This window comes from Bufo bufo, chromosome 5, assembly GCF_905171765.1.
Source record: "Bufo bufo chromosome 5, aBufBuf1.1, whole genome shotgun sequence".
NCBI lineage: Eukaryota > Metazoa > Chordata > Amphibia > Anura > Bufonidae > Bufo > Bufo bufo.
This window is the reverse complement of record NC_053393.1, coordinates 179,449,242-179,521,330: the sequence shown is the minus strand read 5'-3', so window position 1 is coordinate 179,521,330 and position 72,089 is coordinate 179,449,242. Positions and strand designations below refer to the sequence as shown.

Here is a 72,089-nt window from a genome sequence, read left to right as displayed (position 1 = left end):
ATCTGTGGATGGCACTGTTATGGGGGCATCTGTGGATGGCACTGTTATGGAGGCATATGTGGATGGCACTGTTATGGGGGCATATGTGGAAGGCACTGTTATGGGGGATCATTGTGGGGGCATCTGTGGATCCCGTGGGCTCTGTAAGTCTTTAAGGCACAATTAACTAACATTTAGGGCATTTGCCATCCTGACTATACTATTCTGTCCAGAATAAAAAGGGACAGGAGCAAAGGGATCCTTTTATATACTGACTGATTATTTGGTGCACCGCAGAAGAAACTCATCTCTCTGGGTGAAAAATACATGTAGTAATAAGCAAGACTGGCAAGAAAACACAAAGATTAAATATTATCAGCAGACAAACAAATCTCCCAGAATATTGTGGGGTCATCATCTTCAGCCTGTGGCAAGGAACTTTTCAGGGAAACTTCTGAGCTCCCCTCTTTGTTCAAGGATTTTACATCTGCTTCACCCTCTTTGTATTTGTCCGTCACCGGAGAAGAAGCCTCAGGGACCCTTTTCACTCTGCTAGCGTGAATCCAGATTGGAGCCTCTTCTGTGAGAATCGCTGTTCTGGTGACTGCTACCACTCGGGTGGGTGGTCCAAACGGGAACTCAGTCTGTTTTCATCCTTTTGCCAGGCGCTGGACTATCACCACGTCTCCTGGTTGGAAAGGATGCGTAGGTTCCTGTGGAGAGAAAGGAGAGTCACTAGCAACATCTCGTTCAATTTGATCTAAAGTTTCTGCAAGTTTCCTCACATATTCTGCCTGTACAACTTCTAGATCCCCTTTTTCTATCACAGGGGCCTTTGGACCCCAAGGGGTGGGGAAGGGTCTTCCCATTAGGACCTCAAATGCTGAGTAACCAGTATTCTTATTAGGCTGCATCCTAATTTCTGCTAGGGCTATAGGCAAGAACTTTTTCCAATTAGTGAAAGTGCCTCCAGTAATTTTCCTTATTTTCTCTTTAATTGTTCTATTCATTCTTTCTACTACCCCTAAACTCTGCGGGTGATAAGGGAGGTGAAACTTCCAGTCAATCCTAAGGGCTTTGGAAAGCTCCTTACATACCCTGGACGCAAAAGCTGGGCCATTATCTGAGTCAATTTGAACAGGACACCCCCATCTGGGGATGATCTCTTGTAACAAAATTTTTACCACAATTTGTGTGGTTTCATAGGTGGTAGGAAAGACCTCCGGCCATCTAGAGAACATATCTACAATTACAAGGGCATACTCCTGCTTTCTTCCTGTCTTTGGGATATGGGTGAAGTCAATTTGTAAGTGAGTGAATGGCGAAGTCGGGTAATTCAGATGCTGGTGTTGGGCCTTCTTTGAATTATTTGGATTGTTTCTGAGACATATAATACACCGTGAAACATAAGATTGTACCTTTGATATAAGATCTGGTATAAAAAAATCTCTCTGAATGAGGTCAGTGGTTGCCGGTGCTCCCCTATGGCCAAGACCATGATATTGTACAATTAAAATCGGGGCACTTTCAACTGGGATACATGGTTTCCCCTCTTTGCAGATAAGACCCGTATTAGGGTCTTGTACTGCACCTACCGACTGCCATTCTATTTTGTCACTACTGGTAGCCAAATCCTGGAGGCTGAGCAATTAATTGTCAGTAAGGGTAATGTCTGGAACTAGGGAGGGCATTTGAACTGTTGCTGCCGTTCTAATAGCAGCCTCTTTTGCTGTCTGATCAGCTAGGCCATTCCCTTTAGCTATGTCTGTTTGGAGACCAGTATGTGCCTTACAATGGATAATAACAACTTTGCTTGGTAATTGGATGGCGGCCAGGAGATCATGTACTAGGGTGGAATGTGAGATTTGTCTCCCATCTGCAGCTATGAAGCCTCTCCTCTGCCAGATTACCCCATGATCATGTACAACCCCAAAGGCATACTTGCAATCGGTGTAAACATTTACATCTCTCCCCTCAAAAAGACAACAAGCTCTAGTGAGGGCAATCAGTTCAGCTGCTTAGTCTGACTGAAAAGGTATAGGATTCGATTCCAGTATAACATCAGGGAGTTGAACCACAGCGTATCCTGCATGATAAGTGTTGTCATTAGGGCGGGAACAGGATCCATCCACAAAAATATCAGGTGCACCTTCAATGGGTGTGGACTGTAAGTCAGGCCTAGGTGAGGTATGTTCATGTATAAGTTCAGTACATGCATGGGGAGGAGGCAAATCATCCTGCTCTCCCTTGTAGCCAAGTAGGGCATTCAGTATAGCCATTGCCATTGGTCCAATTGGTCCAATTTGATATGAAGTTGAGGATTAGATAGCAACAAAACTTCATATCCACTCAGTCTTTGTGCTGACATATGTTGTGTATGTATGTTCTTCAATAGGGCCTGAACATTGTGTGAGGTGTACAGAGTGGTGGGATGACCTAGGGTGATAGGTGTGGCCATCTCAGCGACCATAGCACAGGCTGCCAAACTCCTGAGACACGCAGGCATGCTCTGAACCTGTATGGGAACCACTTTTGAGAAAAAAGCATCAGGGCAGAATTTGCCTCCATGATCTTGCGCCAGGACTCCCGCCATGGTTTTACAATTGTCCCTGGCAAATAAGTGAAACATCACGCCATAGTAGGGTAGGCCCAAACCAGGACTTGAACCCATTGCACATTTCAAATGACTAAAAGCTTGTAACATTTGACCATTTAATGAAGTCAGGCATATCAGTACTAGTGGCTTGTCTCAGAATATTATCATAGTAGGAACAATCAGCAATCCATTGGCGGCAGTAACCAATCATGCCAAGAAAGGTCAACATGTCTTTCTTTGTTTGTGGGCGGGGCAGACCCAGTACGGAGGTAATTCTGGCATGGCTGATTTTCCTCTCACCTTTACTGAGAACAAAGCCCAAATACTCAACACTTTCCATACACCATTGTAATTTCTTCCTAGAAACTTTGTGACCACTTTCACATAACCACAGTAATAAACTAACACAGTCTGCCTGGCAGGCCTCCCGAGTAGGACTACATATGAGGACAGAACCATGAGGGGCAGTCCAAGGGCGCAGTGTAACTTGGAGGACAATGGAGTAGACTACTGGGGAGTCTACATAACCCTGAGGCATTCTACACCAAGTATACTGGCGAAATTTAAATGTAAAAGCAAAAAGTGGCCGTGTCTCCTTGTCAACTGGGACAGAAAAAAATGCGTTCTTTAAATCAATAACAGAGAAAAACTCTGCATGGGCAGGAATAGCTAATAGCAGAGATGGTACGTTCTGGAATATACCAATTCCATCTACTACTTTTTAAAAAGACACACCCGATTTGTGTATCATCCAGTTCACTCACTAGTGGCACCAGGAAAGCTGGTTGTAATTCTACAACAATCTGCTGCGCGGATCTTTCCAATACACCACTACAGGTGTTATACAATATTTGGACTAACCTCATCACAGGTTTTCTACATTATATCAGCTGACCTGACATTTAAAACAGCATCTCATTGACCAAGTATATCAACCTCACCTTTTAGAAAAAAAAATTATTGAGTATTTACGGAGCAGTTTTTTATGATATCACATTGTAGGCTGCGAGAGCTCCGCAGCTTAAATTTGAATTTTGAATTTTAAATTAAATTTTAAGGAAGGACCGTGACTACTATAGCTACATTGTTTGATTTTATAATTATTAATTGGTTTTATAACCATACTGCTCATATATTGCTATACGTTTGCGGTGGGTGGAGGGTTTTTCTTTGTGGCGCTGTGCGCTTCTTGCCGGGTGCTTGTGGTGGTCTGCGGGGAGGCGCCTGTTGGTGTGCGGTCTCTGCGGCGGCGGCCCCGCGGATGTTCTCCGGCTGGTGGCATGCGCTCCAGAGCGCTAACCCATCATGTACACCATCAAATACTCATCTAGCACCCTCCTCAGTCTAAGGAATACCGCCACACCACTTCCAACCACTTCCCAAATAATACTACGGAAAGAACAACTTCTAAGAACTAACCTGCAATTACCAACCTGAAACAGGACCATACCACTTCCAGCACAACACCTGTCATGCGCCCTAATCAATACCAGATCAGCAGTGAAGCACAAACACGAAATCCACGACTTCATCACTCAACACAACACGGACTGTCACTTTATCACAGAAAGCTGGCTAACGCCGGACTGTAACACCATCTTAGAAGAACTAGTGCCGAAGAACTACTCCATTGTAACTGAGCACAGAGTCGGTCAAAGAGGAGGCGGCCTAGCAGTGATTTATAAATCCCATCTTATCCTCACCAAACCAACTCTACAGAGCACATTGCCATTTATGGAAACACTCACACTTCAACTCCAAACAACACCCCAGGACACCATCCACATATTACTATGCTACAGACCACCGGGACGAAAGACACACCTCCTCACATCCCTCACGGAATTCATCTCTTCACTCACTTTGAAAACCAAAAACCTCCTGCTACTTGGGGACTTCAACCTCTGGGCCAACTCCTCCCAGGACCCCATCACCACTGTCTGCATCAGCCAACTGGAAACACTAGGTCTGCAACAACTGATAAGGGCTCCCACACATGTTTTGGGCCACACTCTTGACCTCATCTTCAAACAAAATATCGACATCAACACACTGGACAACATGCCACTGCCATGGATGGACCACCACGCCATCAAATTCAAAATAACCACTGACACCATTTGCCAAAAGTCAACACACTTAAAAACTACACACTGGACAAGATCACAAAAGAAATTATACTCACAAATTTTCAAAACCACACTATCTAACAAAATAGCTGCACTAACACAAAATTGCACAACTGAAGACACACTCAACACCATTAACACAGCACTATTACAGACAGCAGACACAGTCGCACTAATACGTAGAGCACCCACCCACTAAAATAATTCTGGTTGGTTCAATGACTACCTTACTTCACTGAAACAAGAACGCAGAAGAGCTGAAGGAGCGTGGAGAAGGAACCCAACAATGGAATACCACACAAATTACAAATCACTCACCAAAAAATACCACAAAGCCATCTTCACAGCAAAAAAAGAATATTTTTCCAACACCATTTCAAAAGCCATAAACCGTCCCCACGAACTCTTCAAACTAGTCGCTCAGACTATGAACCCTAACTGTTTAGAGCCTCCAGCACACGAAACACAAGAATTCTGCAATGAGCTATCTGACTTTTTTTATTAACAAAATCACAAACATTCGAGAAATAGTCCAACAGAACATAGCAAGCAACCCCACTCGGCCAAGGCAAGAAGACAAAAACCACACAAATACTTCACAATCACCGAGATTTACTCTGGTCCCAATCACCATTGACAATACTAAAACCATCATCAGAAGCCTTCGAGACAGCACATCCCCAAATGACATTATTCCCACAAAACTTTTGAAAGAATGCACTGACATTCTGGCACCCACCATAACACACCTCATAAACCAGTCATTCAAAAAAGGAATAGTCCCGATCGCCCTCAAGCAAGGCATAATCAAACCCCTCCTAAAGAAGCCCAATCACGACCCCAAAGACCCAAATTACCGCAGACCGATTACAAGCCTCAACACCATCTCCAAGATTATCGAGAAAGCAGTAGTACAACAGCTACAACCCCATTTGGACACCCACAAACTCTTGGACCCACTTCAATCTGGATTCCGCCCTGGCCACGGGACAGAAACGGCGCTCCTCAAAATCTGGGATGATGCCCTCGAAGCAGCAGATGAAGGAGAATCATGCCTCCTGGTGCTGCTGGACCTCAGCGCAGCTTTCGACACAGTAAATCATCAAACCCTGCTCACTCGTCTCACAGAAGTAGCCGGTGTCGCAGACTCGGATCTACCCTGGTTGGCATCCTTCTTGGAGAACCGATCCCAGAAAGTGAAACTAGGAGCCTTCACCTCAGAAGCACGTAAAATCACATGCGGAGTCCCTCAAGGATCACCCCTGTCGCCTGTGCTCTTCAACATCTACCTCTGACCACTCCTCAAAATCATCAGCAACCAGGATCTGCTCTATCATTCCTACGCTGATGACACCCAACTTTACTTACGCATTACCAACAAAAAAGATCAATACCACGCCCTGGAAATCTGCCTCTCATTGATCGACGAGTGGATGACTGAGAGCTCTCTCAAACTCAATGGTTCCAAAACAGAACTCCTCTTCCTTCATGCAAACCGAAACAAAAACTCTAGCATGACATGCACGCCACCCACCATCCTCAGACAAACCATTACTCCTAGCACCAAAGTCAAAAACCTCGGAGTCATCTTTGACTCAGACATGACAATGGATGCACAAATAGGATCAGTAGTCAGTGGATCCCATCATCTTCTTCGCCTGCTGCGCAGACTCATTCCCTTCATCCCTGAAGGAGACGCAGCAGCAGTAGTTGGAATAACCATCAATTCCCGACTGGACTACGCAAACTTCCTCTATCTAGGACTTCCCAAATACCAAATTTCACGTTTACAAGTTGTCCAGAACACAGCCGCCAGACTGATAACTGGAAAAAAAAACTGGGAATCTATTACTTCGTCCTTGAAGACCCTCCATTGGCTACCCGTGAAGGATCGGATCAAATTCAAGACCCTCTGCCTCACCCATAAATTTACACAAGGGAAAGCACCCCAATACCTCTGCGAAAAAATAAAGCACTACACCCCAGGTCGCCCCCTCCGGTCAGCTAACCAGAACCTCCTCCATATCCCCAAGACCCGCTACAAATCAAAAGGCGAACGAAGGTTCGCAGTCCAAGGACCCCGGCTATGGAACACTCTACCTGCAGAGATCCGCTCAGAAGAAAACCATCTAGCCTTCAGGAAGAAGCTCAAGACCCACCTCTTCTGAAAGCACAGGCGGTCAAGGGCTGCAAAAGCGCCTTGAGGTGATTTAGTTAGCAATTGTAGCGCTATATAAGTTATTCATTCATTCAACCACAGGGGCTATGGGTATGATTTGTGCATTTACCGCTCTACCGATCCTGGACAAACCTAAAGGTATTATTAGCCTTTCTCACTAGGTTAATAGGTGTATTATAGGGGGAGATAATTTCCTCAATAACCCCTGCCTCTAGGAATTCCATCAACATAGAATCAATCCCCTTTTCTTTTTTTGGGAAAGGGGGTATTGTTTAATATAAACAGGTGCAGCACCGGGCTTAAGCATTGCCTTATATGGTGTACAAGAGATAAGGCCAACATCTTGGTCAGTATTTGCCCAAACCTCAGGAGGAACCGGATTAAGTAGCGGATCTTGAGGTTGGCATTCCAAATATAAAAAACAATTACCCTTTGGTACATGAATGGGCATAACTGAGTATGTGACATTTAGGTGTCCCGTCTTGCTAATCCCCAACTGCAACTTCAACAGAACAAACAAATCTCTCCCTAATAAATTCACCGGACAATTTGGAATGATCCTAAAACTGTGTGTGAACATTGACTGGTGCTTGTATGGATGTTGGATCGAGATGGGGAGGAGTTTTATAAGATCTGGTCAGTATCCCACTAATTCCCACAGAGGGCTCAGCATTCTCTATTGGACCACTATAATAATCCTCACATATAGTACTACTAGTAGCACCAGAATCCACAAGAAAAGGGAGAGGACGTCCCTCTATGGTTAACACAATCAGTGGTGATTCCTTATAGTGGTTTGTGATGAGAGTGAATGCTGGGGTACTGTTCCCCGGGCCTCCTCATTGTGATGTCTGCTGCCCCCAGGCTACGGGAAAATGAGGGGTATTATTCTGGGGCTGTGGCAGTCGGGGGGGGGGGGGGGCAATCTCTGATCTGAGCTTGTGGATATGGTTGGGTGCCTTGAGCTTGGGTATCATTTAGGGCAGGTTGCCTGAGTGGGTAAGGGCATCGACTGATCCAGTGGTCAGTCTTACCACAATTAAAGCAACCTGCAAAACGATTTATATTATTCCCCCCTCTTCCAGAGCATGGCCCTCTACCCCTTCTTCTGCCACTTCCCCTATTGGGCTGATTTGAGGGACAATTCCTATCCTGTGTTTGGTAATGGGACTCTTTAGGTCTTACCAGTAATAAAGGGAGAAAAGACAAGAAATGAATCGCACATCCACTGCTAATGCTTTGGTCTCATCCCTGCTACTACTGCAGGAGACAGCACTAAATAGCGCATGTGTACCACCTCCTATGCTACATGCTAAATGAGGCATTAGTGTACATTTTGATCAAAAGGCATAAGCCCACTCACCACTCCAAGGTTGCCTCTATGAGTGGGTCCTAACCTAACATTGGCGCAGCGCTGCACGGCGACCACAGCCGCTGTGGCGCCATCCCGGCCGGCGGCGGGACCAAGCAGCCAAACAGCACCCCTGCTGCCTGACCATGCCATACCTAGCACTGGGCCCCACCAACCAGCCAGAAAAACAGCACAGTGGCCCCCGTGCAGCACCGCACCATGTGAACAGTTGTCAAAGCTCACCTCATCTGAAGCTCACAGGAACTCCAACTGACAGCATGGTAGGCTAATTTAACCCCTACTAATGAATACTAGGCTAATTAATACCACCTGGCATATGGAAGGAGTGCTAGGTATGGCATGGTCAGGCAGCAGGGGTGCTGTTTGGCTGCTGGGTCCCGCCGCCGGCCGGGATGGAGCCGCAGCAGTGGTTGTCGCCGTGCAGCGCTGTGCCAATATTAGGTTAGGACCCACTCAAAGGCAACCTTGGAGTGGTGAGTGGGCTTATGCCTTTTGATCAAAATGTACACTAATGCCTCATTTAGCATGTAGCATAGGAGGTGGTACACATGCGCTATTTAGTGCTGTCTCCTGCAGTAATAGCAGGGATGAGATCAAAGCATTAGCAGTGGATGTGCGATTCATTTCTTGTCTTTTCTCCCTTTATTACTCTTTAGGTCTTACCATTTCAAAACAACCCGCCGCATCTTTCTCCATTAACTTATTTTGGAATTGATCTTTATTAAGACCAGGCCATTCGGAGATCATTTGTTTAACAGTAAGCTATCTAAAATTAATACAAATAAGTCACAGGGGCCTGATGGGATACACCCAAAGCTATTAAAAGAGCTCAGCGGTGAACTAGCAAAACCATTAACAGATTTATTTAACCAATCACTGGCAACAGGAGTCGTCCCAGAAGAATGGAAATTAGCAAATGTTGTGCCCATTCACAAGAAAGGTAGTAGGGAGGAATCAGGCAACTATAGGCCAGTAAGCCTGACATCAATAGTGGGGAAATTAATGGAAACCATACTTAAGGAGAGGATTGTGGAACATCTAAAATCCCATGGATTGAAAGATGAAAAACAGCATGGGTTTACTTCAGGGAGATCATGTCAAACTAATCTTATTGATTTTTTTGATTGGGTGACTAAAATAATAGATGGAGGAGGTGCAGTAGACATCGCTTATCTAGACTTTAGTAAGGCTTTTGATACTGTCCCACATAGAAAGCTTATCAATAAAGTGCAGTCTTTGGGCTTGGACTCCCATATTGTTGAATGGATTAGGCAGTGGCTGAGGGACAGGCAACAGAGGGTTGTAGTCAATGGAGTATATTCAGACCAAGGTCTTGTTACCAGTGGGGTACCTCAGGGATCTGTTCTGGGACCCATATTGTTTAATATCTTTATCAGCGAAATTGCAGAAGGCCTCGATGGTAAGGTGTGTCTTTTTGCTGATGACACAAAGATTTGTAACAGGGTTGATGTTCCTGGAGGGATACACCAAATGGAAAAGGACTTAGGAAAACTAGAGGAATGGTCAAAAATATGGCAACTAAAATTTAATGTTGATAAGTGCAAGATAATGCACCTGGGACGTAAAAACCCAAGAGCAGAATATAAAATCAGTGATACAGTCCTAACCTCAGTATCTGAGGAAAGGGATTTAGGGGTCATTATTTCAGAAGACTTAAAGGTAGGCAGACAATGTCATAGAGCAGCAGGAAATGCTAGCAGAATGCTTGGGTGTATAGGGAGAGGAATTACCAGTAGAAAGAGGGAGGTGCTCATGCCGCTCTACAGAGCACTAGTGAGACCTCATTTGGAGTATTGTGCTCAGTACTGGAGACCATATCTCCAGAAGGATATTGATACTTTGGAAGAGAGTTCAGAGAAGAGCTACTAAACTGGTACATGGATTGCAGGATAAAACTTACCAGGAAAGATTAAAGGACCTTAACATGTATAGCTTGGAAGAAAGACGAGACAGAGGGGATATGATAGAAACTTTTAAATACATAAAGGGAATCAACAAGGTAAAAGAGGAGAGAATATTTAAAAGAAGAAAAACTGCTACAAGAGGACATAGTTTTAAATTAGAGGGGCAAAGGTTTAAAAGTAATATCAGGAAGTATTACTTTACTGAGAGAGTAGTGGATGCATGGAATAGCCTTCCTGCAGAAGTGGTAGCTGCAAATACAGTGGAGGAGTTTAAGCATGCATGGGATAGGCATAAGGCCATCCTTCATATAAGATAGGGCCAGGGGCTATCCAAAGTATTTAGTATATTGGGCAGACTAGATGGGCCAAATGGTTCTTATCTGCCGACACATTCTATGTTTCTATGTTTCTATAAGCTGGAGATGTGGCTGTAGGTTGGTAAGGAAAGTTTGAATGAGCATAGAATGCATATTATCCTGAATACTCATTCCTGCCTTCAGAGTTCAAACTTCATTAAACGTCTTCCAAAAGTCTATAACAAACTCTCCTGATTTTTGTTTACAGGCTACAGCAGTTGGCAACGAGGACCTAGTCTGAAAACACCTCTCCATTTCACACTTAATTTCTTCCCACATTGTGTCTATGCCTGCCTCAGTATTTAATTTATAATTTCCAGCCGGCGTATTCGGGGGCTTTACAGTGCTTATAGAGGGGACCTTACTCCAATCCCAGGGGGAATTGTGCCCAACTATCCCATCTATTTTAACCACCTCAGCCCCTATAGCTTAAACACCCTTAATGACCAGGCCACTTTTTACACTTCTGACCTACACTACTTTAACCGTTTATTGCTCGGTCATGCAACTTACCACCCAAATGAATTTTACCTCCTTTTCTTCTCACTAATAGAGCTTTCATTTGGTGGTATTTCATTGCTGCTGACATTTTTACTTTTTTTGTTATTAATCAAAATTTAACGATTTTTTTGCAAAAAAATGAAATTTTTCAAAAAACGATATCCATATATAAATTTTTCTCAAAATTTATTGTTCTACATGTCTTTGATAAAAAAAAATGTTTGGGTAAAAGTTATAGCGTTTACAAACTATGGTACAAAAATGTGAATTTCCGCTTATTGAAGCAGCTCTGACTTTCTGAGCACCTGTCATGTTTACTGAGGTTCTACAATGCCCAGACTGTACAAACACCCCACAAATGACCCCATTTTGGAAAGTAGACACCCTAAGGTATTCGCTGATGGGCATAGTGAGTTCATAGAACTTTTTCTTTTTTGTCACAAGTTAGCGGAAAATGATGATTTTTTTTTTTTCTTACAAAGTCTCATATTCCACTAACTTGTGACAAAAAATAAAAAACTTCCATGAACTCACTATGCCCATCAGCGAATACCTTGGGGTGTCTTCTTTCCAAAATGGGGTCACTTATGGGGTAGTTATACTGCCCTGGCATTCTAGGGGCCCAAATGTGTGGTAAGGAGTTTGAAATCAAAATCTGTAAAAAATGGCCGGTGAAATCCGAAAGGTGCTCTTTGGAATGTGGGCCCCTTTGCCCACCTAGGCTGCAAAAAAGTGTCACACATGTGGTATCTCCGTACTCAGGAGAAGTTTGGAAATGTGTTTTGGGGTGTCATTTTACATATACCCATGCTGGGTGAGAGAAAAATCTTGGTCAAATGCCAACTTTGTATAAAAAAATGGGAAAAGTTGTCTTTTGCCAAGATATTTCTCTCACCCAGCATGGGTATATGTAAAATGACACCCTAAAACACATTGCCCAACTTCTCCTGAGTACGGAGATACCAAATGTGTGACACTTTTTTGCAGCCTAGGTGGGCAAAGGGGCCCACATTCCAAAGAGCACCTTTCGGATTTCACCGGCCATTTTTTACAGATTTTGATTTCAAACTCCTTACCACACATTTGGGCCCCTAGAATGCCAGGGCAGTATAACTACCCCACAAGTGACCCCATTTTGCAAAGAAGACACCCCAAGGTATTCCGTGAGGGGCATGGCGAGTTCCTAGAATTTATTATTTTTTGTCACAAGTTAGCGGAAAATGATGATTTTTTATATTTTTATTTTTTTTCTTACAAAGTCTCATATTCCACTAACTTGTGACAAAAAATAAAAACTTCCATGAACTCACTATGCCCATCAGCGAATACCTTGGGGTGTCTTCTTTCCAAAATGGGGTCACTTGTGGGGTAGTTATACTGCCCTGGCATCCTAGGGGCCCAAATGTGTGGTAAGGAGTTTGAAATCAAAATCTGTAAAAAATGGCCGGTAAAATCCGAAAGGTGCTCTTTGGAATGTGGGCCCCTTTGCCCACCTAGGCTGCAAAAAAGTGTCACACATGTGGTATCTCCGTACTCAGGAGAAGTTGGGGAATGTGTTTTGGGGTGTCATTTTACATATTCCCATGCTGGGTGAGAGAAATATCTTGGTCAAATGCCAACTTTGTATAAAAAAATGGGAAAAGTTGTCTTTTGCCAAGATATTGTTTTTTCGCACAAAGTCTCCCTTTTCGCTAACTTGGGACAAAAATTTCAATCTTTCATGGACTCAATATGCCCCTCAGCGAATACCTTGGGGTGTCTTCTTTCCAAAATGGGGTCATTTGTGGGGTGTTTGTACTGCCCTGGCATTTTAGGGTCTCCGCAATCATTACATGTATGCCCAGCATTAGGAGTTTCTGCTATTCTCCTTATATTGAGCATACGGGTAATGAGATATTTTTTTTTCCGTTCAGCCTCTGGGCTGAAAGAAAAAATGAACGGCACAGATTTCTTCATTCGCATCGATCAATGTGGATGAAAAAATCTCTGGCAAAAAAAAAATGGAGGGGAAAGGCGTCTGCCAGGACATAGGAGCTCCGCCCAACATCCATACCCACTTAGCTCGTATGCCCTGGCAAACCCGATTTCTCTATTCACATCAATCGATGTGAATGAATAAATCATTGCCGGGATTTATTTTTATTTTTTTATATACAAAGTGTTTGCCAAAGTATATGAACACCGCCACCTCCTCAGCTCATATGTCTCGGCAAACGTATCTTTTACTGCAGAGGAGAAATCTCGTCTTGCAGCGCCGCATACACTGACTTGTGTGTAATCTGACAGCAGCGCAATGCTTCTGTCCGAATGCACATCAGTGCTGCAGCTAGTCGATCGGTTGGTCCACCTGGAAGGTAAAAAAAAAAAAAGAAAAAACCAGGCCGCAACGCAATAAATTTATTAACTTTATAATATCTTTTGAACATAACATATAAACTTTATTGAACTGAACTTTAACTTTTATACTTACCGGTGATTTTTTTTTTTTTTTTTTTACCTTTATAGAACAAACCTCTCCTTCCCCATGGGACAATGTGCAAAGCGCAAATCGCCCAAAGATGTGGCGAAGTACGTTATGCACTTTATCCCAGGTGAAAGGAGAGGTTTGCAGCAGCTGTGAGAGAAAGGGCCCTAATAGCCCTGTGTGCCTGTCCTGTGAGATGCAATCCCTATGCTAAGTGTACCTGTGTGTGGTACTTCCGGAAACACTCCCCTAAGCATAGGGCAGGGTGGTCAGGACAGTCAGGACAGAAATAGCGGGTGTCACGCCTTATTCCACTCCTGTTACAGACACGACATTTTTTTCGGGGTGGCGGTTGGGTTGAGGTACCAGGAACGACACTGGGGAAATGTCGCTCGTGTAGACGGCTCACTACACTGGTGGTTGGGGCCACGGAACCTCCTGGATACAGGAGGTTCTCGATGATCTCTTCCTGAAATTTGAGGAAGGATTGTGTTCTCCCAGCCTTACTGTAGAGAACAAAACTATTATACAGAGCCAATTGAATTAAATATACAGACACCTTCTTATACCAGCGTCTGGTGCGTCGGGAAACTAAATAGGGAGCCAACATCTGGTCATTGAAGTCCACCCCTCCCATGAGCGCATTATAGTCGTGGACACAGAGGGGCTTTTCAATGACACGGGTTGCCCTTTCAATTTGGATTGTCATGTCTGCGTGAATGGAGGAGAGCATGTAAACGTCACGCTTGTCTCTCCATTTCACCGCGGGCAGTTCTTCGTTACACAAGGCAGCCCTCTCCCCCCTTGCAAGACAGGTGGTAACGAGCCGTTGGGGGAAGCCCGCGCGACTAGTTCGCGCGGTGCCACAGGCGCCAATCTGTTCTAGAAACAAATGCCTAAAGAGGGCCACACTTGTGTAAAAATTGTCCACATAAAGATGGTACCCCTTGCCGAATAAGGGTGACACCAAGTCCCAGACTGTCTTCCCACTGCTCCCCAGGTAGTCAGGTCAACCGACCGGCTCCAGGGTCTGATCTTTTCCCTCATAGACACGAAATTTGTGGGTATAGCCTGTGGCCCTTTCACAGAGCTTATACAATTTGACCCCATACCGGGCACGCTTGCTTGGGATGTATTGTTTGAAGCCAAGGCGCCCGGTAAAATGTATTAGGGACTCGTCTACTCAGATGTTTTGCTCTGGGGTATACAAATCTGCAAATTTCTGGTTGAAATGGTCTATGAGGGGCCGAATTTTGTGGAGCCGGTCAAAAGCTGGGTGGCCTCTGGGACGGGAGGTGGTGTTGTCGCTAAAATGCAGGAAACGCAGGATGGTCTCAAATCGTGTCCTGGACATAGCAGCAGAGAACATGGGCATGTGATGAATTGGGTTCGTGGACAAATATGACCGCAATTCATGCTTTTTAGTTAGACCCATGTTGAGGAGAAGGCCCAGAAAAATTTTAAATTCGGAAACTTGGACTGGTTTCCACCGGAAAGGCTGGGCATAATAGCTTCCCGGGTTGGCGGTTATAAATTGTGTGGCATACCAATTTGTTTCTGCCACGACTAAGTCCAAGAGCTCCGCAGTCAAGAACAGCTCAAAAAATCCCAGGGCCGAACCGATCTGAGCCGTCTCAACCCGAACTCCAGACTGGGCGGTGAAAGGGGGAACTAATGGTGCGGCTGAAGTTGGTGACTGCCAATCAGGGTTTGCCAGCACCTCAGGGATTCTAGGGGCTCTACGGGCCTGTCTGTGCGGTGGCTGCGACGGGGTAACTACTGCACGTGCCACCGTACCAGCTTCAACTGCCCTTCTGGTGCTCGCTACTTCACCATGTTGTACGGCAGTGCTGGTACTAGGTCCAGGAAGGGCTGCGCTGCTGGTGTATGCCTCACCACGTGATCCGACAGCGCCAGCCCCACTCTGCTGCTCTTGAAGCGGATCCTGCGCAACCTGTGGTCTAGCGACACGGGCCCGGGTACGCCTGGTTCTATCAGGGACCTCCTCGTCCGAACTTTGGGTCAGAGAGCCACTGCTTTCTACAGGTTCATATTCTGACCCGCTAGATTCGTCAGATGAGGGTTCCCATTCCTCATCCGACTGGTCAGAATCCTGTAGGCCTCTTCAGAAGAATACCCCCTGTTTGACATTTGGGCAACTAAATTTAGGGGTATTCCCTGAGACTACCCAAGAAAAAAAGCAAGCCTGTCTTACAAAGGGGAGGCTAGCGAAGTACCGGAGGCCGCTGCGGTTGATAAAAAAATATCAAAACTGATTTTTTTTTATCGCCGCAGTGCGTGTAAAGTGAATGTGCAGTGATCAAAAAAAAAAAATTTTTGTCACTGCGGTGGGGCGGGCGTGGGTGAACGCACGTGTGGGCGACCGATCAGGCCTGATCGGGCAAACACTGCGTTTTGGGTGGAGGGCGAGCTAAGGTGACACTAATACAATTATAGATCTGACTGTGATCAGTTTTGATCACTTACAGATACTATAAAAGTACAAATGCTGATTAGCGATACGCTAATCAGCGAATAAAAGTGACTGCGGTGCGGTACGGTGTGGTGGGCGCTAACTGACGCTAACTACCTAACCAAGGGGCCTAAACTATCCTAAAACCTAACAGCCAATACTAGTGGAAAAATCACTTTTTGTCTTTCACTAAGTGATTGACAGGGGGTGATCAAGGGGTTTATTTGGATGATGGGGGTGATGGAAGGTGATCTGGGGCTAAGGGCAGTGTTTGGTGGGTACTCACAGTTCAGTCTGCTCCTCTGCTGGATCCAACCGACGAAAAGGACCAGCAGAGGAGCAGAGAAGCCATTTAACACCTTATATTTACTAATATAAGGTGTTAGATGGCTTCTGATTCGGTTTTTTAAAAATCAGCAACCTGCCAGCAACGATCATTGGCTGGCAGGTTGCTGATGCAATACACCTCGAACTTTTGCCGGCCCGCGATGCGCATGCGCGGGCCGGCTGTGACCGAAATCTTGCGTCCAGGAGGAAACAATCAACCACCTCCAGGACGCGTCGCTGCGTTCGGCGGTCCGGAGGTGGTTAAGGCGCATATCCTCCTGAGTTATACATCTCCCTTTACAAGCTCTTTTCAAATAATGAAATGTCCCAGATGAAGATGAAGAGGGTTTAGGGCAGTGTTTAACAATCTTATTAATATCATCTACTTCAATAGGTTTCTTTAACATGATGTCCCCTACAGTCATAAAAGGGAACTGTTCCTCAGGGTCATTGTCCTCATCAGGATGAGATATATGTTCAGGTTTGGGAAAATACTTTTGTTATCTAAGGCGCATGGGAGCTATGACATCCCCAGCACCAACAGCACCAGCCGCTGGATCCTGACCACTCTGATCAGGCATAGGTTTCGGCAACTGCGGAGGTGGCTGTGGGAGCTGTAGGTGGTTGGATATTGGTAGCAGTATATCCAGCCAGTAAATCGAAGTCATCTTTTGAAAGGGATGGATATATCTGTGGGATATTTCCTAAATAGGGAGGAGGGGGCTTCTGAAGTGAACCCCTTGTAAATTATTTTTCTAACTCATGTTTCTTTTTATATCCCTCCTGGTTCTCTGCCTTCTGTTTCTTAACCTTTTTATTTGGTCTATCATACCAATATGGTGCATAAGTAAGCCAATTTTCCCCTCCCAACTTCATATACTGCATGTCCCACTGGGGGTCTGGACCATAATATGGGTAAGCTTCAGTGTCACCCAAACATAACCCTTTTACCATGTCCATATGGAAGGTGTCATTAGCCCCTTCCTGAGGGAATGAATTTATACTCTTCATCCCCTCTGTCCATCCTGCCATATTATCCACCGAAGGAGTAACTAAATAATAATCAGTACCACAGACCCGGGATACATAATCCTTACATGTTTCTCCTACATACGGAGGGGGTGGAGAGACCTTTCCTTGCTTTGCACCCATTTCTTATAACTTAATTGAGACGGAAGCAGAGCTGAACTCTCCCCAGGACTGGCTGTACTGAACCGTAAAGGCTCCGACAATTCCTGTCAACTGGGACAGAGGACTTATGTCTATGCTCAACTTCCTTCTCAACTGACTGTTAGTATTATCCCTTCAAACCGTCACTTGCGTTCACTAGTTTCTGGGTTAGCGGGTTTCCCCTCGCCAGAAAAGTGGGGTGTCTTATGGTTATCCAGGACACAGACAATAAAGTTAGTACAGTTTTCACAGTATCATTTGCTGCTTACCTTCAGCATAAAAATTACTTAATGCTTCATAACATCATAACATACAAGAGAGCATAAAGAAAGCGACAGATAAGAAGCAGTAGAAATTGGCTGACAAAGAGAAATCAGGATGCAGACACTATTTGAATTCTTCCCAAAAGAATTCCTCTTTTAAATCCTTCCCTAAAGAATTTATCTGTTAGACTTGGCCAGTAGTCTATTTATAGTCTATCTTGCCTAAAGATAGATATTATTCCTTTCAGTGTGTCTGAAGTGGATTCAAAATAGAAACAACAGTATGTTTGTCAGAAAGCATCGGAATATCCCCAGTCATTAAAGACAGGAATGTTCCGTACTTACCGAGATGCTGTATGTTCTATCCTGGACAGAGCCCCCAGCTGAAAGAAAGCTGCTTCTGAATGCACCCTGATTCTTCCTTTGTCTCCACAGACAGGTACCCGGGGAACTCATCTCAATGATATTTAGACAGTGTTTCTGAAACAGTTCTGATTTAATTCTAAGAATCCAGCATCTTTATAGACATTCATCCACACATATTGGAGATATGATTCACATATTCACTGTTGCTGGGCAGAATCCATTCCCTATATGGACATAAGGCTAATGTAAACCTATTCTCCCTCTAGTATGATGTCACCCAGCATCCTGTCCTTCATACAGATCATATAGCTTATTCTATTTAACCCTTCAGTGACCAAATCCCTACCAATGAATTGCCACCATAAAAATATTATACAATTAATCCATATACATCATATGCATTATACATACTAAAAACCAGATATACCTCAATACAGCTAGTGTATCAATTCATTTTGTATATTGCCTATAGCAAGTAAATAATGCACAGTCTTAGATGTTCAAATAGCCAAGTGCGTATTGTCTCCAAGAATTGCAGATATTGTATAATCAAATCTCGATACTACTGAATAAACTGTGTGATTGTATCACTGAGAAACGTAAGATGTCAGAAAGTAATAAATCAGTTGTTATGAATGTTCCATTCAATTAGCGTGATTGTCATTCATATTGATCCATATCGCTTCCTGCATGTCCCAATATTACTGAATAAATAGTATGTTGCTCAAATGTCCCCTTATAAAACAATATTGATGGTCAATGATCAATCCTCCCTGCTGGTCATCCACACTATTGCGAGATATGGCTGCTTGTACTCACTGGTTAATGCGGAGGGACGGAGACCAGTGCAGAACGTGGCATCCCACATGGTATTCAGCACAGATAGGTCTTACCTCCGTGTCTTCCTCCTAATAGTGAGTATTGCAGTCACGCTAATTCCTTGTGTGGATCAGTGGACCGTTTGGCATTCCACGTGCTCAGTGGATCCTCAGTTGAGCAACCTGCCGGCTTTGACTAAGTCCTCTTGGCTGTTACACCTTCAGATCGCAGGCATATACATTCTGGAGAGCTCCATATAAGGGTACTTATACATGGGGGTATTTCAAACCAGACACGTTTCAGAGCTTTGGATTTGCCCCTTTTTCAGTGGCTAAACCCTCCATGTTACTATCATCCCTTAAATACCCTCTTTCACATATGTCTTAAGGTTACATCGCAAAGGTGAAATGGATCTTCCTTATTTGGCATAAGGTTCCATTGAAAAGGTGAAATGGATCTTCCACATTTCAGTGAATCTTCATTCATTACATGTATACTCAAATCTTGGTCTCTTCATATTTTTGGTATCATTTGTTTCTCAGTTATTATTACTGCATTATGTATATAGAATATAACTAACACATAAATGCATGGATATCGACATGTCCATAACAACCTTCTCTATAAAAATATCACATTATTTAACCCCTCAGGTGAACACTGTAAAAAAAATAAAAATATAAAAAAACGTGTCAAAAAGCCATTTTGTCACCTTACATCACAAAAAGTGTGATAGCAAGAGATCAAAAAGTCATATGCACCCCAAAATTGTACCAATTAAACAGTCATCTCATCCCACAAAAATGATACTCTACCTAAGAGAATCGCCCAAAAAATAAACTATGGCTCTTAGATTATGGTGACACTAAAACATGATTTTTTTTTTGCTTCAAAAATTATATTAGTGTATAAAACTTAAATAAAAAAAGAATACATATAATGTATTTCTTCGTCCATAACGACTTGCTCTATAAAAATATCACATGATTTAACCCCTTAGGTGAACACGGTAAAAAAAAAATCAAGTGATCAAACAGTCATACGCACCCCAAAATAGTACCAATCAAACCGTCATCTAATACTGAAAAAAATGAGCCCCTACACAAGACAGTCGCCCAAAAATAAAAATAAACTATGGCTTTCAGAATATGGAGACACAAAAAAATTTTTTTTTTCAAAAATGCATTATTATGTAAAACTGAAACAAACAACCCAAAAAAGTAGTCATATTTGGTATTGTCGCGTCCGTAACAATCTGCTCTATAAAAATAGCTTATGATCTAACCTGTCAGATGAACAGTGTAAATAACAAAGAATAAAAACAGTGCAAAAACAGCTATTTTTTTTTGTTACCTTGTCTCGCAAAAAGTGTAATATAGAGCAACAAAAAATCATCTGTACCCTAAAATAATACCAACAAAACTGCCACCTTATCCCATAGTTTCCAAAATGGGGTACCTTTTTTGTAGTTTCTACTCTAGGGGTGCATCAGGTGGTCTTCAAATGTGACATAGCAAGTTCACATTATCCCAGTGAAATCTGCCCTCCAAAACCATATGGCGTTCCTTTCCAGCAGTTTACGACCACATATGGGGTGTTTCTGTAAACTACAGAATCAGAGCAATAAATATTGAGTTTAGTTTGGCTGTTAATCCTGTCTTTGTTACCGGAAAAAAAATGATTAAAATAGAAAATCTGCCAAAAAAAGTGAAACTCTGAAATTTCATATCCATTTTCAGTTAATTCTTGTGGAACACCTAAAGGGTTAATAAAGTTTGTAAAATCAGTTTTGAATACCTTGAAAGGTGTAGTTTGTAAAATGGGGTCACTTTTTTGGAGTTTCTTCTCTAGGGGTGCATAAGGGTGGCTTCAAATAGGACATGGTGTAAAAAAAAACTGTCCATCAAAATCTGCCTTCCAAAAACCATATGGCGTTCCTTTCCTTCTGCACCCTGCCGTGTGGCCATACAGCAGTTTACGACCACATATGGGGTGTTTCTGTAAACTACAGAATCAGAGCAATAAATATTGAGTTTAGTTTTGCTGTTAATCCTTGCTTTGTTAGCGGAAAAAAATGATTAAAATGGAAAATCTGTCAAAAAAATCCATTATCCATTTACAATTAATTCTTGTGGAACACCTAAAGGGTTAACAATGTTTGTAAAATCAGTTTTTAATACCTTGAGGGTGTAGTTTCTAAAATGGGGTCATTTTTGGGTGGTGTCTATTATGTAAGCCTCACAAAGTGACTTCAGACCTGAACTGGTCCTTAAAAAGTGGGTTTTGGAAATTTTCTAAAGAATTTCAAGATTTGCTTCTAAACTTATAAGCCTTGTAACGTCCCCAAAAAATAAAATGGCATTCACAAAATGATCCAAACATGAAGTAGACATATGAGAAATTAAAAGTAATAACTATTATATGAGGTATCACTATCTGTTTTAAAAGCAGAGAAATTGAAATTTGGAAAGTTGCGAATTTTTCAGATTTTTTGGTAAATTTGGTATTTTTTTATAAATAAAAATAAAATATTTTGAATCAAATTTACCAGTGTCATGAAGTACAATATGTGACGAGAAAACAATCTCAGAATGGCCTGGATAAGTGAAAGTGTTTTAAAGTTATCACCACATAAATTGAAACATGTAAGATTTGCAAAAAACAGTCTGGTCCTTAAGGTGAAAAATGAAACGGTCCTTAAGGGGTTAAAGGATTTAACTGAGCATGGACAGCCATCTCAGAGAGCAGGACAGCTATACTATACTGGCACTCGACTGATACATTGTATTGAATAACTTGGGGGCTACACAAAATTTTTATTACAAAAGAATTCTAGGTGCTGATTTTGCAACGGACCCCCTGGCCACCCCCAGGGGGATCCCTTGCCCCTTAGGAGGTTTCTACAAAATATGTCCCTCTTATAGAGCAAGTGAACGTGACCCCAGCTGCTGTTAAGCAGAGGAAGCACAAAGTTCCCTTTTGTGGATGGCAATTGTGGTACCCAGGATTGGATTGCCAGAGTGGTGCAGGGTGGCCTACAATCTCTGTAGAGGTTGTTTACACGTGTCACAGTGTTCCTACCTGGATGTCCTTGGATCCCAGACATGGTGTGGTCCGAAGCAGTGCAAAAGGGTAGTTGAACTTGGATGATGAGTAAGTAGAATAAATGGAGTCCAGACTTGCAGTAACAATAAACACAGCTTTACTTGACATAAACTGTAATCCAAACCGTTTCCAAATGGTATCTTGGTCATCAGCAGGTATTGGCTTAACTTAGGCAGGCAAATACTTCTCTGTAACAATCTCAGCTCTGCTATGCTAGTTGTAGTAAATAGGAACTCTCCTCTCCTTGAAAACTGTAGAATATTTTTTATGGGACAACCCCTTTAATAAAATGTACCAGTGCATTGAGAGCAGTAACTACTACAAGGACTGTTTATGAAATATCTAATCATGTCAATATAATATACGTTTTTCCCTTTAGTTAATACATGCTCATTTCGATTCCGTTATTTTATAGTAAAAATTATAACAAAGTAGGGTATGAGCAATCCTGACAGAGAGCATTAGTCAATGTCAGGCAATAGAATGTTTGAAATTGCATTCAGGAAAAGTTTGTCTTACATTATTTTATAGGTTGATCAAATCAGAAGGAACATGTACAATTTTGTATTACAGCAATTTACTGGCAGTGCATAATTCATAAACATTAATAAGAAAGGTGCACTACTGTGGATGCAAACAACCAAATCTGACTAAACCCTCAAACTAGTGTTAAAATTGAGAATTTAGCCAATATATCCCTATATTAAGGACATATCTGAGCCTGAGCACCGCACCAAGGTATCTCAAGTAGCTCGGAACCTAACGTTAACCTACCTGTGCATATGGGCAATACCAGGAGCCAGTGGGCGATTTACAGGAGCGTTAGGGACCTTACTCTCCTGTAATTCGCCCACTGGCTCCTGGTATTGCCCATATGGCACAGGTCCCGAGCTACTTGAGATACCTTGGCGCGGTGCTCGGGCTCAGATATGTCCTTAATATAAGGATATACTATATCGGCTAAATTCTCAATTTTAAGACCAGTTTGAGGGTTTAGTCAGATTTGGCTGTTTGCATCCACAGTAGTGCATCTTTCTTATTAATGTTTATGTCATATAGCTATTTACAGCCACACATTTTTATATCTTGTGTAAGATGTCTTTTTGTGGTACTTGTGGGCCGCTGCAGGCTTCCTCCACTGTATGCTGGGGATCGCCATTAGCAATGGGCCTTAAGTGTAGGATCTGCTCCCCTGGGTATAGATGCACAACTGCATATGGGGTTGAGGACGTCCTGCCTTTTAACACCACGCCATTTTTTGTAGTTTGTATACAGTGCATAATTAAGCCTCAACTTTCGTCATGCTTTTACCCAGCCTTTTATTATAAAAGGTTTATTATGAAAGGTAGGTGATTTTTCCCAAAACATGTAGCATTTTATTACCATATTTTTTGCCCCATAAGATGCAGTTTTTTCCCCCCAAAGTAGGGGGAAAATGTCCCTGCGTCTTATGGGGTAAATACTAATGAGCGCTTCCATTATGGAAGCGCTCATTAGTACCGGAGTACCGGAAAGCGGTGAAGGCTCTGTACTCACTGCTTCCTGGTCCTCGGCTGTCGGCTTTGAAGGCTGCGCACAGTGTGAGGGCGCTCTGTGACCTCACACTGTGGGCGCCGGTTCACAGCACAGCTGACAGCAGGAGGAAGAAGAGCGTATGCAGTGAGGAGCGGTGGCGTCCAGGAGCAGGAGAGGTAAGTGTTTTTTTTTTTTTACTTTATGTCATGTGAGGCATGGGGCACATCTGGGGCTGATAAAATAAGGCAATGGGGGCTGATAAAAAGAGGCATGTGGGCTGATATGAGACTGGGGCTAGTCAAAAGAGGCATGGTGGCTGAAAAGGGTCTGGCGACTGTTCAAGTGAGGCATGGGGGCTAATATGAGACTGGGGGCTGATCAAAAGAGGCATGGGGGCTAACATGAGACTGCGGGTTGATCAAATGAGACATGGGGGCTGATTTGAGACTGGGGGTCTGATCTGAGGTCTGAATGGGGTCTTATTTATATTGGGGCTCATATCTGAGGTCTGATTGGGGGTCATTCACATTTGGGTATGAGCTGAGGTCTGATTGTGGGTCTGATCTGAGGTCTTATTGGGGTCTTATTAACATTGTGAATCTGATTTGACCTGTGATCTGAGGTCTGATTAACATTGGGGGTCTAATTGCTGGTATGACCTGAGTTCTAATGAAAAAAAAAATCTTATCGTCCTCCTCTAAAACCTAGGGGCGTCTTATGGGCCAAAAATACGGTACTTTCTATTATCTTACTGCCCATGGCATGTTTTTAAGATAATCCATTACTAACTCTTTTTATGAAAGATACTGTGATAGAAAACTACATTTGAGAGGATCTTTATTTACTGCTATATAAACTCAGATATTCAAGCATTATAAGAGCATTCTTGCTTAAAAGGAAAGAGCCATGACTTGGATTTTTTAAATTGCAGACACTGTACAAGAATACTGTGCAAGAACTATTTATATAATACGCAAAAGGAAAAAGAGGTCAATGCTAGAGTAGGTTCAAATAAATAAAATTAAAAAGTTAAGAACTCTCTAAACTAGAAAAATGACATTTTATCCTTATTCTGCTGGTCTGTTTGATTACAGAGATACCAATTTTATATATTTTTTTTAACTTTTTACCATGTTTGCACAAAGCAAAAGGGGCTAATTTTTTGCAGGATTGGTTGAGGTTTTGAATGGTACCATTTTGGGGTACATAGTACTTTTTGACCACTGGTTATGTTTTTTGTAAGGCAAGGTGACAAAAAATGTTATTTTTTTTTATTTTTTTGCAGCATTCACCTGAAGGGGTAGATCATTAGATATTTTTATAGAGCAGACCATAACAAATGATACCTAATATAACTATTTTAAATTTTTGCTTGCAATTTTACACTTATGTAAGGCAAAGTGACCAACAAATGGCTATTTTGTACATTTTTTTTTAATTACGGCATTCATCTGACGGGGTAGCTCATGTGATATTTTTATAGAGCTAGTAATTATAGACACGGTGATACCTAATATGTCTGTTTCTTTTTTTTCTTTTTGTTTACAATTTTATATGTGTTTATTATGGGAAAGGGTCTTTTTTTTAACTTGAAACTTTTATTTTAATATGATGAAAAAACTATTTTTTCCCAAAGTGGGGGGAAAATCTCCCTGCGTCTTAGGCCTCATGCACACGACCGTTGTTGTGTTCTGTGTCCGTTGTTCCGTTTTCCGTGATTTTCTGCATCAAAAATTTTTTCCGTGGAAAACTCGGATAATGCATCGTTTGTCATCCGCGTCCGTGATCCGTGTTTCCAGTCCGTCCAAAAAATATGACCTGTCCTTTTTTTTTCATGGACAACGGTTCGCGGACCCATTCAAGTCAATGGGTCCGTGAAAAAACACGGAGGCACACAAGATTGTCATCCGCATCCGCGCGTCCGTGTCCGTTTTTTTCCTATCATTTGCAAGGCAAACTTGACTTACATTTTTTTACACTTTCCTTCATGTCTGGTGATCCTCCAAAAATCAAGGACGACACACGGAAACAAAAATGGACACAGATCACGGAACAACGGAACCCCGTTTTGCGGACCGTGAAAAAATACTATCGTGTGCATGAGGCCTTATGGGGTAAATACTAATGAGCGCTTCCATTATGGAAGCGCTCATTGGTACCGTAATACCGGGAAGCGGTGAAGGCTCTGTACTCACAGCTTCCTGGTCCTCGGCTGTCGGCTGTGAAGGCTGTGCACAGCGTGAGGGCGCTCTGTGACCTCACGCTGTGTGCGCCGGTTCACAGCACAGCTGACAGCAGGAGAAAGAAGAGAGTATGCAGTGAGGAGCGGTGGCGTCCAGGAGCAGGAGAGGTAAGTGGTTTTTTTTTAACTTTATGTCATCTGAGGCATGGGGCACATCTGAGGCAACAGGGGCTGATAAAATAGGGCAATGGGTCATTATAGACACGGTGATACTTAATATGTCTGTTTCTTTTTTTTCTACAAACCGGATTCCAAAAAAGTTGGGACACTAAACAAATTGTGAATAAAAACTGAATGCAATGATGTGGAAATGGCACATGTCAATATTTTATTTGTAATAGAACGTAGATGACAGATCAAACATTTAATCCGAGTAAATGTATCATTTTAAAGGAAAAATACGTTGATTCCAATTTTTACGGTGTCAACAAATCCCCAAAAAGTTGGGACAAGTAGCAATAAGAGGCTGGAAAAAGTAAATTTGAGCATAACAAAGAGCTGGAAGACCAATTAACACTAATTAGGTCAATTGGCAACATGATTAGGTATAAAAAGAGCTTCTCAGAGTGGCAGTGTCTCTCAGAAGCCAAGATGGGTAGAGGATAACCAATTCCCACAATGTTGCGCAGAAAGATAGTGGAGCAATATCAGAAAGGTGTTACCCAGCGAAAAATTGCAAAGACTTTGCATCTATCATCATCAACTGTGCATAACATCATCCAAAGATTCAGAGAATCTGGAACAATCTATGTGCGTAAGGGTCAAGGCCGTAAAACCATACTGGATATCCGTGATCTCGGGGCCCTTAAATGACACTGCACCACAAACAGGAATGTTACTGTAAAGGAAATCACAGAATGGGCTCAGGAATACTTCCAGAAACCATTGTCAGTGAACACAATCCACCGTGCCATCCACCGTTGCCAGCTGAAACTCTACAGTGCAAAGAAGAAGCCATTTCTAAGCAAGATCCACAAGCTCAGGCGTTTTCACTGGGCCAGGGATCATTTAAAATGGAGTGTGGCAAAATGGAAGACTGTTCTGTGGTCAGACGAGTCACGATTCAAAGTTCTTTTTGGAAATCTGGGACGCCATGTCATCCGGACCAAAGAGGACAAGGACAACCCAAGTTGTTATCAACGCTCAGTTCAGAAGCCTGCATCTCTGATGGTATGGGGTTGCATGAGTGCGTGTGGCATGGGCAGCTTGCATGTCTGGAAAGGCACCATCAATGCAGAAAAATATATTCAGGTTCTAGAACAACATATGCCCCCATCCAGACATCATCTCTTTCAGAGAAGACCCTGCATTTTTCAACAAGATAATGCCAGACCACATTCTGCATCAATCACAACATCATGGCTGCATAGGAGAAGGATCCGGGTACTGAAATGGCCAGTCTGCAGTCCAGATCTTTAACCTATAGAGAACATTTGGCGCATCATAAATAGGAAGGTGCAACAAAGAAGGCCCAAGACGATTGAACAGTTAGAGGCCTGTATTAGACAAGAATGGGAGAGCATTCCTATTTCTAAACTTGAGAAACTGGTCTCCTCGGTCCCCAGACGTCTGTTGAGTGTTGTAAGAAGAAGGGGAGATGCCACACAGTGGTGAAAATGGCCTTGTCCCAACTTTTTGGGGATTTGTTGACACCATGAAATTCTGATTCAACATATTTGTCCCTTAAAATGGTACATTTTCTCAGTTTAAACTTTTGTTCCGTGATTTATGTTCTATTCTGAATAAAATATTAGAAGTTGGCACCTCCACATCATTGCATTCAGTTTTTATTCCCGATTTGTATAGTGTCCCAACTTTTTTGGAATCCGGTTTGTATTTGTTTACAATTTTATATGTGTTTATTATGGGAAAGGGTCTTTTTTTTAACTTGAAACTTTTATTTTAATATGATGAAAAACACTTTTTTTAAAAACTTTTTTGACATTTTATTTTTGTTCCACTGTGGGACTTCAACTTTTGGAGGTCTGATCCCCTCTACAATGCATTACAGTAAATATGTAATGCATTGATTGCCAGTGTATTACCAGTGTAATACAGTGACAGCCTGCTTCTCTTAAAGGGGTCCACAGAAGGCAAGCCCCTTTGCCTTTGAAAGGCATCAGGCTGCCTTATCAGCCATCGGGTCTTTTGGGACCCGGGGCATACAACGGGTTAAAGCGCCAACATTATTGTATTCACTGATGCTGGAGTATACAGCAGGGGCTCAGCTGTCAGAAATAGCTAGACACCTGCTGCGGATTGGGCGGGCACAGCTCCTCACCTGCCCCAATCAGCCTGCCATACCTGTATGGCAGCTGTTGGGAAGTCACATTCCACTGTGCCATACATGTACAGCAGATGTTGTAAAGGATTTAAAAGAAGAAGAGAAGATACCAGTGGTTAGTTACAGGCTAAAGAGAAGTGGTAGGATTGGGATAAGTATAGTGTTAAATTTAGGGATGAGGTTGGATGGGTTTGGGTTAAGGGAACATGTGGTGAGGTGTGATCTAGAGATTAAGGTGGAAAGCTTTTCTTCAGTGATAGTGGTGAAAATAGGTTATGTGGGAGGAGCACTGAGTGGTTGTATAGACAGATTGCCAGGATTGTTGGTTGAAAATTTTTTCTTTAAATATGATGTAAATATGATGCAAAATCCTCTGCTGTGATGAGAGGTGTAGCATGGGGTAACAATAGACGTAGGAGGAAGTTTAAAGTGTTAATTGTTTGGGGTTATAGGAAAGAGATGATATAAGAGTAGTGAAGTAGTCCTGTTTTGAAGACCTGAGTGTAGACTTTAAGTTGAGAATTGCTTGTTTGTAAGTGATGAAGTTGAAGTGATCAATTGGAATGTTTTCTTCAAGCATTGTTCTGCAACTCTGCAAGACGTCTCAAATTTTTGTCTTGTTAGTGTAACGGGATTGTCTATTGATTTGACAAGTTCTGCTCTGTGTGAGATGGGTAACTGAGTCAAGTGCTGAAGTAACTGTAGTGTTATAGACAACAGTGGCTGAGTCTGGAGCAGAAGGTAAAGAGAAGACATGGTGGACAGAGATCAGAGAGTCAACGAGTATGTGAATAGAGATGTTTTTGAGGTTGATACAAGAGTGTGCTAGTTTAAGCAGTGAAGAGAGAATGGTTGAGAAGGTAAGTAGATTGGGGTCAGAGAAAAGGAAAGTTTGAGGGAGCAGAGGCGGGTGAAAATAAGGACTAATGAGTTTATCTCTATGAATGAGAGGCCAAAGGAGGAAGTGAGATAGGAGATGGATGCAGCTGAATTTTGTGTCAATAGCGATGTTGATGTCCCCAATAATAATAGGGGGAATGTCAGTTGAGAGGGAGTGTAGACGCCAGGTATTGATGTGGTCAAAAAAGGCAATACCAGGTCTGGGTATACAGTAGATAACAGCTACTTGAAGGTTGGAGAGAGAGGGTAGATGTGGACAGAGTAAACTATAAGAGAAGGAAGGTTGAGGAATTTAAGCTAGAAGTACAGCCATCATTTTCTGGGGTTTTAAAAACACACTTTTTTTGGCCAAAAAACACTATTTTCCTGATCTGCAAGTGTTAAATTCAAGTTTAATATATACAGCTTTCATATTCTGTTACCAAAAAACACTTTTTTGGCAATATACAATCTGGATATACATCTGGATTAGTCAGTGTGCAATTTAAGCTAGAAATACACCCATCATTTTCTGGTGTTTTAAAAACACACTTTTTTGCCAAAAAACACTATTTTCAGGGCTTATATTGTTCCATTAATAAAACACCATTTTTGGGTCAAAATACACAATATTTCAGGCCTTGCAGCATAAGCACGTTTGAAATTCCTGGGTTATATACTGCTGCCATATTGAGTTATTAAACAAACACTCGTTTGGGCAAAAAAAGTTTATTTGGCAGCCTTTGCTGCATATGTCATTGTGAGACACACCCTTAATAAGTTTGGGTTAGATTCTGAGATTTGAAATACCGTCATTTGGTGCACCAATCTTTAATTCAGGCCTACTGTGGGTCAGGCCGTGTGAAATACACCCTGTAAATACAGGGCTTATATTCTTTCATTAATAAAACACCCTTTTTGGGGCAAAATACACAATATGTCAGGCCTTGCAGCATAAGGACGTTTGAAATTCCTGGGTTATATACTGCTGCCATATTGAGTTATTAAACAAACACCTGTTTGGGCAAAAAAAGTTTATTTGGCAGCCTTTGCTGCATATGTCATTGTGAGATACACCCTTAATACATTTGGGTTAGATTCAGAGATTTGAAATACCGCCATTTTGGGCAAACAAATCTTTAATTCAGGCCTACTGTGGGTCAGGCCGTGTGAGATACACCCTGTATACACAGGGGTTTTATTCAGGTATTTGAAAACAGCCATTTTGGGCAAACAAATCTTTAATTGAGGCCTACTGTGGGTCAGGCCGTGTGAGATACACCCTTTACATACAAGGGTTTGATTCAGGCATTTGAAATACAGCCATTTTGGGCAAAGAAATCTTTAATTGAGGCCTACAGTGGGTCAGGCCGTGTGAGATACACCCTTTACATACAGGGGTTTGATTCAGGTATTTAAAATACAGCATTTTTCGCAAACAAATTTAATTAAGGCCTAGTGTGGTTCAGGGCGTGTGAGATACACCCTGTACATACTGTCGTTCTATTCAACTATTAATTAAACACCCATTTAGGGCAAGATCCGAAATTCAAGAAGTATGAGGAGAGCGTCAAATAAGGGACGTGGCCCAAGTCGTGGTGCTGCTGGTGGAGCTCCTTTTGCAGGGAGAGGACGTGGTTGATCTGTGCCAGCTACACGCACAAGTGAAAATCCTTGCTCAGGTGCGAGTAGGCGAAAGAACCTGCAGCGGTATTTGGTCGGGCCTAATGCGGCTCTACGAATGGTGAGGCCTGAACAAGTACAGGTGATAGTAGATTGGGTTGCTGACAGTGGATCCAGTTCCTTCACATTATCTCCCACCCAGTCTCCTGCTGAAAGACCACAGTTGGCACCTGCAGCCGATATCCATCAGTCTTTCACCTCACCCCCTTGCAAATCAGCCAAGCAGTCTGAGCCCCAAGTCATGCAGCAGTCTCTTTTGCTTTTTCATGACTCTGTTAGCAGGGTTTCCCAGGGCCATCCACTTAGCCCTGCCCCAGAAGTGGAAGAGATTGAGTGCACCGATGCCCAACCACTTATCTTTCAAGATGAGTACATGGGAGGACCATCGCAGCACATCTCGGATGATGACGAAACACAGGTGCCAACTGCTGGGGCTTTCGAAAGTGTGCAGACTGACAAGGAAGGCAGGCGTGAAGACTGTGTGGAAGATGATGTGGAGGACGATGAGGTCCTCAACCCCACATGGAATCAAGGTCATGCGAGTGACCTATGTAGTTCGGAGGAAGAGGTAGTGGTCGCACAAAGCCACCAGCACAGCAGAAGAGGGAGCAGGGTGCAAAAGCGGAGTGGCCGTCCTCTAGACAGTACGCTTGCTACTGCCCACCGCAGCAAGGGACCAAGCACAACAAAGTCAGCTCCAAGGAGTTCCCTGGTGTGGCAGTTCTTCAGACAATGTGCTGACGACAAGACACGAGTGGTTTGCACGCGGTGCAATCAGAGCCTGAAGTAAGGCATAAACGTTCTCAACCTGAACACAACCTGCATGACCAGGCATTTAAGTGCAAAGCACGAGCTGCAGTGGAGTAGACACCTCAAAAACCAAGAAAGGTCTCTGGCTTCTCCTGCTTCCTCTTGTGCTGCACTCTCGGCCTCTTCATCTACTTCTGGAGTAACAGTGCCACCTGCCACCCCGCAAACAGAGGATCTGCCAGCAACACCAACACCTGGGTCACCAAACATCTCAACAATGTCACACGAAAGCGTTCAGCTCTCCATTTCCCAAACGCTGGAGAGGAAGAGGAAGTACCCCCCTACCCACCCACGATCCCTAACCCTGAATGCCAGCATTTCTAAATTACTGGCCTTTGAAATTCTGTCATTCCGTCTGGTGGAGACGGATAGTTTTAAAGGCCTTATGGCGGTGGCTGTCATACAGTACGTCGTGCCCAGCCGCCACTACTTTTCCAGACGAGCCATCCCTTCCCTGCACAGCCAAGTAGGGGACAAAATCAGGTGTGCACTGCGCAACTCCATCTGTGGCAAGGTGCACCTGACTACAGATACGTGGACCAGTAAGCACGGTCAGGGACGTTATATCTCCATAACAGCACACTGGGTAAATGTAGTGGTGGCTAGGCCTGAGGCGGATAGCAGTTTGGTGCATGTCCTTCCACCACCGAGGATTGCAGTGCGCTTCAGTTTGCCTCCTGTTGCTTCCTTCTCCTATTCTGCTTCCTCATCCTCTACCAGCTTCTCATCCGGTCAGCATAACACCTTCACCACCAACTTCAGCACAGCCAGGGGTAAACGACAGCAGGCAGTTTTAAAACTTATCTGTTTGGGGGAAAAACCCCACACCACGCAGGAGCTGTGGACGGGCCTTGAACAACAGACCGATGAGTGGATTGTGCCAGTCAGCCTCAAGCCTGGCCTGGTGGTGTGCGATAATGGGCGAAATCTCGGAGCAGCTCTGGTACTAGCCGGTTTGACGCACATCCCTTGCCTGGCGCATGTGCTGAATTTGGTGGTGCATAGATTCCTTAAAAATGACCCCGATATGTCAGAGCTGCTGCATAAAGTGCAGGCCGTCTGTGCGCGCTTTCGGCGTTCTCACCCTGCTGCTGCTCGCCTGTCAGCGCTGCAGCGTAACTTCGGCCTTCCCGCTCACCGCCTCATATGCGACGTGCCCACAAGGTGGAACTCCACCTTGCACATGTTGGCCAGACTGTGTGAGCAGAAGCAGGCGATAGTGGAGTTTCAGCTGCAGCATGCACGGGTGAGTCGCTCAGCGGAACAGCACCACTTCGCCACGAATGACTGGGCCTCCATGCGGGACCTGTGATCCTTGTTGTGCTGTTTCGAGTACTCCACCAACATGGCCAGTGCCGATAACGCCGTTCTCAGCGTTACTATCCCACTTCTATGCCTCCTTGAAAAAACGCTCCTGGCGATGATGGAAGAGGATGTGGCACAGGAGGAGGAGGAGAAAGAGGGATCATTTCATAGGGTTTCCGGACAGTCATTCCCAAGTGGCTCCGAGGGTGGGTTCCTGCACCCACAAACCCAAGGTACACAATTGTCCAGCCAGGGCACAGTTCTGGAGGATGATGAGGTGGAGGATGAGGAGGAGGAGATGGAGGAGGAGGAACCATGTTCACAGCAGAGTGGCACCCAGACCAGCTCATGGCCATCACTGGTGCGTGGATGGGGGGATACAGAGGATACAGACGATACACCTCCCACATAGGACAGCTTTTCGTTGCCTCTGGGCAGCCTGGCACACATGAGCGATTACATGCTGCAGTGTCTCCGCAATGACCGCCGAGTTGCCCACATTCTAACTTGTACTGATTACTGGGTGGCCACGCTGCTGGATCCCCATTACAAGGACAACGTACCGTCCTTAATTCCGTCACTGGAGTGTGATGGTAAGATGCGCGAGTACAAGCGCACGCTTGTAGACGCGCTGCTGGTGGTATTCCCACCTGACAGCGGGGGGCACAGTGGAAGCACAAGGCGAAGGCAGAGGATGAGGAAGAGGTCGCCAACGCAGCTGGGGCACTGCCAGCACCTCAGAAGGCAGTGTTAGCATGGCCAAAATGTGGAAAAGCTTTGTCAGCACGCCACAACAACCAGCACCACCAGCTGATATGGAATGTCTTAGCAAGAGGCAGCATTTCACCAACATGGTGGAGCAGTATGTGTGCACACGCCTACACGTACTGAATGACGGGTTTGCCCCCTTCAACTTCTGGGTCTCCAAATTGGGCACATGGCCTGAGCTTGCCCTTTACGCCTTGGAGGTGCTGGCCTGCCCTACAGCCAGTGTATTATCTGAACGTGTGTTTAGCACAGCAGGGGGCGTCATCACAGACAAGTGCAGCCGCCTGTCCACAGCCAATGTGGACAAGCTCACGTTCATTAAAATGAACCAGGCATGAATCCCTCAGGACTTGTCCGTACCTTGTGCAGAATAGACATGTATACCGGCACTAACCAGCCATTGTTATACTGCAGCGCAATTGCTCATTCTTGTATTTTGGATATTTCACACTCTTTTAGAGTGTACCCTAATTTAAAAAAATTAAATTAAAACCAAAAACCTGTGTTGGCTACCTCGTCCTCCTCCACCACCGCTTCCACCTACACCGCTACATCCACCGCCTCCTCATAATCCTACTCCATATGGAACTCCACCTCATAAATCAACTTTTTTTTTTTTAATTTGTACGAATTTTATTTTATATCATTTCACTACTTTGTCAGTTACATTTTCTGGTGAAATTCAGCAATTTTTGGGTGTATAGTACCACTGCTATATCAAGTAGACAGGTTAAAAAAAAAAATTCATTTACATTTTAGGGTGAGATTAACCAATTTTTGGGTGTATAATACCACTGCTATACCTAGTAGGCGGTTAAAAAAAATAATTGTCATTTACATTTTTGGCTGAAATTCACAAATTTTTCGGTGTATAGTACCACTGCAATACCTAGTAGGCTGGTTTAAAAAAATAATAATTGTCATTTACTTTTTTGGGTGAAATTCATAAATTTTTAAGTGTGATGTACCACTGCTATACCTAGTAGGCCAGTTAAAAAAAAAATAAAACATTTTCATTAACATTTTCGGGTGAAATTCACTAATTTTTGGGTGTATAGTACCTCTGCTATACCTAGTAGGCCGGTTAAAAATAAAATTGTCATTAACATTTTCTGGTGAAATTAACCAATTTTTGGGTGTATAGTACCAGTGCAGTCTTTGGGCTTGGACTCCCATATTGTTGAATGGATTAGGCAGTGGCTGAGGGACAGGCAACAGAGGGTTGTAGTCAATGGAGTATATTCAGACCAAGGTCTTGTTACCAGTGGGGTACCTCAGGGATCTGTTCTGGGACCCATATTGTTTAATATCTTTATCAGCGAAATTGCATAAGGCCTCGATGGTAAGGTGTGTCTTTTTGCTGATGACACAAAGATTTGTAACAGGGTTGATGTTCCTGGAGGGATACACCAAATGGAAAAGGATTTAGGAAAACTAGAGGAATGGTCAAAAATCTGGCAACTAAAATTTAATGTGGATAAGTGCAAAATAATGCACCTGGGGCGTAAAAACCCAAGAGCAGAATATAAAATCAGTGATACAGTCCTAACCTCAGTATCTGAGGAAAGGGATTTAGGGGTCATTATTTCAGAAGACTTAAAGGTAGGCAGACAATGTCATAGAGCAGCAGGAAATGCTAGCAGAATGTTTGAGTGTATAGGGAGAGGCATTACCAGTAGAAAGAGGGAGGTGCTCATGCCGCTCTACAGAGCACTAGTGAGACCTCATTTGGAGTATTGTGCTCAGTACTGGAGACCATATCTCCAGAAGGATATTGATACTTTGGAGAGAGTTCAGAGAAGAGCTACTAAACTGGTACATGGATTGCAGGATAAAACTTACCAGGAAAGATTAAAGGACCTTAACATGTATAGCTTGGAAGAAAGACGAGACAGAGAGGATATGATAGAAATTTTTAAATACATAAAGGGAATCAACAAGGTAAAAGAGGAGAGAATATTTAAAAGAAGAAAAACTGCTACAAGAGGACATAGTTTTAAATTAGAGTGGCAAAGGTTTAAAAGTAATATCAGGAAGTATTATTTTACTGAGAGAGTAGTGGATGCATGGAATAGCCTTCCTGCAGAAGTGGTAGCTGCAAATACAGTGAAGGAGTTTAAGCATGCATGGGATAGGCATAAGGCCATCCTTCATATAAGATAGGGCCAGGGGCTATCCATAGTACTCAGTATATTGGGCAGACTAGATGGGCCAAATGGTTCTTATCTGCCGACACATTCTATGTTTCTATGTTTCTATGTGCTATACCTAGTAGGCTGGTTAAAAAAAAAAATTGTCATTAACATTTTTGGGTGAAATTCACAAATTTTTGGGTGTATAGTACCACTGCTATACCTAGTAGGCTGGTTAAAAATAAAATAAAATTGTCATTAACATTTTCTGGTGAAATTAACCAATTTTTGGGTGTATAGTACCAGTGCTATACCTAGTAGGCCGGTAAAAAAAAAAAAATTGACAGTTACATTTTCAGTTGAAATTCAACAATTTTTGGGTGTGATGTACCACTGCTATACCTAGTAGGCCGGTTAAAATAAATAAATAAATTGTCAGTTACATTTTCAGTTGAAATTCAACAATTTTTTGGTGTGATGTACCACTGCTATATCTATTAGACCGGTAAAAAAAAAAACATTTGTCAGTTACATTTTAGGGTCAAATTCACCAATTTTTGGGTGTAATATACCCCTCCTCTACCTAGTTGACAGCTTAATAAATTTCAATAATTTTTATTTTACATTTTCGGGTGACAATAAACAATTGTTTTCTGTCATAGACCCCTGCTCTACCAAGTAGACAGGTTAATAAATAACTGTAATTTTTCTGTTAGATTCTTGGGTTGACATTATACAATTTTAGACGTGAATAAAGCATAGGTGACAGGGAATAAAATTTCTGAAATGCTTTAATTGATGCGCGCCACCTCCTTTGATTCAATGCTTAAACTTAAACAAGATGTACCACATTTGCACTTCAATAATTTGTCCCACATTTTCGCTATACTCTTTTGGCCAACATTTGCGCCAACTCTTTTGGCCAACAATAGCTATTCCCACATTTCCGCTTGACTCTTTTGGCCCACATTTGGGCTTCTGTAATTTGTCCCACATTTGCGCCTCAATAGCTTTTCACACATTTCTGCTCAATCCCAATTTTTTAAATAAATGTATCTCCCTTAAATTTGGTCTCTTTTTCTCACGCTCCCTCTCCGGCCTGGAACCCTGATTTCCCGCCACCTGTGATCACCATGGTAGGCGCATAAAAGAACATCGAAAGTTGATAGAGCAGATATCAAATTGGATCGGGAACATCACGGGGACGTGCAACATGGTGAGGCAGTAAGTATGCACACGCCTACACGAACTAACTGACAGGGGTCAACCCCTGCAACTTCTGGGTCTCCAAATTGGGCACATGGCCTGAGCTTGCCCTTTACGCCTTGGAGGTGCTGGCCTGCCCTGCAGCCAGTGCATTGTCTGAACGTGTGTTTAGCACGACTGGAGGGTTATATTTCCCAATGTTTTGGGGTGTACCCTAATTTAAAAAAATAAAAATACATTTTAAACCAAAAAGCAGAGTAGGCTACCTCCTCCTCTTCCACTGCCACTTCCACCTACACTGCCACATCTACCGCCTCCTCAACCTCCTACTCCATATGGACCTGGTCCTCCTAGATCAAGATTATTATTTTTTATTTTTACATATTTCATGTTATTTTAAGTCATTTCCCTATCCACATTTGCTTGCAGAGCACTTGACATGCTCTTAACCACAATTTGATGACATTTGCAGCCCTCTAGCCCTTTCCATGAAATTTTTACAGCCATTTTAGTGCTCAAAAGTTCGGGTCCCCACTGACTTCAATGGGGTTCGGGTTCGGGGTCAAGTTCAGGGCAAGTTCGGGTCCCAAACTCGAACTTTTTTCCGAAGTTTGGTCGAACCCGTCGAACCCGAACATCCAGGTGTCCGCTCAACTCTAACTATAAGATGATTTTTCATGTCTCCAAATTGCAGACTGATATTTAACTGTGCAAGAATAGCGAGGTTAGTGCTAGAGTAGGAACTCGTGGTTCAAATAAAATAAAAGTTAAGGAGGCACTAAACCTAATACACTGGTCATGGAGCTAAACTTAAAACACTTTCAATGAGATGTACAGTTGCAAGAAAAAGTATGTGAACCCTTTGGAATGATATGGATTTCTGCACAAATTGGTCATAAAATGTGATCTGATCTTCAGCTAAGTCACAACAATAGACAATCACAGTCTGCTTAAACTAATAACACACAGAGAACTAAATGTTAACATGTTTTTATTGAACACACCATGTAAACATTCACAGTGAAGGTGGAAAAAGTATGTGAATCCTTGGATTTAATAACTGGTTGAACCTCCTTTATCAGCAATAACTTCAACCAAACGTTTCCTGTAGTTGCAGATCAGACGTGCACAACGGTCAGGAGTAATTCTTGACCATTCCTCTTTACAGGACGGTTTCAGTTCAGCAATATTCTTGGGATGTCTGGTGTGAATCGCTTTCTTGAGGTCATGCCACAGCATCTCAATCGGGTTGAGTTCAGGACTCTGACTGGGCCACTCCAGAAGGCGTATTTTCTTAAGCCATTCTGTTGTTGATTTACTTCTATGCTTTGGGTCATTGTCCTGTTGCAACACCCATCTTTTGTTGAGCTTCAGCTGGTGGACAGATGGCTTTAAGTTCTCCTGCAAAATGTTTTGATAATCTTGGGAATTCATTTTTCCTTCGATGATAGCAATCCGTCCAGGCCCTGACAGCAAAGCAGCCCCAAACCATGATGCCCCCACCACCATACTTCACAGTTGGGATGAGGTTTTGATGTTGGTGTGCTGTGCCTCTTTTTTTTCGCCACACATAGTGTTGTGTGTTTCTTCCAAACAACTCAAATTTGGTTTCATTTGTCCACAGAATATTTTGCCATTACTGCTGTGGAACATCCAGGTGCTCTTGTGCAAACTGTAAACGTGCAGCAATGATTTTTTTGTACAGCAGTGGCTTCCTCTGTGGTATCCTCCCATGAAATCCATTCTTGTTTAGTGCTTTACGTATCGTAGATTCGCTAACAGGGATGTTAGCATATGCCAGAGACTTTTGTAAGTCTTTAGCTGACACTCTAGGATTCTTCTTTACCTCATTGAGCAGTCTGCGCTGTGCTCTTGTAGTCATCTTTACAGGACGGCCACTCCTAGGGAGAGTAGCAGCAGTGCTAAACTTTCTCCATTTATAGACAATTTGTCTTACCGTGGACTGATGAACAGCAAGGCTTTTGGAGATACTTTTATAACCCTTTCCAGCTTTATGCAAGTCAACAATTCTTAATTGTAGGTCTTCTGAGAGCTTTTTTCTGTGAGGCATCATTCACATCAGGCAATGCTTCTTGTGAAAAGCAAACCCAGAACTGGTGTGTGTTTTTTATAGGGCAGGGCAGCTGTAACCAACACCTCCAATCTCATCTCATTGATTGGACTCCAGTTGGCAGACACCTCACTCCAATTAGCTCTTGGAGATGTAATTAGTCTAGGGGTTCACATACTTTTTCCACCTGCACTGTGAATGTTTACATGGTGTGTTCAATAAAAACATGGTAACATTTAATTCTTTGTGTGTTATTAGTTTAAGCAGACTGTGATTGTCTATTGTTGTGACTTAGATGAAGATCAGATCACATTTTATGACCAATTTGTGCAGAAATCCATATCATTCCAAAGGGTTCACATACTTTTTCTTGCAACTGTAATAGCGAACAAATAATCATATAATTTTTGAGATTTGAACACATCTCTATATATAGAAATGTGTGGACTGCTCAGCAGATATCACATTGCTTAAAATGGGTAATCATATTACTGACTCAGATTGAGCTCTACAGCTTTTCAATACTCAAATACATTTTGCAGTAAGAAATTAAATCTTTAGATTTGTAGAGCTTTATAAAACTGTGATTTATATTATGTATGTAAGTAATTTACATCATAATTAGGGATAAGCAAAGTTTTTAAAAACAATTACTTGGACGCTTTGCCGAATTTTTTATTTTTTTAAAGGCTCTTTATTCCAAATTAATTCATCACAGAGAGTCAGCTATATCCCAGCCTGTAGGGAGAGTGTATCTCAGAGTACATCACTGTGCATTGCAGCAACATGCATAGCTAGCTCTTTCTGGTAGTGAAACAGTTACTGTGCGTCAGTATGACAGGCAGGTCTGATACAGTTTATGGGAAAAAAAACACTGTGGGCCCCTGCAAGACCTGTGTCCCAAAGACTCTTTAGTGGAACAAAAGAAGGACATGGAGGCATTGCCAATTAAGTAGTAAAGAAAAAAAAAAAAGGTTCTTTTAAGCCAGGATGTGGCAGTGCAAACATATGCCTTTTGGATCACTTCTGTTACCTGTAAAATGACTGTGAGTCAATATTAGGCTCAGTTCACACTTCACTGATTTGGTCAGTTACGGGTCAAAAACACAGAACAGGTGCAGATATTTTCATGATACCTTATCTGAGAGTAGGTTTGATTCCAGATTTTGGCTCACCATACAGTAACTGTTCTAATATACTGACCAAATAACTGAAGTGTAGACTCAGTCTTATAGATCAATGTTAGTGTCAGGTATAATGTAGAATGTAACCGTGCAGTGGCCACAGATTCAACTATAGAGTGAAAGAGCTTTCTCATTTTACACCATCTGCTATTTCCACAATCCACAGTTAATCTGTTCTATTAGTCACAGATTCTACTAAAGTGGGAAACAGCTGTCAGTATAGGGAGATAATAGTGAGATAATAGGGAGAATTTATCCACAGTATAGTCAGAGCATAGGGAGAGTTTTTGATTTTACACCTTGAGTTAGAGATATGGAATTCAAAAATGGGGGCATTTTTTCCACCTGCTGAGAGTGAGGATAAACTCAACTACTATTGAGACATCCTATGTAGTTAGTGGTCGCTGCCTATGTGCGCCGTCGCCCATCCTCAGGAAGGTCTGAGCAAGGGGCCCTGTCTACTGAACAAACCACATGGAGCATAACCTGAACCAGCAAGTGGCGGCATACTTGGAGTGCACCCTGCCACCCCAGATCCAAGATCCCCTGGACTACTGGGCAGCCAAACTTGATTTGTGCCTGTAACTGGCCGAGTTTGCCCTGGACAAGCTTTCCTGCCTGGCCAGTAGTGTGGCATCAGAGCGGGTGTTTAGTGCTGCGGGGGCATAGTTACCCCAAAGAGAAATCACCTTTCCACGCAAAATGTTGAGAGACTAACCTTTGTAAAAATTAATCAGGGTGGATCAGCCAGAATTTCTACACACGAGTGCCTGATGCATCAGACTAGATAATTCTGGGTGCACACTAAAACATTGTGAAAAATGGCATGTTACTTCTGGCCATTTGCTTCAGCCACTATTCTGATGCTGCCACCCGCCTAATGCCACACACCTCCTGACTTTGCTGCAATCTTCTCCTACTGCCACTATCTTGTGCTGTTACTGCCACTGCTGTTGCCACTCACCTCTCCACTCTGTGACCAGGCCACTTTGTTGACTCCTCAGGCTGTTGCCACCCTCCTCACTCTGGAACGGAGCCACTATGTTGACTCCTCATGCTGGTGCCACCCTCCCCACTCTGTAAATGGGCCACTATGTTGACGCCTCATGCTGTTGCCACCCTCACCACTCTGTGACTGGGCCACTATGTTGACTCCTCATCCTGTTGTCATCCTTACCACTCTGTGACTGGGCCACTATGTTGACTCCTCAGGCTGTTGTCACCCCCACCACTCTGTGACTGGGCCACTATGTTGACTGCTCATGCTGTTGTCATCCTTACCACTATGTGACTGGGCCACTATTTTGACTCCTCATGATGTTATCACCCTCACCACTCTGTGACTGGCAAACTATGTTGACTCCTCATGCTGTCGTCATCCTTACCACTCTGTGACTGGGCCTCTATGTTGACTCCTCATGCTGTTTTCACCCTCACCACTCTGTGATGGGGCCACCATGTTGAATCCTCATACTGTTGCCACCCTCACCAGTCTGTTCTGGGGCCACTAGTGTCCTTATTTGGCCTTCTTGACATCACTATTTATTTTACCTTTCTTCTGATCCATCAAAAGAACCAAAAAATGAAAATCACAATGGATCCTGTCTTTGGAACATCCATAAGGACTTGATCACATGGTCAGTATTTTGCATCAGGATTTCATCATAATTTGAAAGCCAAAAGAAGGAGTGGGTCCAAAACACAGAAGACATGCAAATATTTCCTTTACAGGTCATGTCTGTTTTGGAACCACTCCTGTTTTTGCCTTACAAATACTGATGGATTGAATACTGACCGTGTGAAGGCAGATGCTTAAAAGACAGGATACTTTTTTGGGTTGTTTTTGTGATGGATCAGAAGGAGAGGTGGGGAGCAACAGCAGTGGCAGTAACAGCACAAGATGGTGACAGTAGGAGAAGATGGTAGCAGGGGCAGCAGGTATGTGGCATCAGGCATGTGACAGCATCAGAATAGTGGCTGAAGCACATGGCTAAAAGTAACAGGACATATTTCACAATGTTCAGGTGTGGCAGCTAGATCATTCTGCCAGTTCAGAACATTACTCAGCTAGTCTGTTGTATCAGGCACCGCATCGGTATGTGGAAATCCAGGCTAATCCATAAACCACAAACCTCAACAATAAAGAAAAATTTAGAGAATAACTCCAGAGAAGTCACCTGTAAGTCACTAAATGTAAATGTTTTATCTCATCAAACATGTACAGGTAGTTACTTGTATGGTCTACAGTGTGATGATAGGTGGTAGTGTTCTCTATAGTAAAACAACTCCCAGCATACATTTACGCCTTGTCTGACCATACTGGAACCTATAGTGTCACACTTTATATACCGTACTTATTTAGCAAGGTCCAACCTGACTATGCAAATTATATCTGTATTGGGTTGTTTTTCAGCTGCTGCTGTATATATGTACTGCACTTGGTTTTGTTGCTGTACTTATATAATGAGCTTGGTCCTGGTGCTGTATTTATGTAATCAGTTTGGTTCTGGTGCTATATTTATGTACCTTGCTTGGTTCTGGTGCTGTATATGTACTATGTTTTGTTCTGGTGATGTATTTATACACTGTGCTTGGTCTTGTTGATGTATTTATGTTATTAGCTTGGCTCTGGATTTATATACTGTGCTTGGTTCTGGTGCTGTATTTCTGTAATGAGCTTGCTTCTGGATTTATGTACTGTGTGTGGTTTTGGTGCTGTATTTATGCACTGTGCTTGGTTCTTGTGCTGTATTTATGTAAAATGGCACCACCATTACTGTGCATGAACAGCGTCCTCTCTATTCACTGCCATGGGACTTCACTCAGTCAGCACTCTTTTTGGAACTGCCATAACGATGAACTGAGGGGTGGCCACTAGGGATGAGCGAACTTGCATTTTTCAAGTTCGGATTCGGCTTTCGGGTTCGAGTATTTGTGCAATTCCATTATGGATTCTGTTATTACGGAATGCACCAAAGAAGCCTTTAAGAGGCATTCCGTTTTACATTCCATCATAATAGAAATCAAAGAGCAGCATAACGGATCCGTCTTCTATTGGTATGCCATACATGTGCCAGATGGGACAACCTATTTAAACATTAGCTGTGCATTCTTTACTCCATAAAATCTCAATTGTATGTACACTAATGCCAGAAGCCGGACTAATAAAACTGGTGAATTGGAATTAGTGATGTGTGAGGAGGACTATGACATAGTGGGAATAACTGAGACATGACTGTATGATAGCTATTACTGGGCAGTTAGCATACAGTAGTGTTGAGCGCATATATTCTAATCGCGAATTTTTATCGTGAATATCGGCACTTCGAGAATTCATGAAGAGCTAGAATATATTGCTATATCTTCGTAATAGCGAATATTCTAGATTTTTTTTATCACTAGGTAAACCTATAATCTTTTCTCATTTATTGTATATAGCTACTCTTAATCTTTATTATGCTATCTATCAGCCATACTTATTTTTTTTATAGTTATTATTTTACCTATCATTAATTAGCGTTTATATTAAGTATTTTCCTACTTATCTTTAATCATTTCTTTTTATAGATGCTATATTTTATTTTTAAAATACATCATTACCTATAGCTCACAATAAACAACTTATATAGTGAATGGTTGGATCACACTCTAAACTGAGAAATTGCGTGGGTGTCAGGAGACGAGTTGCAATGTAGAAAAAGACTCCTGAATTCTACTTGGCGCCAAAAAACAGGGCTTCAGCCTACATCCTACAAGCGCTCTCTGGGCCACAGAGCCCCCATCCAACGGACCACAGCAGTCCCTATTAAAATACTAGCACATAAGCAGTGCAGCTCATCCAGTATTCTGAGGAAGGCTATATGCCGAAAAACGTTTTAAATGTAAACTGGAAAACCACCTATGCAATAAAATTCTACAAAGCAAATAAGTGGAATTCAGGAGTCTTTTTCTACAATAAACAACATATAACAGACAATCAAACAAAGGCTGTATGCTAACAATCTATCCATGAGACAGGTACAGTCAGCATACCACCTTACAATAGCAGCCTTGTGTGCGATGAGACATTGAAGACCAGCTCTCATCTGACTAAGAGCCAGTAAGCCTCAAAGTTGCTTGATTTTTGTTAGATGCCTTGGGGGACCTGCACACCTAGATCCTTATCATTTAGGATGACAAAAATTGTAAAAAAAAAAAAAATTGGGATGCTAGCTAACTCTTCTCTCACTGCTTAGGAGGGCTGCATAAAAAAATGTCAGTTCTCTAATTGTCCTAACATTTATATTCAATAACCTTTCTATACTGTTTCGTCATGTAAACTCATTTGCATAAACATGGGCATATGCAAATAGTGTTTCAGCTGAAAAACAAGGCAGATTCTGCTAACTTGCCTGTCTTTCCCATATGCCCCCGTATCCTAAGAGAATTAAGTAATGGCATAGTCAGACTCTTATTTCTGATATTTAAGGACTCTATACTCACAGGGAGTGTTCCACAGGATTGTCACATAGCAAATGTGGTGCCAATATTCAAAAAGGGCCCAAAAATAGAGCCGGAAACTATAGGCTAGTAAGTTTAACATCTGTCATGGGTACACTAGAAGGTTTTCTAAGAGATGCTATCTTGGAGGATCTCAATGAAAATAAGCAAATAACGCCATATCAGCATGGCTTCGTGAGGGATCAGTCATGTCAAACTAATTTAATCAGTTTCTATGAGGAGGTAAGTTCTAGACTTGACCGCGGTTAATCAATGGATGTCGTATATCTGGACTTCTCCAAAGCATTGTATACTGTACCACATATAAGGTTAGTATATAAAATGATAATGCTTTGACTGTGGAAAAATGTCTGTATGTGGGTAAGTAACTGGCTCGGTGATAAAAAACAGAGGGTGGTTATTATTGGTACAAACTCAGATTGGGTCACTATCACTAGTGGGGTACCACAGGGGTCAGTATTTGGCCCTATTCTCTTCAATATATTTATTAATTATCTTGTAGAAGATTAGCACAGTAAAATATAAATTTTTGCAGATGACACTAAACTGTGTAAAGTAATTAACATGGAAGAAGACAGTGTACTGCTACAGATAGATCTGGATAGATTGGAGGCTTGGGCAGATAAGTGGCAGGTGAGGCACTAAAAATGTAAGGTTATGCACATGGGAAGGAATAATGCAAGTCACCAATACATACTAAATGGTAAAACAGTGGGTAACACTGACATGGAAAAGGACCTAGGAATTTTAGTGAACAGCAAACTAATCTGTAGAAACCAGTGTCAGGCACCTGCTGCCAACGCCAATAAGATAATGGGTTGCATCAAAAGGGGCATAAATGCCCGTGATGAGAACATAGTCCTACCACTTTATAAATCACTAGTCAGACACTACATGGAGTACTGTGTACAGTTCTGGGCTCCTGTGAACAAGGCAGATGTAGCAGAGCTGGAGAGTGTTCAGAGGAGGGCAACTAAAGAAATAACTGGAATGGGGCAACTACAGTACCCTGAAAGATTATTAAAATTAGGGATATTCACTTTAGAAAAAAGACGACTGAGGGGAGATCTAATTACTATGTATAAATATATCAGGGGTCAGTACAGAGATCTCTCCCATCATCTATTTATCCCCAGGACTGTGACTGTGACGAGGGGACATCCTCTGCATCTGGAGGAAAGAAGAATTGTACACAAACATAGAGGAGGATTCTTTACCGTAAGAGCAGTGAGACTATGGAACTATGGAGGTGGTGATGGTGAGTACAATAAAAGAGTTCAAGAGGGGCCTGGATGTATTTGTGGAGTGTAATAATATTTCAAGCTATAGCTACTAGAGATGGGTCGTTGATCCAGGGAGATATTCTGATTGGAGTCGGTAAAGGAATTTTTTTCCCCTTAAGTGGGGAAAATTGGCTTCTACCTCAGTTTTTTTTTTTTTTTGCCTTCCTCTATCAAATTGCAGGATTCAGGCTGAACGTAGATGGACAGATGTTTTTTTCAGCATTATAAACTATGTTACTATCTTACTATGTGTATGTTACTAAAATTAAGTTACATTTCAAAATTAAAGGGGTTTTCCACAATGTTAATACTGATGACCAATTAGCTGTTTGAGAAGGCACCGGCGCTCACAGTAGCTTCTCTTACACCAGTGACGACACGTTCTTTGGTCACGTGTGCAATGAGCAGGATACAGGTACACTGACGCCACTTATGATACTTGAACGTTGCTTAACCTGTAAATTTAGTGCAAAAACAGTGCAATAATATAGCAATAGAGATCACAAAGAGCTCAGGTACACGTTTGAGTCCTTTCTTTGGGTGCAAGCTTGTAACGTTGCATAACCTGTAAACTTAAGTGAAAAATTAGTGCAAAGATGTTATGCATTTATTAGTGCAATGATATGCTCAAATATGACTTGAGTCCCTTTTCTTGAAGTGCTTGATGTAGAATCCTCTGGAAACAGATAAAAGTCACTTGTAATCCACAGGAACAATTAAGTTCATTGTAATCCAATGGAAGGTATAAAATGCTATATAAAAGCACATATAAAACAGCAGCATAATGAGAACCATAGTTCCATGAGGCTCTCAAGTAACCTGAGAAAGGGGATAAAACAATGTGAACTGGGACATAAAACAGTAGTTGATGATGGGGGTAGTCCTCACAAGAGTGGCCATCCAGCTGAGGCTGTAACTTGTGGCAACCAGAAACAACAAAACTGGCCAACAGTCTCTCAGTCTTCAAGACCAGTCCACACTGTGGCTCTCATAAGTCTTTATATTTTGCAAAGGGGCATTTTTAGAGAAGGACGTGCAGGTCCTCCTCCCTGCTGAAGCTCATTAGGGGGCGCTCTTGCCTTTGATAACTCAGCTTTGCAGCTGTAGTGGTGCGCCACTGTCCTCTGGTGGTGTCTTTTGGTAATGGCTGAGCAGCCAGCCTGTTGAATGCAGCTGTAACATGCTAGGGGATCCCTAGCCGGTGCAGAGACGGATAAAACCTCCGGCTGAAGGGGTTCTGGCAGGCAGACTGGGGGTGCCTGTGGCAGCTTCCAGGGCAGAATGTACTGTTGCACCCTGGGGTTGAAGGTCAAAGCTGAATTGTTAATCTGGCCCACCCGTAGTGTTGGGGGTGCTGCCAGGTCAGGAATCAGTGGCTCTGGTTCAGGTTAGGCTTGTTCCCTGAACTGCATCCTGCCGTCTCCTGTAAGCAGCGGACTCTCCCTGCAGAGCCTGAGTCCTCCTTCCAGAACTCTGGGGTTAAGGCAGGGGATAACGGTTTGGCGAGTAGAGTCACTCTTGGGGCAAAGGGACCTTGCACGGACCCCATTGGGGTGTACTCTACTTGGTTGCCCACATACAGGCTGTTGCGGGCCTGCGGCAAGTAGGGGCGCTTAACAGAGTGTCTCTTAACAAAGATCTCCGCTCCAGAGTAGTTGTCCTGGAGGAAGCCCACTCCTTGTTGTATGGAGAACCAGAGACCTGTCCCTGTCCATCTGGTGAGCTTAGGGTTGCCAGGCTGGGGGTCATCTAAGACTTGTTTAACCCATTCCTCTATGGCAGTCTTATATTCCCATGGGGTCTGGGCGTGAGCGGTTATCTCCAGCGGGACCTCGGGATTAATCTTTCCTGGCCTGGCTGGCAAGCGTGCAGAGTTGGGCCTACTAGAAGTGGGGGGACCCACCGGACGTGATGCAGGGGCAGCTACGGGCTGGACTGGGGCCTCAGGGAGCGGGGGTGCTACAATCTGTTGTTGCAGCCGGGTGGCTGGTTCTGGTGCCTCCTGCTGGTGCTTGGCGGTGGTCGTGGCCATCTCTGGAGCTGGGACGTCAGTCGCTGGAGGCGTAGATGCGGTCAATGATGCAGAGACCTCCGGGGTCTGGACAGCTTTGCTGGGGGTGGTTCACGCAGGAGCAGGCTTGTCGTCGTCGGCTATCTTGGGGGACGTCTGGTCTGTGTGTTCAGCCATTGCGGAGGGATCCACAGCCTCCGAGGTCCGAACTGTAGACTCAACATCATCTTCCATGGGAGCGGGTTCAGGAACGGTGGCCATCTTTACTTGAGCAGCGGCGGCCGTCTCGCCACCAGTCGAGGAATCCACAGCCTCCGGGGACACTCCAAAAGTGCTGGGCCAGCTCTCCTCACAAGTTGGGAGACCCGGATCTCCGGTGGGTGAGTCGCATAAACTGGTTCTCCTTGTACTGACATTTGGTCCCACTTGGGTTGGGAGCGCCATCTTCCTCTGCTGCTTGGTCAAGATCAATGCAGGAAGTGAGGGTGGAGCCCATGGGGAGGAGTCTTCACTCCCTTGGCTTACATTACAGAATTCTTGGTGGGCAGGCTTGAGTTTTCCCGCTTCTAGACGGGCGTATTCAGCATTTTTGCGCTCCTGAGAGGGTGTTCTTGAGTTTTCCCCCTTCTAAAGAGCAAACAGGAATATGGCGGATTAACCCTTGTAGTGCCGATGCGCACTAGGTAGCGCTTTCTGGCACAGAAATAAAGGTAGCAAAGTAAATTTTCAGGGTTTTGGCACAATTCTCAGATCTTGCAGTACTGCTAAACACACAGTTGGATCCTGTTATGGCAGGGATAGGCACACAATCCGATTCTGTTATGGCAAGGATAGGCACACAATTCAGATCCTGTTGGCACACAGTTCGATCCTGTTCCAGTGACGCCAAATTTGCAGTGACCAGGAATGGAGTACGCTGATGCCACTTATGCAGTGGGCCAGCATATGGGTGGTTAATAGTCTATAGTTTGTTCGTGACGCCAATTGCAGCGTGTGCAGGGTACTATCACAGGGCCCTCCCAAGGTGTTATAACGCACACGTCCCAGATTAGGAATGCCAGATTGGTGTAATGGCCTATAATGTCTCTATAGGTGGTGATAATGGTGTCAATGATGTCTCCTACCTGGGTACGGCTGGACTCCTGGCTCCTGGCTCACTTGCAATAAATTTGAGTGTAGTGATAGTAGGAGTAATAGAGGAATTTTGCAGCAGAAATGAGGTCCAGACCTTTAGGTAAAGTTCAAACATTTCTTTACTGAAGATAACTTTAATCCAAGCAGTATACAGCTTTGGTCTTTGGTCCCAGCAGGTTTTAGCAATGGTTGGCAGGAATAAATCTTCTGCACTATAAATGTGAATTGCAGGATAATTTGTCTGCTTGGTAGCTCTGTAATGGTGGCAGGGATTAATCTTCTGCGCTTTTCTATACTTCTGCTGTATGGGGACAGACTAGCTGAGGAGGCTATGGCTTGTCCTAGGTCTCTGGACTTACTCTCAAATGGTTTCTCAGGGAATGCTCTCTTTCTGGAACTCTGGAAATTTTCAGCTTTTTTGTCATCCAGCTGAGGCTGCAGGACTCAGTCTGGGTATGTGATCAATGTCTCAGCCGAGACAAGATCCTGGCTTTCTTACCTATGCAGGCGGACTTCTGAAGGCTATCACACAGCCTTCCCCAACAGGGGTGGCTGGCACACTCTGACTCTTACTTCCTTCTCCACCCAAGGCGTAGGATGTGGGAACAGTCCACACCTCCACAGAGGGGGAGCTAAGCTGGAATGAACCATTCCAGCCTAGATGTACTAAACTGTAACTAGTTCCTTACCAATCCATTTCTGCCACCTGCTGGTGAACATGGAAAATTTCAAGGAAATTCACATTTAAGGCTACTTTCAAACCTGTGCAGGCTCAGACTGGCTCACAGGGGTACAGGGGAATCCCCCGGTGGGCCCCTGAGCAAGGATGGCCCCTAGTCTCCCACCCCGTGCACAAGTGGCACATAACACATTAGATTTAGTACACTACATACGTATATTAAATTTACAGCACATCAACCAGCTTATGTTCATATAAAAAACTTGTTAGATTATTTATTATATTTGAATGTATCCGTACGGTGGGCCTCCAAAATAAATTTTACTGGTGGTCCCTAGGTACCCCGGTCCGACACTGCACCTGCGTTAGGTGCGGATCCGTCTGGTATCTGCACAGACGGATCCGCACCTATAAATGCAAACAATGGTATCCGTTCAGTACGGATCCGTCTGCATACACTTAGTCAAAAAAAGTCTAAGTGTATGTCAAACTGATCCGTTCTGACTTTACATTAAAAGTCATTGGGGGACGGATCCGTTTACAATTGCACCAATATTGTGTCAATGTAGACAGATCCGTTCCCATTGACTTACATTGTAAGTCAGGATGGACCCGCATGGCTCCGCACCGCCAGGCGGACACCAAAACTCTGCAAGCATCGTTTTGGTGTCCGCCTCCAGAGCGGAATGGAGGCGGAACGGAGCCAAACTGATGCATTCTGAATGGGTCCGCATCCATTCAGAATGCATTGGGGCTAAACTGATCCGTTTGGGGTCGCTTGTGAGAGCCTTGAAACGGATCTCACAGGCGGACCCTGAAACGACAGTGTGAAAGTAGCCTTACATAGTTTTAAATGCACAGTTGTGAGGACATTAACAAAATCATATCAGATGACAAATGGAAAGGCTCTTAGAAGATAGTAGCGGGGTAGAGGCATGTAGTAACACAACTCTGGGGTGTTACACATGGCCTAGGCACAGCTCATCTCCATGGAAAAGAATGGGGCTGAGTGCGATACCATTCAGCCATTACCGATACCACAGCATTATACAATGTACGGCGCTGTGCTTGGTAAGCACGGAGAAGGCAGGGCTACTCACAGGAGTACCGGTGCCTTCTTAAACAGCCGAACGGTGGGGGTCCCGGGTGTCGAACCTGTCCTGAGGATAGGTCATCAGAATAAAATCTTGGAAAACCCTTTTAATGCTACTAATTTAGTGTATTTAATACCCTATAATGGTTGTGGAGGCTTTTGTTTGTGTTGGGGGTGCCAAATAGACCTCTTGCACAGAGTACCATAGAACCAAATGCTGGCCCTGGGTGCACATTAACTTGGCATTGCAATTCATGAAAAGCTTATTTTACTTTATAACATATTGTATATGTGCAGTGCTAATAGTGATTCACATTTCTATGATTTTATGTCTCATTTCACTTTCTTGTTGACTATTGCATCATCAAATTCTACAATGCATTCTTTCAAAGATGTAACATTATTCGCAAAGCAACTACATGCATCTCACACAGAGAGCAAATATACAAAATGCATTCCAGATGGTATTACACACCGAAAAAACTCCACAATATATATTTTGATCATTCTGACCGGTGCTGGAGGAATTGTGGTGGTGTAGAAACGATTAAACACATTTTATGGCCTTGTCCCAAACTGAAAATAGTGGGCAAAGACCTGGAAAGTCTCCTGTTCTTACTGACAGGAAAAAAGAATATTCTTACTCCAGAACTAATCCTAATAAATATAGGACTAGAAAATTTACCAACAGACTGGAGATTTCCAATTTGCCATATATCAATTGCCACTAGACTTCTATTAACCAAATCCTAGAAATCAGCAAAAATCCCAGAGATAAACAAAATAATCAAATAATCTCTACAGTATCGAGCAATTATATTGCAGAACAAGCGTTTGCTTGGCAGATTGGAAATGGCTATAGATGTATGAGGGGCTGGAGCTGTTGGTTAACACACTTTCCAAAAAAAAACTTAGGAACATGCTCTAGGTATTCATCAGAACATCTACACAATACAAGATTTATGTTTTACTCTAGGTAACACCCGTGAAGCCGAGGAGGAATTTGTATACGTTAGCTGAGCCGATCATTCTACTGCTAATAAAATAACACTATGAGGCTCAACTCGAGTTATACTATGTTTTATGTTTGATGTTCTATGTTGAATCCTACTTCGTAGCATATTGAAACATGAAAATGTATAAATTCTTGCTACATTCAAACCATATTACTAATACTTTGATGTAACTGGAGACGTTTGCAAATTATTCTTTATTGCTTGTATTTACATAAACATACTTCAATGTTTAAAATGTAAGTTTACATTGAATAATCCTATATGAAAGTCATTCCCTGACCAAACTGAGAGAGAGTTTAGTCCAGTATAGGGGTGCATTCTGTCCTTTATGTATCATATACTGTATGTAATATAGTGTTAAGGGTTGCCTCAATGTCACAAACAGTATTCTTTCTCTATATTCTTGAAAGGCTATTGATATAAAAAGAGGATATGCAGCATTCACTAGGTTCATGGTGAAAAATGAAGCTCTGGCTTTGGAGTCCCTGAAATGAAAAACAGAGAATATAGTAGCAACTTCTTGGAATTATTACAATCATTCCTATACAGTACATTTGGGAACCATCTGATAAAACAATACAATGTACAGCAGTCTACAGTATAGTCTGTAAATACAGTTTTGATGCTATAAATTTTATCAGTACTGAGAGGTAAATCACTAGGGAAGTAGGGATTTACTGCACTCGTCAAGATTTTGTTCTTCTAATCCTTTCCCCCACCATGCAGTAAATGTACAGCGCTGTACATTTATGGCATGTTGATTGCCAGTAAAGCAATGGGGCATTTACAATCAGCCACAGGGTAGTGTCATCCTTTCACAGCAGTAAAGCTGAAATTTCTTTTCACATCTGTTTAACAACACTGATGTCACCATCCTTCATGATTTCAGCATCCACAAATGGAAAGAACCCCCTTTGCCACCCTGTCATCCCTAGTCTCCCAATCATGTGGACTGAGTTTTACAGTGACAGTCCAGGGTCTATAAAAGGTCTTTGGGACGGTCTATCCTATGGGAATGCATATTATGAAATTAAAGGATGTGTTCATTTTATATATTCAGACAATAATAAATGTTCTGCCACCCGCCCACCCTAAACTCTTTCCTAGCAATGCACTGAGGTAGACGCTAAGGGTCCTTTACAGCTTTCATTGAAAGGATCAGTTTAAAACTACAACAAGAAAATAACAATGCTTACTATGAGGCAAATATGCACATATCACATTATACATAATATAGCAGGTGTAATATATAAACATATTGAAATACATATGGGGATAAATAAACGTATAGGATGATTGTGGCGGGTGAGGGCAAGATAGCTGACCATGAGGAAAGTGGACCACATAGTAACATGGAAACAGCTAAAAGCATAGGAATACAAAGATAAACCGGTATGGGATGATGAGAAAGGTAAGTGGAACTCACAGATTGTGCTATGGTTAAAGAGGACCTTTCATCACTCTTGACATGCCTGTTTTAAAGGGAACCTGTCACCGGGATTTTGTGTATAGACCTGAGGACATGGGTTGCTAGATGGCCGCTAGCACATCCGCAATACCCAGTCCCCATAGCTCTGTGTGCTTTTATTGTGTAAAAAAACGGATTTGATACATATGCAAATTAACCACCTCCGGGCCGCCTAACGCAGGATCGCGTTCCGGAGGTGGCAGCCCTGCACACAGTCACGCATATATGCGTCATCTCGCGAGACGCGAGATTTCCTGTGTAAACGCGCGCACACAGGCGCGCGCGCTCACAGGTACGGAAGGTAAGAGAGTTGATCTCCAGCCTGCCAGCGGCGATCGTTCGCTGGCAGGCTGGAGATGTGTTTTTTTTAACCCCTAACAGGTATATTAGACGCTGTTTTGATAACAGCGTCTAATATACCTGCTACCTGGTCCTCTGGTGGTCCCCTTTGTTTGGATCGACCACCAGAGGACACAGGTAGCTCAGTAAAGTAGCACCAAGCACCACTACACTACACTACACCCCCCCCCCCCCCGTCACTTATTAACCCCTTATTAGCCCCTGATCACCCCTGATCACCCCATATAGACTCCCTGATCACCCCCCTGTCATTGATTACCCCCCTGTCATTGATTACCCCCCTGTCATTGATCAACCCCCTGTAAAGCTCCATTCAGACGTCCGCATGATTTTTACGGATCCACTAATAGATGGATCGGATCTGCAAAACGCATCCGGACGTCTGAATGAAGCCTTACACGGGCGTGATCAATGACTGTGGTGATCACCCCATATAGACTCCCTGATCACCCCCCTGTCATTGATTACCCCCCTGTCATTGATTACCCCCCTGTAAAGCTCCATTCAGACGTCCGCATGATTTTTACGGATCCACTGATAGATGGATCGGATCCGCAAAACGCATCCGGACGTCTGAATGAAGCCTTACACGGGCGTGATCAATGACTGTGGTGATCACCCCATATAGACTCCCTGATCACCCCCCTGTCATTGATTACCCCCCTGTAAAGCTCCATTCAGATGTCCGCATGATTTTTACGGATGCACTGATAGATGGATCGGATCCGCAAAACGCATCCGGACGTCTGAATGAAGCCTTACAGGGGCATGATCAATGACTGTGGTTATCACCCCATATAGACTCCCTGATCACCCCCCTGTCATTGATTACCCCCCTGTAAAGCTCCATTCAGATGTCCGCATGATTTTTACGGATCCACTGATAGATGGATCGGATCCGCAAAACGCATCCGGACGTCTGAATAAAGCCTTACAGGGGCATGATCAATGACTGTGGTTATCACCCCATATAGACTCCCTGATCACCCCCCTGTCATTGATCACCCCCCCTGTCATTGATTACCCCCCTGTAAAGCTCCATTCAGATGTCCGCATGATTTTTACGGATGCACTGATAGATGGATCGGATCCGCAAAACGCATACGGACGTCTGAATGAAGCCTTACAGGGGCATGATCAATGACTGTGGTTATCACCCCATATAGACTCCCTGATCACCCCCCTGTCTTTGATCACCCCCCCCTGTCATTGATTACCCCCCTGTAAAGCTCCATTCAGATGTCCGCATGATTTTTACGGATGCACTGATAGATGGATCGGATCCCCAAAACGCATACGGACGTCTGAATGAAGCCTTACAGGGGCATGATCAATGACTGTGGTTATCACCCCATATAGACTCCCTGATCACCCCCCTGTCATTGATTAACCCCCCTGTAAAGCTCCATTCAGATGTCCGCATGATTTTTACGGATGCACTGATAGATGGATCGGATCCGCAAAACGCATCCGGACGTCTGAATGAAGCCTTACAGGGGCATGATCAATGACTGTGGTTATCACCCCATATAGACTCCCTGATCACCCCCTTGTCATTGATTACCCCCCTGTAAAGCTCCATTCAGATGTCCGCATGATTTTTACGGATGCACTGATAGATGGATCGGATCCGCAAAACGCATCCGGACGTCTGAATGAAGCCTTACAGGGGCATGATCAATGACTGTGGTTATCACCCCATATAGACTCCCTGATCACCCCCCTGTCATTGATTAACCCCCCTGTAAAGCTCCATTCAGATGTCCGCATGATTTTTACGGATGCACTGATAGATGGATCGGATCCGCAAAACGCATCCGGACGTCTGAATGAAGCCTTACAGGGGCATGATCAATGACTGTGGTTATCACCCCATATAGACTCCCTGATCACCCCCCTGTCATTGATTACCCCCCTGTAAAGCTCCATTCAGATGTCCGCATGATTTTTACGGATGCACTGATAGATGGATCGGATCCGCAAAACGCATCCGGACGTCTGAATGAAGCCTTACAGGGGCATGATCAATGACTGTGGTTATCACCCCATATAGACTCCCTGATCACCCCCCTGTCATTGATCACCCCCCCTGTCATTGATTACCCCCCTGTAAAGCTCCATTCAGATGTCCGCATGATTTTTACGGATGCACTGATAGATGGATCGGATCCGCAAAACGCATACGGACGTCTGAATGAAGCCTTACACGGGCGTGATCAATGACTGTGGTTATCACCCCATATAGACTCCCTGATCACCCCCCTGTCATTGATCACCCCCCTGTCATTGATCACCCCCCTGTCATTGATCACCCCCCCTGTCATTGATCACCCCCCCTGTCATTGATCACCCTCTGTAAGGCTCCATTCAGCCATTTTTTTGGCCCAAGTTAGCGGAATTATTTTTTTTTTTTCTTACAAAGTCTCATATTCCACTAACTTGTGTCAAAAAATAAAATCTCACATGAACTCACCATACCCCTCACGGAATCCAAATGCGTAAAACTTTTTAGACATTTATATTCCAGACTTCTTCTCACGCTTTAGGGCCCCTAGAATGCCAGGGCAGTATAAATACCCCACATGTGACCCCATTTCGGAAAGAAGACACCCCCAGGTATTCCGTGAGGGGCATATTGAGTCCATGAAAGATTGAAATTTTTGTCCCAAGTTAGCGGAACGGGAGACTTTGTGAGAAAAAAATTAAAAATATCAATTTCCGCTAACTTGTGCCAAAAAAAAAAAATTTCGATGAACTCGCCATGCCCCTCATTGAATACCTTGGGGTATTCAATGCCCTCCTAAAAGGAATTTGGGCACCTTTGCGCATCTAGGCTGCAAAAAAGTGTCACACATCTGGTATCGCCGTACTCAGGAGAAGTTGGGGAATGTGTTTTGGGGTGTCATTTTACATATACCCATGCTGGGTGAGATAAATATCTTGGTCAAATGCCAACTTTGTATAAAAAAATGGGAAAAGTTGTCTTTTGCCAAGATATTTCTGTCATGGTCTTACCTTCTTGCTGTTCTCCTTCGTTTGACATGTGCTGGCGGCCATCTTGGTTTCTGGGTTTCTTGTAGCCTTCCACCCTGCGGCTCCTCCTTCCCACTGGGAGGAGCTGGATGCCTAGCTCATATATATAGGAGGTCTGTGGCTTCAGTTCCTTGCTTGGTCCCCCTGTGTTCACATGCTTATTAGACTGCTGCTGCTTCTGGTTCCTGATCCTGGTTTCGTCTGACTACCCTGCTGGTTCCTGATCCTGGCTTCGTCTGACTACCCTGCTGGTTCCTGATCCTGGCTTCGTCTGACTACCCTTCTGGTTCCTGATCTCTGGCCTCTCAAAGACTCTGCTTCGGTTTCACCATTCGTTTGGACTTTTGCTTTACAGCTTTATTTTCAATAAAGCCTTCTTATTTTCACTTATCTCTTGTTGTACGTCTGGTTCATGGTTCCGTGACATTAGGACCAAGCCATGAGTTCTGACGGTACAGGGCCATCCTCGCTACCCATGCTGGTTGCCAGACTTGATCAGCAGGATCACCTGTTGGGTCGGTTCGCTGTGGCGTTGCAAACCCTGCTTGAATGCACGGCTCATTTCGCTCCCGTTGCCGATGGGTCGGTTGTCGCTCCTACTGCCGCTCCGGTTGTTGCGCCAGAGTCTACCCCGACACCTGTTGTTGCGCCTGCGGTGCTTCGGGGTATGACCGGTTCTGCCCCTCTTCCACAGCGCTTTGGGGGAGAGCCAACTCAGTGCCGAGGTTTCCTTAACCAGGTGGGCATTTATTTCGAGTTGCTGCCACATGCCTTTCCTACTGAGAGATCAAAGGTGGGCTTCTTGATCTCGCTGCTCTCGGACAAGGCCTTGGCCTGGGCCAGCCCTTTATGGGAGAACAACAATCCGGTGGTTGCCGAGTTTTCCGGTTTTGTTGCTTCTCTTCGGAAGGTATTCGATGTGCCGGCTCGTGCTGCCTCTGCTGCGAAGCTCCTTATGTCCATCAGACAGGGTCCACGATCCGTAGCTGAATACGCCATTGAGTTTCGTACCCTGGCAGCAGAGGTGGGCTGGAATAATGAGGCTCTGGTCGCTGCTTTCTCTCATGGTCTCTCGGATGCCTTGAAGGATGAGGTTGCAGCTAAGGACCTACCAGTGGAGCTCGAGTCTCTTATTTCTTTCCTGATTTTGATTGACACCAGACTCAGGGAGAGACCTTCCTTTAAGGAGAGCCTGCGGAGGTCTTCTAACAGATTGGCGCCTACGTTTGCTGTCCCACCCGTGCCTCCCTCTCCTCCCACGCCTCCTGGGGATGACTTGTCTGGGGGTGAACCCATGCAGCTGGGGTTTGCTCGCCTGTCCGAGGGGGAGAGGGTACTCCGGAGACGCGAGGGTCGATGCATGTACTGTGGTCTCGGTGGGCATTTTCGGTTGACATGTCCGAACCGTCCGGGAAACGCTCGTACCTGAGATCCTGTCGGGGGCAGATCTTGGGTGGAGTCTCCTCGTCCCCGGTTTCCCGTGTTGACAAACCACTGATCACTGTTGTCCTTTCCTGGGTCGGGGGCTCGGTGACGACCCAGGCGTTGGTGGACTCTGGTGCTGGTGGTTTGTTCATTGATAGTGTGTTCGCTGCCGCCAATTCCATTCCTCTGCAGGCTCGAGGTTCCCCACTGGCTCTCGAGGCGATAGACAGCAGACCCCTTCTGTCGTCACACGTGACTCATGAGACCCTTCCAGTGGGGATAGCCATTGGTGCCGTTCACAGAGAGTCGGTCTGTCTCCAGGTTATTTCGTCTCCACACTACTCGGTGGTCTTGGGGTACCCCTGGCTCCAGAAGCATAATCCGACTTTCGATTGGAGATCGGCCGAGATCCTCTCGTGGTCACCGCAGTGTGGGGCTAGTTGCATCCATGGGTCTGTCAAGTTGCTGTGTACTTCCTCAGACTCTCTGTTGCCTCCTGAATACGAGGAGTACCGGGATGTATTCGATAAGGTGCGCGCTGTTGCCCTACCTCCGCACCGCCCATACGATTGTGCCATTGAGTTACAACCTGGTGCCGTTCCTCCTCGTGGCAAAGTCTATCCACTGTCGGTAGCGGAGAATGAGGCCATGGAGGAGTACGTGAGGGAGGCGCTTTCACGCGGACACATTCGCAAATCCTCGTCCCCGGCAGGGGCTGGATTTTTCTTTGTGAAAAAGAAGGGCGGTGAGTTGAGGCCTTGCATCGATTACAGGGGTCTCAATCGCATCACGATCAAGAACGCTTACCCGATACCCTTGATTTCCGAGCTGTTCGATCGCCTTAAAGGGGCCACGGTCTTTACCAAACTCGACCTGAGGGTGGCATATAACCTGGTAAGGATCAAGGCGGGCGATGAGTGGAAGACCGCGTTTAACACCAGGACCGGTCATTATGAATCCTTGGTTATGCCCTTTGGGTTGTGCAATGCGCCCGCAGTCTTTCAGGAATTCATCAACAATGTTTTCCGTGACCTGTTGCAGCAGTGTGTGGTGGTCTATTTGGATGACATCTTGGTATATTCTGAATCCATGGAGGCCCACATTCTGGATGTCAGACGAGTGTTGCAACGGTTACGAGAGAACAAGCTGTTCGGTAAGCTTGAGAAATGCGAATTTCACCGATCCCAGGTAACCTTCTTAGGTTACATCATTTCCGCTGAGGGGTTCTCCATGGATCCTGAGAAGGTTTCGGCTGTCTTACAGTGGCCCCAGCCCAGTGGTCTTCGTTCCCTGCAGCGCTTTTTGGGCTTCGCCAATTATTATTGGAAGTTCATCAGGGACTTTTCTATGCTGGCCAAGCCTCTCACGGATCTGACCAGGAAGGGCAGTAATTCCCAGGTCTGGCCGCTCGAGGCCATCCGAACTTTTGAGGCCCTAAAGTCCGCTTTTGTGTCGGCTCCGATTCTGTCGCATCCCAACCCTGGGTTGCCCTTTGTCCTCGAGGTGGACGCGTCTGAGAGGGGAGTAGGCGCCCTTCTGTCTCAGCGTAGAACACCAGAGGGTCCTCTGCTTCCTTGTGGGTTTTACTCCCGGAAACTGTCTTCCGCGGAGTGCAACTATCAGATTGGTGACAGGGAGTTATTGGCCATCGTGCAGGCCCTTAAAGAATGGAGGCACTTGCTCGAGGGTTCGGTGGTTCCGGTTCTCATCCTGACGGACCATAAGAATCTGACCTACCTTTCTGAGGCCAAGAGATTGACACCACGTCAGGCCAGATGGGCTCTGTTCTTGTCACGTTTTAATTACGTGGTCTCCTACCTACCCGGTTCCAAGAACATCAGGGCGGATGCCCTATCACGGCAGTACTCCGAGCTGTCCAGGGAGGAGTCGATTCCGACTTCGGTCATACCTCCGAATCAGATCCTGGCATCCATTCGCACCAGCCTGACCTCTCCCCTGGGTGAGCAGATTTTGGCGGCTCAATCTGGTGCTCCCTCTGGGAGACCCAACGGCAGATGTTTTGTGCCTGAGGAGTTGCGCACTCGGTTGTTGCGAACCTACCATAACTCCAAGACCTCGGGGCATCCTGGAAAGAATCAGCTGTCCTGGGCTGTTTCACGTCTGTTCTGGTGGCCTTCCCTACGTTCCGACATCGCCGCATATGTAGCGGCATGCTCCGTTTGTGCCCAGAGTAAGTCCCCTCGGCACCTTCCGGTGGGCCTTCTGCAACCCATAGCCACCGGGGAGCGCCCATGGTCACACCTGGGGATGGATTTCATTGTGGACCTCCCTGCATCCCGAGGCCATACGGTCATTCTCATGATTGTGGATCGGTTTTCCAAAATGTGCCACTGTGTTCCTCTCAAGAAGTTACCCTCTGCACAAGAGTTGGCCACGATTTTTGCCAGGGAGGTCTTCCGGTTGCACGGTTTGCCCAAGGAGATTGTGTCGGATCGGGGGAGTCAGTTTGTGTCCAGGTTCTGGCGCGCCTTTTGCTCCCAGTTGGGGATTCATCTCTCCTTCTCCTCGGCCTACCACCCTCAGTCCAATGGGGCCGCAGAACGATCCAATCAGGCCTTGGAGCAATTTCTTCGTTGCTATGTCTCCGATCACCAAGACAATTGGGTTGACCTTCTGCCTTGGGCTGAGTTTGCCAGGAACACGGCGGTGAACTCTTCCTCTGGGACGTCTCCCTTCATGGCCAATTATGGGTTCCAACCTGCCGTGTTACCGGAGGTATTCTCTCCCCAGGATATTCCGGCGGTGGAGGATCACCTTTCCGTCCTACGTGCTTCTTGAGTACAGATCCAGAAGTCCCTTGAGGCCTCTGCGCAGCGTCAGAGACTCCAGGCTGATCGCAGACGAGCGCCTGCTCCTTCCTACCAGGTCGGAGACCGTGTATGGTTGTCCACCCGCAACCTCAACCTTCGAGTGCCCACTCCCAAGCTGGCGCCTCGCTTTGTTGGTCCCTTCCGAGTGCTTCGCTGGGTAAACCCGGTAGCCTATGCCCTTGCGCTTCCTCCTGGCATGTGGATCTCTAACGTGTTTCATGTCTCCCTGTTGAAGCCACTGGTGTGTAATCGTTTCACTTCCTCGGTTCCTCGGCCTCGTCCGGTCCAAGTGGGCAATCATGAGGAGTATGAGGTGAGCAATATCCTCGACTCACGCCTGGTCCGCGGTCGGGTGCAGTTTTTGGTCCATTGGCGTGGTTATGGTCCAGAGGAGCGTTCCTGGGTTCCCTCCGCAGATGTCCATGCTCCTGCCTTGCTCCGAGCCTTCCACGCACGCTTCCCTCAGAAACCGTTTTTTGCTCCGCGGAGGAGGGGCCCTTGAGGGGGAGGTACTGTCATGGTCTTACCTTCTTGCTGTTCTCCTTCGTTTGACATGTGCTGGCGGCCATCTTGGTTTCTGGGTTTCTTGTAGCCTTCCACCCTGCGGCTCCTCCTTCCCACTGGGAGGAGCTGGATGCCTAGCTCATATATATAGGAGGTCTGTGGCTTCAGTTCCTTGCTTGGTCCCCCTGTGTTCACATGCTTCTTAGACTGCTGCTGCTTCTGGTTCCTGATCCTGGTTTCGTCTGACTACCCTGCTGGTTCCTGATCTCTGGCCTCTCAAAGACTCTGCTTCGGTTTCACCATTCGTTCGGACTTTTGCTTTACAGCTTTATTTTCAATAAAACCTTCTTATTTTCACTTATCTCTTGTTGCACGTCTGGTTCATGGTTCCGTGACAATTTCTCTCACCCAGCAAGGGTATATGTAAAATGACACCCCAAAACACATTCCCCAACTTCTCCTGAATACGGCGATACCACATGTGTGACACTTTTTTGCAGCCTAGGTGGGCAAAGGGGCCCATATTCCAAAGAGCACCTTTCGGATTTCACAGGTCATTTACCTACTTACCACACATTAGGGCCCCTGGAAAATGCCAGGGCAGTATAACTACCCCACAAGTGACCCCATTTTGGAAAGAAGACACCCCAAGGTATTCCGTGAGGGGCATGGCGAGTTCCTTGAATTTTTTATTTTTTGTCACAAGTTAGTGGAAAATGCTGATTTTTTTTTTTTTTTTTTTTTTTATACAAAGTCTCATATTCCACTAACTTGTGACAAAAAATAAAAACTTCCATGAACTCACTATGCCCATCAGCGAATACCTTGGGGTCTCTTCTTTCCAAAATGGGGTCACTTGTGGGGTAGTTATACTGCCCTGGCATTCTAGGGGCCCAAATGTGTGGTAAGGAGTTTGAAATCAAATTCTGTAAAAAATGACCTGTGAAATCCAAAAGGTGCTCTTTGGAATATGGGCCCCTTTGCCCACCTAGGCTGCAAAAAAGTGTCACACATCTGGTATCTCCGTACTCAGGATAAGTTGGGGAATGTGTTTTGGGGTGTCATTTTACATATACCCATGCTGGGTGAGAGAAATATCTTGGCAAAAGACAACTTTTCCCATTTTTTTATACAAAGTTGGCATTTGACCAAGATATTTATCTCACCCAGCATGGGTATATGTAAAAGGACACCCCAAAACACATTCCTCAACTTCTCCTGAATACAGAGATACCAGATGTGTGACACTTTTTTGCAGCCTAGGTGGGCAAAGGGGCCCATATTCCAAAGAGCACCTTTTGGATTTCACTCGTCATTTTTTACAGAATTTGATTTCAAACTCCTTACCACACATTTGGGCCCCTAGAATGCCAGGGCAGTATAAGTACCCCACATGTGACCCCATTTTGGAAAGAAGAGACCCCAAGGTATTCGCTGATGGGCATAGTGAGTTCATAGAACTTTTTATTTTTTGTCACAAGTTAGTGGAATATGAGACTTTGTAAGAAAAAAATAAAAATAAAAAAATCATCATTTTCCGCTAACTTGTGACAAAAAATAAAAAGTTCTATGAACTCACTATGCCCATCAGCGAATACCTTAGGGTGTGTACTTTCCGAAATGGGGTCATTTGTGGGGTATTTGTACTGTCTGGGCATTGTAGAACCTCAGGAAACATGACAGGTGCTCAGAAAGTCAGAGCTGCTTCAAAAAGCGGAAATTCACATTTTTGTACCATAGTTTGTAAACGCTATAACTTTTACCCAAACCATTTTTTTTTTACCCAAACATTTTTTTTTTATCAAAGACATGTAGAACAATAAATTTAGAGCAAAATTTATATATGGATGTATTTTTTTTTGCAAGATTTTACAACTGAAAGTGAAAAATGTCATTTTTTTGCAAAAAAATCGTTAAATTTCGATTAATAACAAAAAAAGTAAAAATAGCAGCAATGAAATACCACCAAATGAAAGCTCTATTAGTGAGAAGAAAAGGAGGTAAAATTCATTTGGGTGGTAAGTTGCATGACCGAGCAATAAATGGTGAAAGTAGTGTAGGTCAGAAGTGTAAAAAGTGGCCTGGTCTTTCAGGGTGTTTAAGCACTGGGGGCTGAAGTGGTTAACATAAAAGAGTCATATCTTACTTGTGTGACCAGAGAAGAGTCATATTTTCAAGCTCTGACTCATCTCAGGTTAATTTGCATATGTATCAAATCGGTTTTTATACACAATAAAAGCACACAGAGCTATGGGGACTGGATATTGCGGATGTGCTAGCGGCCATCTAGCAACCCATATCCTCAGCTCTATACCCAAAATCCCGATGACAGGTTCCCTTTAATAGCTTCATGCATTCCTAATGTGATAACAATTCTGAAACATCTATTCTTATGCCTGTATGTTGTGTCGTTCTTTTATTATTTCTACTATAAGTTATGAATTAATTGCTAGCAGTCTGCAGTAAGGGTACAGAGGGGTGGTAACAAATTGGCGGGCGGGTGGGTGTATCTGCACAGTCTGAAAATGGATGCATTGATGGGATAGTGTGAGTTTGTGCAGGTACACAACATGAGAAAATTAACACAATAAAACAGACTGCTTGTGAAGGCATGACAATAAAATAGATTACACATCTATCCAGTGGCGTGCCTGGGGGGGCGGGGCGGGCGGTCCGGCCTGGGTCTCAGGGGGATGCAATGAGCGCTTCCATCTGTATTGAGGTCTGGAGGGCTGACACGCCCACATACTGCGGCGGTGCACAGGAGCGCATAGTTCCCTGCCCCGCCGCCGATCACCGCCATAGGCTTCAGGCCTAGTAGGCCTGAGTCCTATGTGGTAGTGAAATCCTGGTCCAGGCGTGCGTGATGACGTCATCGCTCACGCCTGTGCCGGTACGCAGCAGCACAGTGAAGTGTGCGTGCCTTCCTCTGCGAGCAAGCGCAGGTGAGTATTTAACTTTTATTTCTTTTTAATTTCATTTTTAATTACATTTTTTTGTTTTTATGTGCTAACTTTGGGGGACATGTGTGGGGGAAATATGGTGGGATACTGTGTGGGGTCAAATTATTATGGGAGGGATTACTATGTGGGGAAAATATTTATGGGAGGGATTACTATATGGAGGCAAATAATTATGGAAGGGATTACTATGTGGGGCAAATTACTATATGGGGCAATGTGGGGGAAACCACTGTGTGTGGCAAATTACTATATGGGGCAGTGTGGGGGAAATTACTGTGGGGGGGAGTGTGGGGGAAACTACTATGTGGGGGGCAGTGTGGGGGAAACTACTGTTTGGGGACAATTGCTGTGTGGGGGGCAGTGTGGGGGTAGTACTGTGTGGGGGAAATTATTGTGTGGATGACAGCATGGGAAAAATTACTGTGGGGGGCAGTGTGGGGGAAACTACTGTGTGGTGGCAATGTGGGGGAAAATACTGTGTGGGGGCAGTGTGGGGGAAATTACTGTGTGGGAAACTACTATATGGGGCATTGTGGGGGAAATTACTGTGTGGGGGCCGTGTGGGGAAAACTACTGTATGGGGCAGTGTGGGGGAAATTACTGGGTGGGGGAAACTACTATGTGGGGGCAGTGTGTGGGAAATTACTGTGTGGGGGCAGTGTGGGGGAACTACTGTATGGGGGCAGGGTGGGGGACACTACTGTATTGGGGCAGTGTGGGGGAAATTACTGTGTGGGGGCCGTGTGAGGGAAACTACTGAATGGGGCACTGTGGGGGAAATTACTGTGTGGGGGCAGTGTGGGGGAAACTACTGTATGGGGCAGTATGGGGGAAATTACTGTGTGGGGCAAATTACTATATGGGGCAGTGTGGGGGAACTACTGTGTGGTGCAGTGTGGGGGAAATTACTGTATGGGGGCAGTATGGGGGAAACTACTGAATGGGGGCAGTGTGGGGGGAATTACTGTGTGGGTACAGTGTGGGGGAAATTACTGTGTGGGGGCAGTGTAGGGGAAATTACTGTGTGGGGGGAAATTACTGTATGGGGCAGTGTGGTGGAAATTACTGTATCGGGGCAGTGTAGGGGAAATTACTGTGTGGGGGCAAATTACTATGGGGGACTACTATGGGGGCAGTGTGGGGGAAATTACTATATTGGGGCAGCGTGGGGGATGTTGCTATTGGGGAGGCACTGTAGGGGCAATTATTAATATTATTTTTGGGGACACTATACAGGGATTATTACCTGGAGCAAAATATAGGTTGTTATTATTACTTGGGGCACACTAGGGGACATTATAACTGCTTAAGACACTATAGGGACATTTGGGGTAATTTATCAAACTGGTGTAAAGTAGAACTGGCTTAGTTGGCCATAGCAGCCAATCAGATTCCACCTTTCATATTTGACAGTTCTTTTGGAAATCCAGTTCTACTTTACACCAGTTTGATAAATGACCCCAATTATGTCTACTGGGGTCATTATTTTTTCAGCAGTATAGTACCTGGGACGTTGGGGAGCACAATGGGCACAGTATTGGGGGGTGGAAGCAGGATGACACTGTGGGGACATCAGGATAGGGCGGTTGATGGAAAAACTGAGAAATCTAACGTGTCTGTATTACAAACTCTGTAAAGACGAGATGCGGCTGAAAGAATTTGTTATGGCGGTCTAACAGAGGAAAAGACGAAAGAGGAGGTCTAAATGACAGGAGATGTCACTGGATGTAAGAGGTATATGGTCAAGTATTGGGGGGGTGCCAGAGAAAGGACCCGCCCCGGGTGCCAAACACCCTAGGCATGCCACTGCATCTATTCCAATACTTTTTGTTCAAAAGTAATAAATAATACATCCAGATTTTTTTGCAGATCCCTGTGTGGCCACAAACTAAGAGAGCATGGCCTATTTTGGTTCATATTGTGGATGAGAATAGCCCTTTGTATTGGTAGGTGTTAAAAAATGCAGAATGCACGTGGAAGGTGAAACAAAAAGTATTCCATTTCATTTTTATACACCACGATATATTTGACAGTAACTTACATGCAGCCCGAAATGAGGGCTACAAAATCTTGGCACAAAAAAAGTTGATTTAACCCCTTCCCGACCCATGACGTACTACTATGTCATAGGAACCACTGCGTTCCCGCAATTTGACTTAATAGTACGTCATGGTGATCGCGCGGGCACACCGGAGCCGTTCGCGTGATAAATGCAGGGGCCCGGCAGTCGACTGGTAGCTGGGCCCCTGCTATATCCGCCGGCATTGCTGTAAAAGCCGATGCCAGCGGATTAACCCCTTCTATGCCGCGGTTTTGTTTCAAAACTGCTATTATTGTGTTAAAGTGAAAAAAAAAAGTATATATATTAGGTATCGCCACGTCTGTAACAACAGCTCTATAAAAATATCACATGACCTAATCACTCAGGTGAACACCGTAAAAAAAATAAAAAAGTGTAAAAAATGCAATTTTTGTCACATTACATCACAAAACTTGCAACAGCAAGTGATCAAAAAGGCGTATGCCCCCCAAAATAGTACCAATCAGACCATCACCTCATCCCGCAAAAAATGAGCCCCTACCTAAGAGAATCGGTCAAAAAATAAAAAAGCTATGGCTCTCAGACTATAGATACACTAGAATATCATTATTTCGGTTTCAAAAATGCTATTATTGTTTAAAACTTAAATAAATAAGAAACAGTAGACATATTAGGTATGCTGTATAAAAAAAGTCACATGACCTAATCCCTCAGGTAAACGCTGTAAAAATAAATAAATAAAAACTGTGCCATAACAACCAATTTTTTGGTCACCTTGCCCCATAAAGTGTAATAATAAATGATCAAAAAATCATATGTACCCGTAATTGGTACCAATAAAAACGTCAACTGTTCCTGCAAAAAAAGAGCCCCTGCACAAGCCAATCGGCAGAAAAAATTTATAAATAGGGGGTTCAGAAAATGGAGATACAAAAACCAAATTTTTGTTTTCAAAAATGCTTTATTATGTAAAACTGAAACAAACATCATAGAAAGTAGACATATTTGATATCATTGCGTCCGTAACAACCTGCTATATAAAAATAGCGCATGATCTAACCTGTCAGAACCAGAATTTTGTTAAAAATAAAAAATAAAAACGGTGCCAAAACATCCAATTTTTTGTTACCTTGCCTCACAAAAAACGTAATATAGAGCAATTAAAAATCATATGTACCCCAAAATAGTACCAATAAAACTGGCACCTTATCCCGTAGTTTTCAAAATGTGGTCACTTTTTAGAGTTTCTACTGTAGGGGTGCATCAGGGGGACTTCAAATTGGACATCTAAAAACCAGTTCAGCTAAATCTGCCTTCCAAAAACCATATGGCGTTTCTTTCCTACTGCGCCCTGCCGTGTGCCTGTACAGTAGTTTGCGATCACATGTGGGGTGTTTCTGTAAATCGCAGAATCAGGGTAATAAATAATAAGTTTCATTTGGCTTTTAACCCTTGCTTTGCTACTGGAAAAAATTGATTCAAATGGAAAATCTGCCAAAAAAGTGAAATTCTGAAATTTCATCTTCATTTTCCATTAATTCTTGTAGAACACCTAAAGGGTTAACAAAGTTTGTAAAATCAGTTTTGTATACATTGGGGGGTGTAGTTTCTAAAATGGGGTCATTTTTGGGTGGTTTCTATTATGTAAGCCTCACAAAGTGACTTCAGACCTGAACTGGTCCTTAAAAAGTGGGTTTTGGAAATTTTCTGAAAAATTTCAAGATTTGCTTCCAAACTTCTAAGCCTTCTAACGTCCCCAAAAAAGAAAATGTCATTTTTAAAATGATCCAAACATAAAGTAGACATATGGGGAATGTAAAGTAATTACTATTTTTGGAGGTATTACTATCTATTATAAAAGTAGAGAAATTGAAATTTAGAAATTTGCTAATTTTTCTAAATTTTTTGTAAATATGGTATTTTTTATGAATAAAAATTATTTTTTTTAAATAATTTTTACCACTGTCATACGATATGTGACAAGAAAACAATTTCAGAATGGCCTCTATAAGTAAAAGCGTTTTAAAGTTATTACCACATAAAGTGACACATGTCAGATTTGCAAAAAATGGCCTGGGCAGGAAGGTAAAAACAGGGCCGGGGTTGAAGGGGTGAAGTCCATGATCAATTCCTGTTAAAATGCATGAACCAGCACATTTGCATTACATTGCTGGGATCTTTGATTGCATTGGACAGGGAGATAGATATCATAAATAGATTAAATAAGACTGTGACGACAAAGTGACATAAGTTATCTAAGGCTCCTGTTCTTTAATGTATATACGTGTATATTCTGTGAAATATGTTGTAAAGAAACATAGTAGAGGGAATTTATTAAACCTATACTGCAGTTTTCTTGTGTAGAAAATTAACAAATGTTGACGTACATTAAAGGGGTTGTCTCACTTTAGCAAATGGCATTTATGATGTTGAGAAAGTTAAAACAAGGCACTTACTAATGTATTGATATTGTCAATATTGCTTCCTTTTTTTCTATCGCAATATACGCTACTTTTATCCAGGGGTTATGACCAATCTGCAAGCCAATAGCAGTGGCCATGCTTGTACATTATAGCTAAAGGTGCTGGTGTCTCTGGTGGCTGGGACTGTGGGAGTGTGAACAGGCCAGTGCTTTTTTTCTTATTATGTGCAAGCATGACCACCACTACTGGATTGCATTGTGGTCGTAACTAGAGATGAGCGAATTTCTCAAAAATTCTATTTGGCCGGTTCGCTTAATTTTCAGAAAAGATTCGATTGGATCTGATTTTATTCGTGGCAAATCGCGTAAAAAAAATAGCTATTTCCTGGCTGCAGAGAGCCTGTATACTTGTATAGTGGTGTAAAACACTGTGCCTTGCAGTAACACGCATAGGGAGTCTGCTCTGGTAGTGAAACAATTCTGTGAGTCAGTATGACACGCACATGAGGGCGTCGCTCTTAGAATCACTGCACACTTCATTTATTTGGGCAGTTACGGGGCCAAAACTGACCAAATAACTCAAGTGTGAACTCAGCCTTACAAGTCAATGTTAGTGCCAGGTATAAAGAACCATGCAGAGGCCCAAGATCCTACTGTAGCGTGAAAGAGCGCAATCCTTTTACACCGTCGTCAGCTGATTCCACATAGATGTACACAGAACCTGTTCTATTAAACGCTTATATAGGTAGACCCCCCCTGACAGAGTGGAGAGGGTGTCAGCAGTAAGTTTGTGTTGATGTCTAGTGTTGAGTGCGAATATGTGTGGGTTGTAGACTCCGTCTCATGCTACCACTAGAGTGAAAGCACCGCCAGCATTCAAAAGTGACCAAAACATCAGCCAGGAAGCATAGGAACTGAGAAGTGGTCTGTGATTACCACCTGCAGAACCACTCCTTTATTGGGGGTGTCTTGCTAATTGCCTATAATTTCCACCTGTTGTCTATCCCATTTGCACAACAGCATGTGAAATTGATTGTCACTCAGTGTTGCTTCCTAAGTGGACAGTTTGATTTCACAGAAGTGTGATTGACTTGGAGTTACATTGTGTTGTTTAAGTGTTCCCTTTATTTTTTTGAGCAGTGTATATGCACAGGAGGGCTAGGATAGGTCAGCAAGGTCACATGACCTAAGCCACAAAACCCAGAAAGTGACGAGCACCAGCCCTTAAGGAAGTGCTGCAAAAAACAAACAGCAAGCATGCCGTGGCCAGGGCTGAGAGCAAACTGTGGAGCGGATCCAGAGCAACAGCACCCACACAGACAGAGCCCAGTACTGTAGCAGTGAAATGGGAAGCACAGGCCGCAGATCACTGCTGAACATGGCACCCGGAAACGCGGCGCTAAGCAGGGGAACTGTAAGCAGCCGCTGTTACAACACTATATCCATACTGTACCCTTTCCACATCCACACTGGACTGCTGCTGCTCCGAATAATATTTTTAGGCTCGTTTACAATGAGCCACTTTTTTTTTTTTTGTATGAGTAGCCACATTTTATTTTATTTTTTATCCCATAACACCTGTGTGTTGTGAGACAGTGACAGGTCTCACTCAGGTTAGAGGCAAGGAAGGGGTGGATAGTGTGGTCCACACCCCTGTTCCACCACAGGTGAGAGAAGCTGGAGGTAATCAGCCTGGCATAAGGCACCTCCCAGAGTGTCAGAAAGGGGGGTAGTGTGTTACCTGTGGACAGAGTCCTGGAGGCTCTGTCTGTGTGGTCTCAGCTGGGCAAGGCTGAGGGACCACAAGGCTGGGAGATAGCCTGGAGTTGGGGGACGCAGCGACGCCTGGGAGGGTCGCAGGGCCATAGTCAGGCAGACTACTGAGCCCCAATCCCCCACAAGAAATACTGAACTGGAGACAATGGGCGTACTGTGCTCTGTACATCCAGGAGGCTGTGGGACATTGGCTGACAAAGCTGCATGTGTTCACAGGGTGTGAACTGTGACTTTAGGTGAGTCAGGATATTATATGTTTAGTTAGAGCCCAGCCGGGCAGGTGTTTATTTTGTACCATTTATGTTTGGATTGCTGAGGAGCCAAATAAAGTGATGTTTGGACCAGAAACTTGGTGTCTGGCGACGATATTTGTGTGAATCACCCCCGGAGAAGAGCTAACCCCCCACAATTGGTGTCGGATGCGGGCAGGTGTCCCTGCTGATAAGTAAAAATGCTGGAAGCCTGCTAGTTTGCAGAGCAGAGACTGCTGGTGTTAAACTGGACTTTTTTTTTTCTCTGTGGTGCAAACAGTGCAGGATTTAAAGGGCCAGAAGCCCAGTACAAGAGACTGAGCAGTGGAAATGGCTGCAAAATGGTATAGGCCGTGGGAGAAATCCTGCGAGTTAGTGATCGGCGGAATCCCGCTGGGGGTCAGTCTAGACTCCCGCCAGCAAGTGTCTCAGGTCCTGCCTAATATTCTGGACTTTGTAACAAGGGGGCCAGAGACAAAAACTACGGTGTTACTGACCTTTGTGACGGACTATGGCTCTGTGCAATGGGAGCTGTTAAAATGTGAGACACTGGAAGTGGAATTTGTACTGGGCAAGGACTTTCCATTGTTTGGGCAGTTGTGGAGCGGAGTTCCTGATAAAAGGCAAAGATATGCCGTTGCCAAGGGCAACCGTCTGGAAGACAAAGACTGAAAAAGTTAAGGCCGATATGCTGGTTGACATGAAGTCCCCAGGTTCTACAGAGACCAAAGTTAAGCCAAAGGTAGCCGCGGCCGAAGTGGAAAAAGCCGCTAAAGAAGCAGAGGTCTCTAAAACTGTCATAGTAGCTGGAGTAACTACTGTTGGAAAGAAGGAAGAAGTGACCCAGATGCACGTAAAAGAAGCGAGTAGGGGCAAGCATGCTCTGCTGAAGGAGCCCTGCAAAGCAAAGGAGAAAGTGTCGGGATATGACTATGACTGGGAACAGTTCAGGCAAGAGCTGCAGCAGTCCAAGAAAGGACGTGAGGCGCATGTACAGGAGCCAGAGGATCTAAAAAGAGAGAGAGATCAAAATATACGACAGCGCATCATCATCTCTCGGGAAAGAGTAAGAAAAGAGTATCTGGCCATGAGATGGGCACATGAGGCCTTTAGGCAGTTTCTGTTAGGCAAGATGTTGGTTTTGGTGATGAACCAAGCTCTGCTGGCGTGGGTCTGGCAGAACAAAGGGAAGGTAC

At 44.0% G+C, this 72,089-nt stretch overlaps 1 long non-coding RNA gene across 1 annotated transcript; it reads right to left on the bottom strand.

The window, feature by feature from the left end:
• Positions 1-28,990: 28,990 nt before the first annotated feature.
• LOC121001728 lies at positions 28,991-53,058 on the bottom strand. Its single transcript, XR_005779120.1, has 4 exons — positions 52,935-53,058; positions 48,052-48,053; positions 36,943-36,947; positions 28,991-29,001 (listed from the first exon to the last, which is right to left on the bottom strand). It is a non-coding gene; the product is annotated as an uncharacterized LOC121001728 (long non-coding RNA).
• Between the last annotated feature and the right edge of the window lie 19,031 nt (positions 53,059-72,089).